This window comes from Pinus tabuliformis, chromosome 2_1, assembly GCF_031772625.1.
Source record: "Pinus tabuliformis cultivar Carrire ecotype Pingquan chromosome 2_1, CPIR1, whole genome shotgun sequence".
Classification (NCBI taxonomy): Eukaryota; Viridiplantae; Streptophyta; class Pinopsida; order Pinales; family Pinaceae; genus Pinus; species Pinus tabuliformis.
The window spans coordinates 718,597,495-718,669,583 of NC_142299.1; the positions used below are offsets into that span (position 1 = coordinate 718,597,495).

General features: G+C 39.4%; 1 pseudogene; it reads right to left on the reverse strand.

Moving 5' to 3' along the window:
• Positions 1-9,133: 9,133 nt before the first annotated feature.
• LOC149202619 (formate dehydrogenase, chloroplastic/mitochondrial-like) lies at positions 9,134-36,114 on the reverse strand (annotated as a pseudogene).
• Positions 36,115-72,089: the final 35,975 nt, after the last annotated feature.

Here is a 72,089-nt window from a genome sequence, read left to right on the forward strand (position 1 = left end):
ACTGTTCAGAGATTCTGAATTTCAGCACACTTCCCGAGTGGGCAACCTGCGTTGCATTTCAGATTCTCTGTGTTACAGGTGCGCTGATCAGACTAGCTCTATGCAGTTGTGGTTTCTGTGGATCATTCTTTCCAGTTCTATTCCTGAATTTTGTTGCCTGTGATCAGTATATGTCTGTTTGAAACCCCTTTTCCTTGCTGTTATTCCGCCTCCTTTGTACAAAAGATCTATAGATGTTTTTGTGTGTTTGTTGAGTCGTTTACAGTTCTCCTTTGCAAAAGTAACATAGTCGTACTATCGCCCTTTGATTTGAAACTGTCGCAAGTGTCGATTTCAGTCCTAGGAAAGAGTTTGATTGCTGTTGATGGTTGATTATCTTGTTACTATTGCTTTTGGTCTGAATTTGTAATTTTCTAGTGTTAAGAATGAGTATTCATTTCAAAATCATAAGGTGTCGTAATCATCTCCATTTGGGGTCATCCTTGTTGGTAGCAAGTCGCTCTTGAACATGACACTTCCGCTCCGTGTCCGAGTCGGGTTGGGTTGTTTCATTCACCGGTCACATCACCATGGTCATGCCATACCATCCGCATTTGGGGTTAATGCTACCGATCCATCACATTAGTGTCGCCGATATGTTCAAGAGAAGTCATTCAAAGAATTCACCTGTGTCTCACCCACTACCATACATTATACTCCATTATTTCATGACCGCCGCCCTGAACCTTATATCACCAGATCGTCCTCACCTCCATTAAAATCATTTGCTCCATTCTATGTCATTGATGTTGGATTCATTAAGGCCCTCCTGTGACGGATCACTTCTTGTTGACATCAGCTCATTATCCAAGAAGTTGATCTAGGAACACCCCATTTAGTACTTTGAAGCTTACATGCCTCAATGGCAATTTTCTCACTTCCGGCGACAGGTTTACATCAATGGCCTTCGACCGAAAGATTTTACGTGGTGTTCGATGCCAAGTCCTTTATTCACACCACGTGAATTGTACTGTAGTACCTTGAGGGTCATTATCATTATCGGTGATTCCTCTCGCGCTTGTTAACAATTTACATCATTGACTGGTAATCAAGCAATGTCTTTCCATGTTCGACTTCAGAACATTTCTCACATGGATCGACTTGTACTTCGAGTGAAGACCAGACGAGATTGAAGACCCTGGATCTAGTTTCATCCATCCAGGCTGCGATATATATTTAGGGAAATAAAGACATTAAATGTACATCATTGCAGCACAGATAATCATCCTACCAAAAGGATGATGGCTCTACCAGAATCATCAGTCTACACTCAGACGATTGTCTGTCCTATGTACATGAAAATGAATTTATAAAGCTGAGCATGGGAATGCCCGCCTCAGCTAGATCATGCAAATATTATGAAGATAATGTATTGTATTGTATCTTATTACAGGTCTCCTCCCAGCGTTGAAAGAACTTTGGATCCTCATAATAAAGCATTTCACCCGACACCAAAAGGTTAACGGCCTCATACTTTAGGGGGAAACTGTTATAGACATTTTTGTGCCCTGCAACCCCAAGCATGAAATTTCCATAAACCAAGGGCTCCTAAGTCCCTAAAAGTTTTGTTCTAACCCCTAAAGGAACAAGGTCAACAGATTACAGCTTCTCCTAGAAGTTCTCCATGAAAAACTACCTAGAATTGGTCAAAACAGGATCATTGCAGCTGCTCCACTGGCTAGGTGCGTTGCATCTCACCCAAATGCACTGTGAGTGTGCGTTGCATTTCAAAATTCCCTTTTGTGGGGTGCGATGGGCGAGAAATGACAAATGGTAGTGTCATTCTGCGAGGTGGAGAGGCAATGGAAGCTTCCAGAATCTTCTCCTTTGACACTTGCCTCACTGAATTCGACCAAGGATGAGTAAGAGACCCTCAGTCTCCAAGTGGAAGCCAGAACTGTCAAAGAGAAGACACTAATCAAATCACAAGCTGACTCATCCCCCTTACAGATATCTATATATGGATCCCTCATCCCAGAGATCCAGAGGCTGGAATTTTGCATATTGTAAGGAATTGTTGTTGGTTTCTAGAGACAAACATCAGATTGTTGGGTGATCTAAGCTTTGTTTGAGGTGAAGAGGGGCTTCTTTGCTGGGAGGTTGATGCTGGGTCAGAACAACCGGTTGTAACTCCTCCTGGATCTTTTCTTGTTTTATCAATAAAAGCTATTTGAGTTTTCCTCCATGCTTTTGTATCATTGATGCTTGTTACATTTGTATGGTCAATTTACATCTGATCCTAGATTGTTTATGAATATAGATCCATGTCTTTGTATAGTGCTATGCTTCTGTGATCTTATAGGTACTTTGTGAAGCTGGGTGTGCAAGGGAGTAGGTAGCTGGGGACTATCAAAGAAGAGAGGGATTGAATCAAAGGATTAGCGCAAGACAGAGGTTGGTCCTTCTATTCCTCTCTATCTATAATTCATAAAGGAAAAACATAAGTAGCTTTTCTCTGTTTGTTTCTAAGGTAGCTGTCACACCTTAGTGGGATAGAGAAGTTCTATATAGACACTTTTCCCTGTAACAAACCCTATTATAAAATCTACAGTTGAATCCAGACTTCTCAACTTCACACAATTTAGTGTTCATCCAAATCATAACACACAAATATTTCTCAAAAAAATAGATTAATAACTCAATCTAAAACTAGAGTTCCATTGAAGCACAACTTTGAGAATAGCTATAAGGAGAAGGAACATTCAACAGAAGAACATAGACTAAATATGCCATCATTTCCACTGCATCATCAATTTAGAAAAATTCAAGAAACTATGGTAAGAAGGGAGGATGAGAGATTCAATGAATCAGATGTAGCAGGGAAGGAAGATTTAGGAACATTAAGGAATAATATTCCAACTACAACTTCTTGTTCTGAAGAAGAAGGATTGCATCTTCTATCTCCTCTTCTATAGTGTGTAGAGGTTGTTTTAGAGGACAATCATGAAGAGTCAAACAACATCATGCCCTATATTTATGAGCTTTCTTCACCTTATAGGATTTCAGTTCATCGTGTGGCTTCATACTTTGCCGAGGCCTTATCATGTAGGTTGATCATTTCATAATTAGGAATCTACTCTCCTATCATGAATGAATCACGGAACCAAAGTATTGTATCAACATTCCATTTATATAATGGTATCATACCATTTGTGAAGTTCTCATTTCAATGCAAATCAAGCAATTCAACAAGTATTCAAAGGTGAAAATAGTGTGCACATAATTGATCTTGACATAATGCAAGGTCTGCAATGGCAAAGAACAAATCTAAGTTTGTAGAACCTATCAATCTCAAGCTTTTAATCCTCCATGGCATGCATGGTTTCAAGTTTGTTGTGATACTTTTTTGCCAAATTGGGATTTTCCACAAGACGAGAAATCACAACTTGCCTTTTGAATATGAAGAACGTAATCACTTGGGTAGTGATTTAGTGTAAAGTTTTTAGAGTCCTGTGAATCAATATTCTCTAGCCACTCCTAGACCTTGCTCTGATCTAACCCTTTCATGGCCTAAGGGCTTTCTATTCTTGGCAAGGTACCTTTTTACCAATAAAAATTGTGGGATACAAATCATGAAATAGACGTCAATAATGCCTCTGAAAATAATTCTCATAGTATACATTCTATAGGTGAAAGAAACTTACTAAATCATAGACAGTGAGTCACAAAAAACTTGTTCTGCAGTGACTAGTACAACAATGCTACCATTAGGACTTTGCCTGAAAAACTCTGCATCCAAATTCCTTTCTTTGAAAGTATCCACAATGTGCGGGTTATACTTTGTATTTTTCTCTTCCATCACCAAGCATACCTTTTGGCAGTCAAGTGAAAGGGGATGGTAATAAAAGTCCATCAAGTTCATAGGCCTTGCAACTGATAATTCATAGACCTGCTTATCAGTGTTGTTTTCAATAGCAATGGGTAGCAATATGAAAGGGACATATCGTAAAATGTATTATGTATATTTCATGATGAGGTTGATCTATTATAGAAGAGGGACAAATCCCAAGGAGGCTATACATCAGTTTCTCTTCAATCCAAAGGCTTGGTCAATGCAAGTTGTGGCTTAGTCCAATGGGATGCACTATTCCTATAAATGTTATCCATGCATGAGGGCACACTAATCTAGGATATTTGGGTTAGTTTTTCTTGACATCATCACCTAGGGCACATCATTGGATGTCTATATGCAATGTATCTTCCACTAATATGGTTAGCATAATTAGGTGTTGTATTATAGAAAAGTAGTTTTCTTCTTTCAATGAAGTCAAATGTCATATTGAGAGCTCCATATCTCATGTTTGATGTTAATATTTCTAGTGGTATGTGTTTGTGGATTGACATATTCAGAGGTTGCAAATTTTATAAGAGCTTTCATCTTTTAGCTACCCAATGCTCAGGTGAATTCACTAAGTGGAGAACTTTCTTAGAAAGGTATGAAATTAGAAATGCATAACCATATGAATCCCCATAGGTCTCACAGAGTGCCAATAACTTTTCCTTACAAGCAAAGAGTCAAAACTAATAATCAAGTTATAACTTGGTTCAACAATGGAGGTGAAGAGAGTTTGACTTCGTGTACTTAGGCAACTCAATGATTTTTAACTATCCTTGCAAGTATGTCAACTATGGCTATTTCAAAGCTTTGTAGACATGATAACCATCAAAGGGGCTCATTTGATGTGTATATGAGGAGAATTGGAAATTGAATATTAATAAGTAGGTCATGGATCGCTAGCCACTTTAGAATTACCAACAAAAGCATCGGAGCATAACTCAGGGCACTATATAAATAATCCACACTTCAAGTGCATACAAAATGAGAATTTATGCGACAAAAGTACTAAACAACATTATAGAATATAGAATCAACAAAATACCTCTGGATTTTGGCTCATAAAATACTTGTAATAAAAGTCTAAAAAGTGCCAATAACATCAATGAAAATATTACTCAATATTACACATTATGGTAATACAATATTCATAATAGATAACTCAAAATGCTCACTAATAAGGAGAAACAACTTAGCACAATTACTTTCATATATAGAAAACATGTCAATTACAAACAACCATGAACCGACAACAAGAAACTTCACATATATTAATTAAAAATGAAGAAATGTACATTGTCCATTAGGAACGAAACAAACCGTATTAAAAAACTATATCTGGCAATACGATTACCATAGATAACATGTGCACAAAAATTTAATTTGCAATGAAGAAAACTAAAAAGATAAAGAGATTATTTTTAGAAGAATTACATGGTCATAAAATTTGCAATGAAACTAACTAAAAATATAAACAAGTTACCTTTATAAGAATTACATGGTCTTCTACCTCCTTGCACATGGTCTAATATAGAACCTATAAGTACACAAATGAAGTGGAACTCCATTTACCAAAGATTTACCCAAATACTATATATTCACCAAATCAGGCAACACAACCACTAAAAATTAAATACCAAGAAAAGATAATGACTTGAGTATGGCTATAATCAAGAGAAACTTCAACATAGAATTATCCAAAAACCACACCAAGACAAGGCAGAAGCCTTCCCTTACATACACGAACAAAGGTTCATTTGTCTGCTAGTAGAAAAGATGCATAGCATTACCTGAATCTGTGAGCCAACTTCATGCACCAATAGCCACAAAGGACTAAATAGCTGACTTCACTCTATTTTAGATTTTTTTTATTTCAAAATTACTAACCCATAAAATCAATGAGATGGAATGAGCTTCATGCTAATCTTCTATCATTCATTCCTGCATAATGCTTTGAAGCATCATTGGTCTCGAGAATGTATTTGATAGTTCAATATTTGATGCACCGTTTTATTCAAGGGAAGTGAGCTCTGCTCTAGCTCTTGCTTATTATTCCAGATAAAGAAACCTTCAACAAGATGAATCATTTGCTTTAGAATCCAACATGAATTGTTTATAGGTATTGACTAGCCAGCTTTCCTTTCTTCACATTATAATTCCATGAAGGGAAATCTTCCCCCTTGAAGTATCTGTCTAGCATATCCTTCGTTCCAACTACATATCTTATCTATATTAGAGATTTTATTAACAATTAGTTAGAAAACTCTCAACAATATCTCTATATTTTTTATGATTCCTACTTTTTGCTTCCAAAGATGAAAAAAATGATAAATTAATGACACCATTAAAGCTTTGTGAAATGGACCGTGATGCAATATAATTGGATTTTTGATTTATTTATGAGGTATGTTTGTCAATCAAAGCAATTTCTAGAAACAAAGGTGTGAAATTGGATGAAATCAGACACTTGGCCATCTATTGTAATTACAGAGATATGGAGAGTCATAGCATGGTTTGGCATGGAGTGTCATGGATGATCTTTTGGAGCAGGTTGAGCAAACCAAACATCTCCACTGTAACCTACATTGCAGAAAGTCCCAAGAATTAGCAGTGTACCTGTTTCCATCACTACAATAGGCAGTTAGCAATGTGCCTATTCCATCACTGCAATTGGCAAGCTAACTTGTTCTAACAAACATGAACATAGTTTAGAAATTTAAAACACAGAAAAATGATTCATCAATCAGAAAACCAAACCAAGGCAAGGCAAAAACCTACCCTTCCATACACGAACAAAGGCTCATTTCTCTTCTAGTAGAAACGATGCATAGCATTACTTGAATCTATGAGCCAACTTCATGCATCAATAGCCCCAAGGGACTAAAGTGTTGACTTCACTTTATTTTAAATTTTGTTTATTTCAAAACTACTAACCTATAAAATCAATCAGATGGAATGAGCTTCATGCTAATCTTCTATCATTCATTCCTGCATAATGCTTTGAAGCATCATTGGTCTCAAGAATGTATTTGAAAGTTCAATATTTTATGCATTGTTTTATTCGAGGGAAGCGAGATTTGCTCTAGCTCTTTCTTTTTATTCCAGATAAAGCAGCCTTCAACAGGATGAATCATCCACTTCAGCATCCAACATGAATTGTTTATAGGTATTGACTGGCCAACTTTCCTTCCTTCACAATATAGTTCTACGAAGGGAAATCTTCTCCCTTGAAGTATCTATCTTGCATATCCTTTATTGTAGCTGCATACCTTATCTGAAGTAGAGATTTTATGAACAATTAGTCAGAAAGCTCTAAATAATATCTCTGTATTTTATATTATTCCTATTTTCTACTTCCAAATATGACAAAAGTGATCAATTAATGACAACATTAAAGCTTTGTGCAATGAACCATGATGCAATATAATTTACTTTTTCAATTATTTATGAGGTACATTTGTCAATCAAAGAAATTGTTAGAAACAAAGGGGTGAAACTGGATGAAATCAAACACCTAGCCATCTATTGTAGTCCCGGAGATATGGGGAGTCATAGCATGGTTTGGCATGGAGAGCCATAGATGATCTTTTGCAGCAGGTTGAGAAAACCAAACATCTCCATTGTAACCTGCATTGTAGAAAGTCCCAAGAGTTAGCAATGTACTTGTTTCCATCACTGCAATTGGTAGTTAGCAATGTGCCTGTTTCCATCACTGAAATTAGCAAGCTAACTTGTTCTAACAAATAGGAACATAGAACTTTAAAAATTTAAAACACGGAAAAACAATTCATCAATCAGAAAACCACACCAAGACAACGTAGAAACCTGCCCTTCCAGACACAAACAAAGGTTCATTTCTCTATTAGTAGAAAAGATGCATAGCATTACCTGAATCTATGAGCCAACTTCATGCATCAATAGAAACAAAGGACTAAAGCGTTGACTCCACTCTATTTTAGATTTTGTTTATTTCAGAACTACTAACCTATAAAATCAATCACATGGAATGAGCTTCATGCTAATCTTCTATCATTCATTCCTGCATAATGCTTTGAAGCATCATTGGTCTCAGGAATGTATTTGACAGTTCAATATTTGATGCACGGTTTTATTCAAGGGAAGCAAGCTCTTCTTTGATTCTTGCTTATTATTCTAGATAAAGCAACCTTCAACAGGATGAATCATTTGCTTTAGTATCGAACATGAATTGTTTATAGGTATTGACTAGCCAACTTTCCTTCCTTCACAATATAATTCTGCGAAGGGAAATCTTCTCCCTTGAAGTATCTATCTAGCATATCCTTCATTCCACCTACATACCTTCTCTGAAGTAGAGATTTTATGAACAATTAGTCAGAAAACTATCAACAATATCTCTGTATTTTTTATGATTCCTATTTTCTGCTTCCAAAGATGACAAAAATTGATAAATTAATCACGGAATTAAACCTTTGTGTAATGGACCATGATGCAATATAATTTACTTTTTGAATTATTTATGAGGTACATTTGTCAATCAAAGCAATTGATAGAAACAAAGGGGTGAAATTGGATGAAATCAGACACTTAACCATCTATTGTAGTCCCAGAGATATGGGGATTAATAGCATGGTTTGGCATGGAGCGACATGGATGATATTTTGGAGCAGGTTGAGCAAACCAAACATATCCACTGCACCTTGCATTGCAGAAAGTCCCAAGAGTTAGCAATGTACCTGTTTCCATCACTGCAATTGGTAGTTAACAATGCAGTGGTTTCCATCACTACAATCGGCAAGCTAACTTGTTCTAACAAACATGAACATAGTTTAGAAATTTAAAACACAGAAAAGCAATTCATTAATCAGAAAACCACACCAAGGCAAGGCAGAAACCTGCCCTTCCATACATGAACAAAGGCTCATTTCTTTGCTAGTAGAAATGATTCATAACATTACTTGAATCTGTGAGCCAACTTCATGCATCAATAGCCACAAAGGAATAAAGTGTTGACTTCACTCTATTTTAGATTTTGTTTATTTCAAAACTACTAACCTATAATATCAATAAGATGGAATGAGCTTCATGCTAATCTTCTATTGTTCATTCCTGCATAATGCTTTGAAGCATCATTGGTCTCAGGAATGTATTGATAGTTCAATATTTTATGCACTGTTTTATTTGAGGGAAGCGAGATCTTCTCTAGCTCTTGCTTGTTATTCCAGATAAAGTAGCCTTCAACAGGATGAATCATCCACTTTAGCATCCAACATGAATTATTTATAGGTATTGATTGGCCAGCTTTCCTTCCTTCACAATATAATTCTATGAAGGGAAATCTTCTCCCTTGAAATATTTGTCTAGCATATCCTTTGTTCCAGCTGCATACCTTATCTGAAGTAGATATTTTATGAACAATTAGTCAGAAAACTCTAAATAATATCTCTGTATTTTATATGATTCCTATTTTCTGCTTCCAAATATAACAAAAATGATAAATTAATGACATCATTAAAGCTTTGTGCAACGAACCATGATGCAATATAGTTGACTTTTTGAATTATTTATGAGGTACATTTGTTAATCAAAGCAATTGATAGAAACAAAGGGGTGAAATTGGATGAAATCAGACACCTGGCCATCTATTGTAGTCCCAAGGATATGGGGAATCATAACATGGTTTGGCATGGAGTGCCATGGATGATCTTTTGGAGCAGGTTCAGAAAACCAAACATCTCCATTGTAACCTTCATTGTAGAAAGTCCCAAGTGTAGCAATGTACCTGTTTCCATCACTACAATTGGCAGTTAGCATTGTGCCGGTTTCCATCACTACAATTGGCAAGCTAACTTGTTCTAACAAACATGAACATAGTTTAGAAATTTAAAACACTGAAAAATGATTCATGAATCAAAAACCCACACCAAGACAATGCAGTAACCTGCCCTTCCATACACGAACAAAGGTTCATTTCTCTTCTATTAGAAAAGATGCATAGCATTACCTTAATCTTTGAGCCAACTTCATGCATCAATAGCCATAAAGGACTAAAGCGTTGATTTCACTCTATTTTAGATTTTGTTTATTTCAGAACTACTAACCTATAAAATCAATAAGATGGAATGAGCTTCATGCTAATCTTCTATCATTCGTTCCTACATAATGCTTTGAAGCATCATTGGTCTCAGGAATGTATTTGATAGTTCAATATTTGATGCACTGTTTTATTTGAGGGAAGCAAGCTCTGCTCTAGCTCTTGCTTGCTATTCCAAATAAAGTAGCCTTCAATAGGATGAATCATTTTATTTAGTATCCAACATGAATTGTTTATAGGTATTGACTAGCCAACTTTCCTTCCTTCACAATATAATTCTGCTAAGGGAAATCTTCTCCCTTGAAGTATCTGTCTAGCATATCCTTCATTCTGGCTGCACACCTTATTTGAAGTAGAGATTTTATGAACAATTAGTCAAAAAGCTCTTAACAATATCTTTGTATTTTATATGATTCCTATTTTCTACTTCCAAAGATGACAAAAATGATAAATTAATGACAACATTAAACCTTTGTGCAATGGACCATGATGCAACATAATTGACTTTTTGAATTATTTATGAGGTATGTTTATCAATCAAAGCAATTGATGGAAAGAAAGGGCTGAAATTGGATGAAATCAGACACCTGTCCATCTATTGTAGTCCCAGAGATATGGGGAGTCATAACATGGTTTGGCATGGAGTGTCATGGATGATCCTTTGGAGCACCTTGAGCAAACCAAACATCTTCACTGTAACCTACATTGCAGAAAGTCCCAAGTGTTAGCAATGTGCTTGTTTCCATCAATATAATTGGCAATTAGAAATGTGCATGTTTCCATCACTACAATTGGCAAGCTAACTTGTTCTAACAAATAGGAACATAGTTTAGAAATTTAAAACACATAAAAATGATTCATTGTCTTTTAATTGCCTCCAAGAATGACAAAAGGACTACCAAAGCATAAAAATACAGTCGCAATTGGTAGTTAGAGATGGTCTTGTTTCCATCAATGCAATTGGAAAGCTAACTTGTTCTAACAAACAGGAACGTAGTTTAGAAATTTTAAACACAGAAAAATGATTCATTCTCTTTTAATTGCCTCCAAGAATGACAAAAGGACTACCAAAGCACAAAAATATAGTTACATTGTTTTATTAGCAACGCATCATCATGCTCTTTCTGAATCTAATAGAAATGTTTGATGATGGGACTTGTATGTCCACTATTGACACTGTGAAGGAGGAAATATGAAGAGGAGTTGAATAAATATAACCGACCTCTAATGTATCCACTTGCAGAAGCATCAACAACTGCTTGAGCATCCATGATGGCCCCTCAAGCATTATTCACAATCAATACACCCTTCTTCAGCTTACTGATTTTCTCTTTCTTAAACATTCCCCTATTGTAACCAAGAGAAAAGGGCAAGAGAAACAATAATTAGGTTCATGTTCACAAGTTGTATAAAATATATAGGTTCTATTGATCGCTTACTAAATAATGGGAGAGATTGTTTACGAAATTGTGATAATGCGTACCTAGTTTTGTTAGAAAGAGGCATATTAATGACAAGTACATCACATTTAGGGAGCATTTCGTCAAGATTTGTCTCCAATGTTGCTCCAGTTTCCTTTTCTAGTTCGGGTCCAATAGAAATACGGTTGTGGTAAAGAAGCTTACAATAGGAGAGTTGTACAAAGGAATGCAATTCAACATCATGTAATGTTTATTATTATTAGATTGAAATTTTGAAACAAACAACATGCATGCATAAGAATTATGGAGCACTAATTTTTGAAAATTTTGAAACATCATGAAGTACGTCCTAAGAATGAATACCTTCATATGCTTAAGTAGTTATTTGCCAATATGCCCTGCACCAATAGTACCAATAGTTTACCCTTCTAGATCATATGACCTATAAGAAATTGTTGCCACTTTCCAATCACCCTCAAAAATTTTCTTAAATCTAGGCACAAAGTTTCACATCAATATGAGAATGCACATTAGCTCATCTTTTTCCTTGGACACCACATTACTTGTTGTAAAGATTGTTGAAGAAGGTATCAATTAAATTATGAAGAATCATTGTAGAAACTTGTTCATACTAAAATTTCCATAGCGTGAACTTGGTCAATAAGGCAGTGACAAGCGATATACTTGAGATAAAAAAGAAATAGTACATGCAATTTTTGCAACAGTCACTTCAGCGGTTGCTGCAGCATTTAGATCAATGTGGTCAGAACCAATACTAGTTGTCAAAATAAGCTTTAATTTCCTTTCCTTCTTGATCCTCTTTGTTGTCACATAGGCCAGGTGGAAAGGTGTAGAAATCAAAACATGTGCCTCAGTATGTTCTTTTCAAGTTCTACAAAGGAAAGGGAATTAATTGTGTAAGTCTAGTCCACATTGGGTTAAAATTCTCAAATGTAAAAGCAAGCAATAATAAATTTTGACGATCCATGCTAACAAGAAGTAGGAAAGGGAAGGCATACTAGAAAATTAATAGATTGGATTGTGTAAACAACCACCCAACTTCAATTGTGAATAACCAGAAGTCATCTATGAAAAATCAATCCTCCAAAAGGAAAAAGCCCCCTGAAAAGAGCTATACAAACCCTGATGCAAAGAAAATAATTTGACAGGTAAACCCTAACACAAAAGCTTCCTCCAAAAGAAAAATCCCCTAAAAAAATCCCTTGAAAACAGCTATGTTATCCTTGGTCCAAACAGGGTGAAATTTGTCTTCAATTCAAAAGTATCCCACTGATCAGAAACACCAAATCTACAAGCTTAATATTCAACATAATCCTTCTACATAAATAACAGAAAACATATTGAAATGACATAGAATTCTCCAGGCTAATAAAATGCAATCCTATTGTGTCTTGAGTCTTGACACATGACAAAAGAATGGAGATTGCCAATTTTTGTTCACTTTATGAGAAATATGGTCAATTTCAGCCATGAAGAGTCTCCTCCTCTTCTTGAATTTGGTGATATTGATGCAACAAGGCTGAATAAAATACTATTGTGGCAAGGGTTGACCTGGCCCCTGCTGCCAGAAGCAGAAAAACTACTATTGTGGCAAGGGTTTACCTGGCCCCCTGCTGCCTGAGGTAGAAAAACTACTATTGTGGAAGGGGTTTACCTGGCCCCCTACTGTTGGTAATCAACGATGATACGAAGTCAAAACCGTTCAAAAGGATGGAATACTATTTACTCGTAGGCCGCTTGTGAGCCTCGTTGCCTACAATCAAAGACGCGAAGTTGAAATATTCCCAACTACCTTTGTATGATCCAACAACTAAACACCTTCCAATCATCTAACATATAATCTAACGGGGCACAATGATGATAGGTGTACAAGAGGAAAGTTCTTTTCAGAGGGGAACGCCTTGCGACATAATTAGAGTGAAGTGTTAATTATGTCCATATTAGCATGGTGTTCTATAATTTAACTTAAAAAGGGGATGGTGTAATGAATCAATAAATATATCTGTGTTATTAAATATTATAATGGATTAATTTTATTTTAATCATTCTCATTTAAAATGAATTTGAATTAATTTATTTATAATTTTGAAATTTTAAAATATAAATTTAACTTTTTATGAGTAATTTCTTTTAAATTTAATTACATTTTTAAAATTCAAATTATTTTGAAATGAGTTAACATTTTTTATTACAATATTTTGTATTATTTTTTTTTAATAAATCAAATAAATTAACATTTGATAAATGAAATATAATAAATTTTAAAATTAATAATTACAAATTTTTATATTTATCAATTTATTAATTTATTTTCGATATATATATATATATATATCTATATATATATATATATATATATATATATATATATATATATATATATATAGATATATAGTTTTAAAACTTTGAAATTTGATATATAAATAAACAAACAATGCTATACCTATAAGGAAGTTCCTCCCAATTTTGAAACTTTCCCATTTTTAAAGTGTTAAGGAAAGCAAATTTTAGAAACTTAAATTTAATATTAACAGAGGTGTTAAACACACACATGTCAGAGACAAAATAGGAAAGATGAACATGAGATTGTATTTATTATTGACAATGATATACATTTATCGTACATTTGTGTGACCGTTGGGTTCCACATCCCAAGGTTTCTTGGAATCTCATGGCTGTTCACATTCTACACCAAGCCATAGAGGATTAGGTGTCCAACATTCCCCCCTTAATCTGAAGGGTTGTGTATGAGTCCAATAAGAGATCTGTAATACAAAATGTGCAAAAAACATGGCAGTGCTAGGCTGAATGTGCTCTCTGAAATTTTGGTATAAAGGGTGGTGGTTTAAGTATGACCACCAACACTGGAACGCTTAGTGCAGTTCCCAGAACTCTTCCAAGTCTGAAATGAAGCTTAGGTCTTCTGCTAGAGGAAGTGCACCTAATGTTTTGAAGAGGGAAACCTTTAACCATGAAAAGGAGGTCTCACCCCGCATAAAAGGGAGAACATCAACATGAAAAGGGAGGTCTCAACCTGTGATGGTTTAAGGATGACCAACAACTCTGGAATGCTTAATGCAATTCCTGAAACCCTTCAAAAATTGGCAAGAAGCTGAAGTCTTCTGCTAGAGGAAGTGTCCCCAATTCTTTGAAGAGGTAGCATTGACTGAAGGCATGCTCAGGGGCATCTTTGTTTCTGGCTACAAATCTGAATCTGGTATGGTAGGTTGTGGCTCAGGCTCACTTGATGTGGCTTTCAAGCTTGTAGATTACCATAATTTCCCCCCTTATCAGATACAAGGTGAGATGATGGGGAAAAATCAACTGCAATACTTTTCAATACTCTAGAACAAGTTTTGACATATGACTGGAATATCTTCTTGGCTGTTGATGCCCATTTCCAAGAAGCGATCAATCCAAGATGAATCTTTGTTCTTGTAGGAGGTCTTTTTTTGAAGCATCTATTTGAAGAATGGCTGGTTTTATGATAGTGCTTACATGGATGAAGATCAAAACAATGATCTTTTAGATGGCCAACTCAGTCACAGTGTTGGGATTTCACAATTTGTTGTTGTTGCTGTGGAAGAGGAGCAAAATCTAGAATAGCTGAAGTTGAATTGTCATGAAGGAATCCAACACTCTGAAACTGAATGGGCTTTGAGTAATCTAGAATATGAAAGGACACGTCCTTGTCATTGTCACACGGAATCTGTCAAGGGTGCGGACACGACTGACCTTCCTAGAAGTCTAAGACATTCTAATGACAAACAAGACAAAATGGAGTGATCTTTCTCTAAATACACCTTTTACAACATGAAAACTACAAGTGTTTAGGCTTACCTTATTCCAAAACGCTGTTGTTGAAGTCCGTTCTTGACGATCCGGATGAGCTCCTCCTTCAAGTCAATTCCTGCAACCACAAACAATCAAACAATTACCAAGCACTTGCATTTCATATAATAAAACATATATTCAACATGCAGACCAAGGAACACATGAAATAACTCATTAACACAAGCTATTGAGAAAAATAAACCAGTTTGTATTAATAACGAAACAAAGAAACTCTTACAACCTGGCCTTGGTGTTGTGCAAGTTCCTCCCAGGGTCCATCAAGGGTTTTCCTCTACTTTGATAAAGCTCACCCTCTCCCAAGTAGAATCAAGTGAAGACAATCTCTCCTCACAAAGGCTCTAATGGAAGACCTAAATCCTGCAGCATTTACCCAAAGAAAATGTATAGCTCCAACCTCTTCTCCTTCTGGCTCAATGCCTTTATTTATAGTGCTGTAAAGAGGTTATTCAGGTCCACTATCAATGGGATCATCCCCCTCTATGGGTGGGATAGCTCCCTTATTGATGGGATAAGTTCCCCCTTAATAGAGATACATGAACCAACTGGAGGCGCATCCATTTCATCAAACCGACCTCTAGAATGTTCTAGAAGTAACCACAAGTAACTTTTTCAAGATAAAACTCGCGCATTTGCCTTTTACAGAGGGACGCACCTGTCCCTTAACATACAGAGCGTCCATGGACGCATATTTTGTGAACAAGGTCAGCGTCCCCGCAGGTAAGGCTAGAGAGAACCTGCGACCCCAGAGATAAACATAGTTTTTACAAGACTTTCTCTCTTCTTTGAGTTTGAGATGGATAACAGAGGCATGAGACTTGCCTAAGAGGGTAGCATGACTGTTGATTTGAGCCATACTAACTGTAAGTAGTCAAGGTGACATTTTTTAGTGTAACAGATTGCCCCCTAAAGTGCGAAGCCTGGAATAGAATAGGGTTTTGTAATTCTAGGAAGGGTGAAGCGCTTTATCATTTCAAGGATTGCCTTGTGGATGGCCTGGTTGGAACCTGCAATTTTCAACACAAAATACATGGATAAGATTATATCATTACTGAGGTAGGCATTCCCATACTCAGATTCAAAACTTTAACTAATGGACTAACTATTCTGATACAGGAATGATCTTGCAGTACATCATTTTTATAGACTTTTGTAGATACAGTATGGACGCAGCCATCTGTTTATGATTAGTCTACATAGATAATGAATACAAAACTCCTCGCAGCCTGGATGGTAGAAACTAGATCCAGGGTCTTCACTTCTACTTCCCGAATTGGTACGATTCTAGCCATGTGATTAAATGATTCGATGTCGAACATGGTAGAAACCACTTGATTACCAGTCAATGATGTAAACTGTTAACAAGCGTGAGAGAAACCACCAGTAATGTCAATGGTTCTCAAAGTACCAAGCACAACCCGTGAAATGTGAATAGATGTTTTGATGTCGAACACTTCACGGAATCCTCTGATCGAAAGTCAATGATGTAAACTGACGTCAAAGGCGAGAAACCTGCCATTGATGCATGCAGACTTCAAGGTACTGTCGATTCCTAAGTCATCTTTCTAGATAATGTGTCGATGTCGATAGAAAGCGACCCGTTGCAGGCAAGCCCGCAACACGAAATCATTGTTCAAGTTGAAGAAATGTTGCTGTAAGGACTGACTCAGGGATGGTCAAATGGATGACAAGTATTTTGCAGATGACAGTTTTTTGCTTGCAGACCTCTTGAACACATAACGACACAACAGATGGCTTGGTGACATATAACTCAAAGTTAACCCCTGGAACCCGGTTAAAGACTTTCAAAGTGATTTGGTCAACTGTGAGGTAAAAGATTTCCCAACCCAGGTGAATGAAAAGTGTCGTGTTCAAGAGCGGTAATAAAGTTTCTTCTGAGACAAAAGGTGACAAATAGGTTCATTCTTCTCTTTTTCCCCCACCATTTCTGGCAAGTACCTCTTTATTTTTAACAAGCTTGAGGAGGATAACATATGCTTGATTATAAGCTCATCCTTCGGACGAGTCCAACCTAGTTTAAATTCGAACCCTAGGAAGGAGTGGTTCGTTCCTGTTTGTAATTGAACAGGTCCTCTACTGTAAAAGTTTAACGAGCCCAGTATAGGAGAAACTCGGCGTTTTTCAATTTTAGAGAGTCTGAAAAAACTAAAGGAGACTCCACGTTGAACTTTTTCGTATATTTGTGTCCCTCAAGCCCGAAAAAGTATAAAATAATACCTGGGGGAACCGCTTGATCTTGCGACCAAGGAGTACTTTCATAATAGTGTCGTTAACCTGAAAAGTAAAAAGCGATCAAGGACACGTCGTTTTATTTCCTTATCGAGTTCGAAACGACAAAAACCCGGCAATCTTTTCCTGATTTTGCGGTCAGAAAAGAGCTAAAAGGGGACCGTCTTTTAATTCCGTTTTAACGAGTGAAAAAGAAACACTCGGCGATCTTTTCATGTTTTAGGAGTCAGAAAAGGGCTTAAAAGATGACTCTGATATTTTTGTTTGTGAAAAATTACAATTTCCCTCGAAATCCCTTTGTCCTGCACAAAAGTAACACATTACTCATACCTGTTTAAAATAGGCAAAAATACATTCAAAAACATCTTTTCATGGTAAAAAATGAACTAATTCATCCAAAAAACCTATAAAAAGACCTTTTACCATGTCATTTTTACCGTTTCACTGTTGAGGTTGAAAAAGGAGCTTTTGACAAGAAACTTCCCGTGGTTGCTGCGGAAAATCTGACCGTCGGAATCGAACGCCGTCTCATCCAGGTATTTTACACATCCTACTCTGCATTTCTATCCGTTTAGAATCATTTTTTAGGTTTTAGTTTCATTTTTTTGGGAGGGTTTTGGTTTTGGAATGCGCCTCTCGGCGGACGCAGGTGCCCTTCGGGTGACCTGCGTCCCCCGACTTTTTCTCATACGGGAAAACGGTCGGAAGACGCAGCCCGCCTTCAGGCCAGCTGCGTCCGGGCGCCCTGTGCTACAAAGCCGGGGTGCGTCCTCCGAGAAACGCGCATTTCAAAACCCCAACTCTCTCAAAAAACCACCAAAAATTCCCAAATCAATTTCTAATTGCTATTTTTGATATGCAGGGCATTAATCATGTTAGACTGGAGAGAAAGAGAGCATGTAGAGGAAGATGAAGCTGCAATAAATCATCAACCTTCCCTGGATGCCCTAAGAGCATGCGGATTATACAAATATTGGACCATACCGGGCATGAGGGGCCAGGTAAGATTCTTGGAATGGCTGGTTGAGCGATGGAACGTACAAGAACAATGCTTTTACATAGGAGGGCACCAGCTCGAGATAGAGCCCTCGGATGTATACTTTCTCACTGGCTTGCCAAACAGAGGTGAGCAACTCAGTCTTGCGGGGACTAGGCCGGGTGGCCAATCCCTTGATAGTCTCCGCGAGAATTGGTGCACACCTGGGGCTCACCATTCAAAAGGCATAGAGATAAAACACATCACTCTGCCGGAACTCAAAGTCATAGCGTTCACGGTTACCAGAATTTGCGGCGCGGCCGCTTTACACATTGCTTCCGGATCCCAAATGCGGATGGCAATTGACTGTTACCAAGGCACCATTTTCAACTGGTGTGAAGCTGTGTCGGCTCATATGAAGAGCCAACTGACCAAGGCAAAGAACGGACGACTAAAGACTTTTGGATATGGGCCTATAGTCGTGAGCTTTGCCTTGGAGAGAATTCCAATGCTGATCCCTCAGCAACTCACTGTTGATATCTTGGGTCCCCAGCAGCCAAAGCTGATACGATGGGTTGCGGTGATGGCCCGGCATCCTGACGAGGGCGCGACAGTAGTTCGATTCTCAGATAGTTATTTTGACTGGTTAGAGGGCCAGCTTTTTGTGATACAGGACTTTCCGTATGCCGGAATGGATTTCAGAGGTGATCCGGACATGGTTCTTCCACAGGGAGAACAATGGGACGACAGAGGTACTTTTTATTTTCACAAGTTTTCTAGTTATGTATTTTTTGTATTTTTTATATATATCGTCTCAAAACTAATAGTAAACTTTTTCAAAATGCAGATGTTGGTCCACAGCGTCCAGCCAACCTCCGGCCTTATGATAGACTACATCCAGCTGCACCGGTACCGGCCCCACAGGATGCGACAGCAGAAGTACTAGCTGAGTTGGAGCATGATCTAGAGCGTCTCACGGCAGATATACCTGAGACTACTATGGACGACATTCCTATCAGGCTTCAGCGCTTCGTAGTCGCGGTCCCTGGACCGTTTAGGAGATTTTTGCGTAAGGTAGCCCGCGCAGTGGTGTCGTACAGAGAGCACCACCAGTGATTGACTAGTCACTTTTGTAGTCACATGTGACATTTTTGACTTTTTGTACTATCATTTTGCCGATCATAAGGTGTTTTAAACCTATGATCGAAGACGATGTATATATTTTTTGACACACTTCTATCTATATATATCACTATTACCGGCTTATCTTGTTTAACATATGTGATGAAATGTTTTTAAATTTACTTGCATGATTATCGTAAATGTCTGTCCAACATTCGAGAAGCAATTGCATCTGCTAATGTATTCAAAGACCTTGGAATATGTTGATATTCAATGTAATCAAATTCACGTTCCAAGAGACGCACTCTCAAAAACAACCTTAATAACACAGGATTTCTAATGGCATAAACTCTATTAAGCTGTAATACAACAAGTTCAGAATCTAACCTCACTATCAAACGTCGAATTCCAAATGAAATAGATTCGGATAATAATTCAACCACTGCACTGTATTCTGCAATGTTATTCGTTGTTTGACCGAGGCTTACCCCATGCATAGAAACTAACTCGTCAGAGGGCGAATAGATAACCCAAGCTGCGGAAGAGATATTCCGTGTATTACGACAAGCACCATCAGCAAATCCAATGTATGTTTGGAGAGGCGTCGACATCTACAATATCAAGAGTAAAACCAAGATAAGCCAGAATAATGACGAAAAACCACACTTGCTAAGCTAAGCACACTGACTAAACTAACACACTTGCTAGCTAGAAAGAAAATCTAACCTATCTAAAAATTTCTCCATACCCATCATTTTAAGCATAATACCTCTTTAGGTAAAGTCCATTTCTGGGTTTACCCAAAGAGTCCCCATCAAAATCAACTAACTCATAAGCCCCTTTTGCTAGCTTTCGCTTTACAATGTAGGGCCCATGCCACATGGGAACGAATTTTCCGGCACCTAGCTTATCGTTAGCTTGATCATATAATAGTACTAGGTCTCCTTCCGAAAAACTTCGAGGGGTTACATTTTTATCGTACTGAGCTTTCATTCGTTTCGCGTGAGTCTCGATAGCTAAAGTAGCGTCACGTCGAGTCTCATCTAATTTAGCCAAGTATAATAACCGTTTCTCCTCTTCGGAAGTAGCTGGAAGTAATTCGACAGCCATTTGAAGTGATGGGATTTCGCATTCAATAGGTAACACAGCTTCTAAGCCATAAACTAGCTGGAAAGGGGTGAAACCTGTTGAATTTTTCACTGAAGTTCGATATGCCCATAGCGCCGAAAATAACATGTTATGCCAATTCGTTCGATGGATACCAATGATCCGTCGAATCATGATGACTAGAACTTTGTTGATTGACTCAACCAAACCGTTGGCTTGCGGATAATAAGGAGTAGAGCTATCGTGGCGCAAACCAAGCTGGCTTGTAAGCTCAGTCATCATGACGTTTCGAAAATGGCTCCCATGGTCAGTAATGATTGCTTGTGGGACACCAAACCTAGTTATGATATGATTGAATACGAAAACTGCAGCTGTCTTGCCGCTTGCGTCGAATGTAGGCATCGCCTCGGCCCATTTTGTAAAATAATCAACCGCGAGGATGATATACGCATGCCCCCCGGCCGAGTGAGGGTTACAAGTAATAAAGTCAATGCCCCATTTGGCGAATGGACCAGCGGCAATTATAGGGTGGAGAGGAGCAGGTGGAGCGCGCATCTTTCGATCAAACACTTGACAGTTGTGGCATGTTCTGACAGCAAGGATACAATCTTTAAACATAGACGGCCAGAAATAGCCAGCGCGCAACACCTTCTGAGCTGTGGCATACCCAGACATATGACCGCCACATGCTCCAGAGTGACAATCATTCAAAACTCTCTCAGCCTCTTCGTGAGTTAAACAACGTCGAAAAACTAAGTCTGCCCCCCGGCGATAAAGTGTATCTCCAATAATTCTGTATTGCTGGGATCGAAACCGAATTTTTCGACGGTCTTCCTTGGAAGCTTCAGGCCGAAAGGTTTGGGTTTGGAGATAGATGATTATATCCCCATACCACGGATCTAAAGTGCTAATAAGAAACAAAGATTCGTCCACAATGGACTCCTCTGCCACAGTCTCTGTGTCAGCACTCGGGAAATCACACATCAATTCCGCAAAAACTAAAGATTTCTTAGACTTGGACTTCTCGAACTCCAAGTCGAACTCTTGCAGGATAACAATCCATTTAGAGTACTTGCCCCCTAGCAGTTGTTTTGTCAAAATATAAATCATAGGGTTGCAATCCGAAATAACTGTAGTCTTGCGGAGAAGAATGTAGTGACGAAAACGCTGGACAGCTTGAACGGCTGCCAGGGCCAATTTCTCCACATGCGAATATTTTAACTCAGTGGGATTTAAGGTTCTACTAAGATAATATATCACATGCTCTGCTTTGAATTCATCTTCTTGAACTAACACCATTCCAATGGTGGAATGCGAAGCTGCGAGGTATAAGAAGTAGTCCTGGTTGTAGTTGGGAGGATGCAATAACGGTGCATGGGTCAACGCGTGTTTTAGTGCATCAAAAGATTGTTGGGCAATCTCGTCCCAAAAGAATTGTGCGTTCTGTTTCAACAACCGTGTAAAACCTTTAGTGACCTCGGCGTAGTTTGGGATGAATCGGCGTAAAAAGTTCGCTTTCCCTTGCAAACTTTGGAGTTGGCGCAAACTCGAAGGAGGAGGCAATTTGATGATAGCCTCGACTTTCGAGGGATCGACGCGAATGCCGGCTTTTGAAACAACAAATCCCAGCAATCGACCTGTTTCTATACAGAAAACACACTTGTGGGGATTCAACCGAATTCGATAATGCCTACACCTCATAAAGATTGCTCGTAGGTGGACAAGGTGATCAGCTCGGTGTAAAGAATGAGCAGGCAAATCATCGAGATAGGGTTGCACAATGTGCTTGATGTCATGAAATGCATAAGACATTGCCCGTTGAAAAGTGGCCCCGGCATTCTTAAGTCCAAAAGGTAATTTGCAATAAGCAAATGTCCCCCATGGACAAATGAATGCCGTTTTTGGTTGATCGGCAGGTAGAATATTGATTTGATTATAGCCGGAGAAACCATCCATGAAGGAAAACATCTCACTTCCGGCACAATCATCAATAATTTGATCGATACAGATTCTTATTGTTCCTTGCTTTTTGTTGACGGGAACAATATTCGATACCCAATCCGTTAACGGGATCGGATAAATGAAACCTGCTTTCAACAGCTTTTCGACTTCTGCTTTAATCGCAGCCGCTTTTCGAGGGTGAATCTGACGCAACCGTTGCCGAATGGGTTTAGCATCCGGGTAGGTTTTGATTTCATGAACAACAATGGCAGGATCAATTCCCGGCATTTCCTCGTAAGACCAGGCAAACACGTCGCGGAATTCTTGGAATAGGGCCTTGTAAGTTTGGATTTCTTCTTCAGTACATGCGGCACCTATATGAATGTTCTCCTCGATTCCGGGCTTCACTGAAATATCAATGGGAATAGTACGAGAAATATTCCCTAAATTCAGCTCTGAATCAGAATGTTTCGTTGGATCCTGAGCGTCTTTGACATATTCAGCGGTAAAGATAGATGAAAAATCATTTTCAAATGCATCATCCTTAGGTAAAAACGAAGATCTGTGATGGAGATCTTCCCATGGTAGATCATCTACACTTAGGATTTCGCGAAGTTGTTCGTCAGATGACACTTCTTCGGGAAACGTTATCCGTTCTAAGGGTGAGGTGAAAAAAGACTCTTCACTGACCACATTCATTTGGTCGGTTTCGGTTGAATGAAAGTCGGTAAAAGACATAAGAGCTTCATAAGCAATCTCATACGGACTCAACGGCATAACATCACCGAGTGAGTCTAGCTCAGAGTCAGAGGGAACATACCAAGGATCATCATAAATAATGTTTTCTGACGTGATCATATGAATTGTTGCAAACGAAGGGTCTGCATTGAGTGGAGGGAGAGGAAAAGTTCCCAGTAAACCGGAATCCTTAACTAAACCTACACCAATGTCCCTATAAGGGATTGTCGTTTTACCAACATGCTGGATAGTTTCTAAAGAGGTTGGGTCGGATGAAAAGTATGTCAGCTGATCAATAGTCACGATCTTACCGTTATGTGGAAACTTAATGACTCTGAAGACCGATGAAACGACCGCTGTCATAGCATATGACCAACTTCGACCCAAAAGAAGGTTGTAGTCTAGAGGGGCATCAACCACTTCCACATCCAGACTAACGGTTTTACCTTCGACCCCTATAGGCAATTCTTGTAGAATACCAAACGGACGGAACCCACGGCCATCAAAGGCCTTAAGGATGGTGGGGGATTGGTTCAACGAAGGAGAACCAAGCGATCTCCAACATTGAATCGACATAATACACGTAGAAGCTCCCTCATCAATCACAGTCCGATGAATAGGCCTGTTTTTGACTATCACTGGAATTTGGAAAGCCATTTGATGGGGGAGACGCGGTGTACTATTTTCTAGATCAAAGATCATTAGGTTCGGGTCCTGAACATCGACAGCTCCAATAGCCGACAAAAGCAATTTTCGTTGCGCTGGACATGATTGCAGCACTTCGAGTGCCGACATTGCTGAAGGTGAAACAGCTAAGTCTTCAACAATGTTGTAATTCTGGGCTGCTCTCGCATGTGGATTGAAAGCAGACCTTCGAAGTACACCCTTGGCGGGCGGCTTAATCACTAAGTCTGGGTTAGGTTTTTCGATCTGTAGTGGATCGGAACCAGGAGCTGAGGTTGATGGGTTAGAGTGAGAAGATTCTGCTTCCTTACCATCAACAGGAGCCTTACTACCATAATCTTGCGATCGAGTCGCAATCCTGACATGAGACATCATCAAAATGGGTTCTTCACTGGCATTCGAAGAAGAACCTATCATCTTATTCTCCTGCTCTGGAAATGGATTTTTTAACACAGCAGGAGTGGGAGAACCTTTGACTATTTTACTACCTCGGCCCGATGAGGGCAGTCTCTCGTAAAATGATCTTCTTCACAAATAAGACAAGGATATCGAGGTTTGCGCTTTTCGTCATTGGTTTCCGACTTTTCCGTTTTCTCCTTTGGAGCCTTGTCTGCTTTAGCCTTCTTCTTTCCTTTCTTCTTTCCACCGTTTTTTGATTTGGCCGTAGATGACTCTACAGCGTGAATGTCGGCGGTAAGTTCAGGAGGAGAAGACTCTCCTGTCGGAGAATCAGGCAAAGTGATAATTGGAGTATTGGAGGTCTTGGAAGACTTCTTCTTACTCTTCGTAGTCACGATACCAATCATACCATCAGCGGCATGAGATCCCGAAGGAGCAGCAGCGATTTGGTTTGACTTTGGAAGATCCGGAATTTTCTCGTGTAACGTACCCGACTGAGTGTAAACTAAGTCAAGGTATTGTGCCTGAGCAATGACTTGCTCCTCAGTAACTACTCCGGCCTTAGCTACATCTTCAGTAATTCTTGGTAATAATGATTTGACAAACCATTCAGCTAAGATTTGGTCCGGGATAAAAACTTTCACTAATCTCCTTCGACGTCTCCACTCATGAATGTGATCAGAAATGTACGTGGATGTCGATTGTTTTAGCGAAGTTAATAATTCTGTACCATTATCGTATCTGACTGGTAACTGAAAATGAGTTAAGAACGAGGTAGCTAACTGGCTAAAGTTGTAAAAAGAGGCCCGTGGTAACTCAATGTACCACTTGGCTGCGAGACCAATGAGTGTACGCTGGAAAAGACGTAAGCGGATGGAATCATCTGAGATGGAATTTGATGCACACCAGAGGTGGTAAGTCATCACGTGATTAGACGGATCCTCTCCAGACTTACCTTCGAACTTGGGTATATCGCTGGGCAACTTATTTGGCATTGGCGGCCAGAACTGAAGATATTGAATTGGATCGTTCGTTAGGCGCGTCAAGTCGGGTAAATCTAAAGTCGCAATAAACGGTAACTGCCGGTTAGGATCTCTAAAACTCTGAGTCACAATACCAGCCCCAGGAGGAGGATATCCAGGATAACTAGGAACAGGAGTCGCATTTGGGATATTATATCCTCCTGGAAAACCAGGATTAACCGGACCGTACTGGGGTTGCTGAGGTGGTTGATAAGTGTACCCAGGATACGGTTGATACTGGTAAACCGGTTGTTGGGCAGCTTGCCCAGGTTGATACTGTCCCTGGTACGGAGGTTGAACAAATTGAGGTTGAGTAGTAACAACCGTACTTGTACCAGGTTGGCCTACAGGCATCTGGACTGTGGTTTGAACCGTGGGTCCAGACAACGGTACAGATGTCTGAGGAGTGGTTACAGGGACAGTAGAAACCGGAGCTGCCGATACTCCAGAAGTAAGCATGGTAGATGAAGCGGTAGTTGCTACAGCCGTGTGAGGTGGAGTACCAGGTGCAATTGGCGGCTGAGTAACTACAGAAGTTACAGGGGTCTGAACACTTGACTGGACAGGTTGCGGTTGCTGGGGTGGACCAGGAACTGCAGGTTGTCCTGCTTGAGGTACCGACTGTATACTTGGTTGCGACATCTGTTGACCCTGTGACGGATCCCATGTTAACATTCCAGGGTATTGACTCGTAACAGGTTGAGGATACTGAGATCCATAGCCGTATTGAGGATAGGGTTGATAACTGTAAGGTGCAGTCCCATATGATTGCCCTTGAGGTGGTTGATAACCTTGACCAGGGTATTGACCCGTAGGTTGATAACCTTGAGGTAAATACGAATACTGGGGTTGACCTTGACCTTGAGGTTGGTATCCTTGAGGTTGATACCCTTGGGGTTGATACCCTTGGGGTTGCCATCCTTGAGGTTGCCATCCTTGAGGTTGATATTGATACTGAGGTTGACTTTGGGGTACATATTGAGGCTGGGGTTGATACCCTTGAGGTTGCCCCCCAGTCACGAATGAAGTACCTTGAGGTTGCCCCCCAGGCATTAACGAAGGTTGCCCCCCAGGCGGTAATTGGCCACCTTGAGGTTGGTTAATGGGAGTTGAACCTGACATCATATAAACTTCACCTATACTCAATGGTACATTACCACTGTTTCCAACTAATAACCCATGATCAACAGGTTGAGGAGATGCTCCCGCAAAGGTACCAGAAAGTGATTGATACCCAGTAGGAACAGAAGGACCGCCATGTAAAAATGATTCAGGACTTTGTGAAAACACAGATGACTGACCAGACATATTTACAGGAGAATGAATTCCTCTAGGTGGAACCGGAGTACGAGGTGTAGAAAAACCTACTGAGTTGTCTAAAAAATTGGTTAATGCAAGGTACCAAGATTCACTTCTAGGAAGGTCAGTCGTGTCCGCACCCTTGACAGATTCCGTGTGACAAAGTAGTCAAACCACACACAAACAGTAGTCTTCCGGACCAAAAGCGCTAGTTGGTGATTAGGCCCAACCTCGCAGGATTCAGTACAGAAATGGTGGGTGGAACAGTTACCCCGGCAACCTGCTTAATGAATAGACTGGACCAAGTTCCTCCACTTTAACCGTCTCGAAGTGAAGCGAACCCCCCAGAAAATCCAAGTGAGTATAACCGACGTCTACTCCAGGTACAGTGGGACCTTCCCTCCACCGTCACCTTGGGTAGAATCCTAGATATTATGGCCACTAAGGTTACCAATCACAACAATTACACCTGGGGGAACAGTCTAAACTCCGACAGCACGCAAGGGCAGAGTAGCAAGCTCCAATCCCCTTACCGGCTCCTTGACAACAATCCAAGGTTTACCGATAAGTGACCCCTGGCTCCTCGACAATGGTTAATCCGAGGTTTACCGTTTGTAATACGTACTGCCTGGCGTCGTTCCCAAGGCATTGAGTAGGCAATTCTTGTAGAATACCAAACGGACGGAACCCACGGCCATCAAAGGCCTTAAGGATGGTGGGGGATTGGTTCAACGAAGGAGAACCAAGCGATCTCCAACATTGAATCGACATAATACACGTAGAAGCTCCCTCATCAATCACAGTCCGATGAATAGGCCTGTTTTTGACTATCACTGGAATTTGGAAAGCCATTTGATGGGGGAGACGCGGTGTACTATTTTCTAGATCAAAGATCATTAGGTTCGGGTCCTGAACATCGACAGCTCCAATAGCCGACAAAAGCAATTTTCGTTGCGCTGGACATGATTGCAGCACTTCGAGTGCCGACATTGCTGAAGGTGAAACAGCTAAGTCTTCAACAATGTTGTAATTCTGGGCTGCTCTCGCATGTGGATTGAAAGCAGACCTTCGAAGTACACCCTTGGCGGGCGGCTTAATCACTAAGTCTGGGTTAGGTTTTTCGATCTGTAGTGGATCGGAACCAGGAGCTGAGGTTGATGGGTTAGAGTGAGAAGATTCTACTTCCTTACCATCAACAGGAGCCTTACTACCATAATCTTGCGATCGAGTCGCAATCCTGACATGAGACATCATCAAAATGGGTTCTTCACTGGCATTTGAAGAAGAACCTATCATCTTATTCTCCTGCTCTGGAAATGGATTTTTTAACACAGCAGGAGTGGGAGAACCTTTGACTATTTTTACTACCTCGGCCCGATGAGGGCAGTCTCTCGTAAAATGATCTTCTTCACAAATAAGACAAGGATATCGAGGTTTGCGCTTTTCGTCATTGGTTTCCGACTTTTTTGTTTTCTCCTTTGGAGCCTTGTTTGCTTTAGCCTTCTTCTTTCCTTTCTTCTTTCCACCGTTTTTTGATTTGGCCGTAGATGACTCTACAGCGTGAATGTCGGCGGTAAGTTCAGGAGGAGAAGACTCTCCTGTCGGAGAATCAGGCAAAGTGATAATTGGAGTATTGGAGGTCTTGGAAGACTTCTTCTTACTCTTCGTAGTCACGATACCAATCATACCATCAGCGGCATGAGATCCCGAAGGAGCAGCAGCGATTTGGTTTGACTTTGGAAGATCCGGAATTTTCTCGTGTAACGTACCTGACTGAGTGTAAACTAAGTCAAGGTATTGTGCCTGAGCAATGACTTGCTCCTCAGTAACTACTCTGGCCTTAGCGACATCTTCAGTAATTCTTGGTAATAATGATTTGACAAACCATTCAGCTAAGATTTGGTCCGGGATAAAAACTTTCACTAATCTCCTTCGACGTCTCCACTCATGAATGTGATCAGAAATGTATGTGGATGTCGATTGTTTTAGCGAAGTTAATAATTCTGTACCATTATCGTATCTGACTGGTAACTGAAAATGAGTTAAGAAGGAGGTAGCTAACTGGCTAAAGTTGTAAAAAGAGGCCCGTGGTAACTCAATGTACCACTTGGCTGCGAGACCAATGAGTGTACGCTGGAAAAGACGTAAGCGGATGGAATCATCTGAGATGGAATTTGATGCACACCAGAGGTGGTAAGTCATCACGTGATTAGACGGATCCTCTCCAGACTTACCTTCGAACTTGGGTATATCGCTGGGCAACTTATTTGGCATTGGCGGCCAGAACTGAAGATATTGAATTGGATCGTTCGTTAGGCGCGTCAAGTCGGGTAAATCTAAAGTCGCAATAAACGGTAACTGCCGGTTAGGATCCCTAAAACTCTGAGTCACAATACCAACCCCAGGAGGAGGATATCCAGGATAACTAGGAACAGGAGTCGCATTTGGGATATTATATCCTCCTGGAAAACCAGGATTAACCGGACCGTACTGGGGTTGCTGAGGTGGTTGATAAGTGTACCCAGGATACGGTTGATACTGGTAAACCGGTTGTTGGGCAGCTTGCCCAGGTTGATACTGTCCCTGGTACGGAGGTTGAACAAATTGAGGTTGAGTAGTAACAACCGTACTTGTACCAGGTTGGCCTACAGGCATCTGGACTGTGGTTTGAACCGTGGGTCCAGACAACGGTACAGATGTCTGAGGAGTGGTTACAGGGACAGTAGAAACCGGAGCTGCCGATACTCCAGAAGTAAGCATGGTAGATGAAGCGGTAGTTGCTACAGCCGTGTGAGGTGGAGTACCAGGTGCAATTGGCGGCTGAGTAACTACAGAAGTTACAGGGGTCTGAACACTTGACTGGACAGGTTGCGGTTGCTGGGGTGGACCAGGAACTGTAGGTTGTCCTGCTTGAGGTACCGACTGTATACTTGGTTGCGACATTTGTTGACCCTGTGACGGATCCCATGTTAACATTCCAGGGTATTGACTCGTAACAGGTTGAGCATACTGAGATCCATAGCCGTATTGAGGATAGGGTTGATAACTGTAAGGTGCAGTCCCATATGATTGCCCTTGAGGTGGTTGATAACCTTGACCAGGGTATTGACCCGTAGGTTGATAACCTTGAGATAAATACGAATACTGGGGTTGACCTTGACCTTGAGGTTGGTATCCTTGAGGTTGATACCTTTGGGGTTGATACCCTTGGGGTTGCCATCCTTGAGGTTGCCATCCTTGAGGTTGATATTGATACTGAGGTTGACTTTGGGGTACATATTGAGGCTGGGGTTGATACCCTTGAGGTTGCCCCCCAGTCACGAATGAAGTACCTTGAGGTTGCCCCCCAGGCATTAACGAAGGTTGCCCCCCAGGCGGTAATTGGCCACCTTGAGGTTGGTTAATGGGAGTTGAACCTGACATCATATAAACTTCACCTATACTCAATGGTACATTACCACTGTTTCCAACTAATAACCCATGATCAACAGGTTGAGGAGATGCTCCCGCAAAGGTACCAGAAAGTGATTGATACCCAGTAGGAACAGAAGGACCGCCATGTAAAAATGATTCAGGACTTTGTGAAAACACAGATGACTGACCAGACATATTTACAGGAGAATGAATTCCTCTAGGTGGAACCGGAGTACGAGGTGTAGAAAAACCTACTGAGTTGTCTAAAAAATTGGTTAATGCAAGGTACCAAGATTCACTTCTAGGAGGACTGTAAAAGATGGATTCACGCTCCCTTAGATCAAGGGTAATTAGATCTTCAGAATCAGAAACGCCTATTTCTTCCTCTGGAACAAGTTCTTCTATAGCAATTAATCCAACAGGAAGATTTTCGGTGATAATTCTTTCTATTCTTGGTGAATCAGGAACACTAGGAGTTGGAGTAACAGGTTCTGAAATTTCAGGTTCTTCGCCTGTTTCACTGGCAGATGAAAAACTACCAGCAAGCTCGGAAACTGTAACAGCTTTGGGATTGTAACCTGTTTCTAAACTTTGGTAATCTGGATGGACTACCAAGGAAGATTCTCCTTCTTCAGGTGATCCTACTCTACTGCCACTAGGAGGAGTTACAAGGACCTTTAACCCTTCTAAATGACCCGGAATGTCTTCAGGAGATTCACCCCGCGATTTACGGAGTTTTCTTAACAAATCGATTCCGGTAACAATCTCAGGAGACTTGCCCCGAAGTCTACGGGACTGTCTCGGTAATTCCGCCACAATTAAAGATTTTAACTACAACACACGAAAACAAAGTAAAAAATTTCAAATCAAACCGCCTAAAGTCTTCTAAAGAAGCAAACAAATTTGAAGCACACGCCTAAATAATCTAGAGCGTCAAACCACACACAAACAGTAGTCTTCCGGACCAAAAGCGCTAGTTGATGATTAGGCCCAACCTCGCAGGATTCAGTACAGAAATGGTGGGTGGAACAGTTACCCCGACAACCTACTTAATGAATAGACTGGACCAAGTTCCTCCACTTTAACCGTCTCGAAGTGAAGCGAACCCCCCAGAAAATCCAAGTGAGTATAACCGACGTCTGCTCCAGGTACAGTGGGACCTTCCCTCCACCGTCACCTTGGGTAGAATCCTAGATATTATGGCCACTAAGGTTACCAATCACAACAATTACACCTGGGGGAACAGTCTAAACTCCGACAGCACGCAAGGGCAGAGTAGCAAGCTCCAATCCCCTTACCGGCTCCTTGACAATAATCCAAGGTTTACCGATAAGTGACCCCTGGCTCCTCGACAATGGTTAATCCGAGGTTTACCGTTTGTAATACGTACTGCCTGGCGTCGTTCCCAACGAGGGAGGAATGATCCCCTCACTAGTTCGGACACGAGCGCGTGCTTCTCCTTTAAGAGGAGCTTTCCCAGAATGTAACTGAAACAATTGGATTTGTTCTACTCAAGATAGACTATCTGTTTGGTTTTGTAGTCTTGGAGAGTTAAGTACTCACCTACTCCAAGACCCTAGCCTAAGCTATGTTGGTGCTTCAGAGCCCTCGAAAAATAAAGATTACTAGATTGATTTTAATTTAAGCGTTACTTTTAAGGTTGTTTCTTAAGTCAAAAGGTGATGGAAGTGAAACTAGTGGTGTGTTGACTCGACTCGAAACCACTACAAAATGCACCTAGAATGATTTATCCACTACTTTACTTTTTCGATGAATTGCTTAACTAAAAAGTTGAGAGAATGCAATCTTTATAAAAGCAACTTCTTAATTGAAGACAATCAAAGAAACAATTCGTTTTTCTTTTCCAATCATAAAAACATAACCTCTCTTTACATGCACGAAAAAACTCTTTTCTTCTTTCGAAAACAAAAAGCTACTTGAAACAAGACCTTTTAAGAAGATGTTTTTGTATTTTTCTTTTAATAAAGCAAGTAAATCTAATGTAACCAAAAATCAATCTTAACAACTCTTAAAATCTATGAAAATGCACTCATAAGCAAACTAAAGGCAAATTTACTCTAAGCAATCTTAACGAGGCCAAAACTAACAATGATTATTTCTAAGGTGTTTTACTTGATCACAATCAAATCAAGGACTAGCTTATTGCAGAATCAAAAACTAGCCAAAACAAAACTCTAATCTTTTTGTTCTTTTTGTAAAATGGAAATCAATACTTTATAAACAAGTAATTCGAAATTTGACCCAAAACAACTCAAATGGCAAGTTGCTCACAAAAGGAGACTTTACGACAGGCCCGACTTCTAAGAAGGTTGACTAACCAGAGAGATCTAAGGCTGGACAACTTTCTACTATCAAAGTCACTACAAAGCCTTTCCAAAAATCAAACCCTAGGTCTAAACTTCGTTGAAAACCACTAAAACACTCAAAGCTCACAAAACTAGTTCAGGTGAAAATTCTTGACAGGGTACTAAAGGATCTGGGCAGAAAACACTAAGGAAAAACAAAATCTAAAAGCAATTTAAAGCAAAAATGGAATTTTCTTAAGTTTTACAGGAAGACGCAGGCAACCCGTTGTCACAGGTGCGGCCCCGCTCTGTGCAGACGGCAAAAGCGCGTCCAAAGACGCACTGTGCAGTACTAAGAGGGTGCGTCCTTCTGGAAAAATGAAGGAAAACCAAATCTAACTAAATCTAAAGCTAAGCCACCCAAATACTAATTCTCACAGTCAAAAACCAGAAAATAAAAATGATTTTCTCAAAGCAAAGTTCATATAAAGGAAAAGACTCTCTCATTAATGGATTCCCCAGCGGAGTCGCCAATTTGTCACACGGAATCTGTCAAGGGTGCGGACACGACTGACCTTCCTAGAAGTCTAAGACATTCTAATGACAAACAAGACAAAATGGAGTGATCTTTCTCTAAATACACCTTTTACAACATGAAAACTACAAGTGTTTAGGCTTACCTTATTCCAAAACGCTGTTGTTGAAGTCCGTTCTTGACGATCCGGATGAGCTCCTCCTTCAAGTCAATTCCTGCAACCACAAACAATCAAACAATTACCAAGCACTTGCATTTCATATAATAAAACATATATTCAACATGCAGACCAAGGAACACATGAAATAACTCATTAACACAAGCTATTGAGAAAAATAAACCAGTTTGTATTAATAACGAAACAAAGAAACTCTTACAACCTGGCCTTGGTGTTGTGCAAGTTCCTCCCAGGGTCCATCAAGGGTTTTCCTCTACTTTGACAAAGCTCACCCTCTCCCAAGTAGAATCAAGTGAAGACAATCTCTCCTCACAAAGGCTCTAATGGAAGACCTAAATCCTGCAGCATTTACCCAAAGAAAATGTATAGCTCCAACCTCTTCTCCTTCTGGCTCAATGCCTTTATTTATAGTGCTGTAAAGAGGTTATTCAGGTCCACTATCAATGGGATCATCCCCCTCTATGGGTGGGATAGCTCCCTTATTGATGGGATAAGTTCCCCCTTAATAGAGATACATGAACCAACTGGAGGCGCATCCATTTCATCAAACCGACCTCTAGAATGTTCTAGAAGTAACCACAAGTAACTTTTTCAAGATAAAACTCGCGCATTTTTCCTTTTACAGAGGGACGCACCTGTCCCTTAACATACAGAGCGTCCATGGACGCATATTTTGTGAACAAGGTCAGCGTCCCCGCAGGTAAGGCTAGAGAGAACCTGCGACCCCAGAGATAAACATAGTTTTTACAAGACTTTCTCTCTTCTTTGAGTTTGAGATGGATAACAGAGGCATGAGACTTGCCTAAGAGGGTAGCATGACTGTTGATTTGAGCCATACTAACTGTAAGTAGTCAAGGTGACATTTTTTAGTGTAACAGTCATATCCAAGACCAATTCTATGCTTGTTGTGGACAAGCTCTTCCCAAGGTCTGATGATGGGCTTGGGAAGTGCAAACTAAACTTCTGCATCTGCATGTAACTCTGCTGCTTTATTGGGCACTGGATCTAAATGAACTTCAACAATATTGACTTACTGCTGATGGGTGGTTGTCTCAATGTTCTGAACAAAAACAGGTTCAGAATGATGTCTATTTTGATGTAGCTCTTCTTGCTGTAGCTGTGATTCAAGCTGCAAAAAATCAATTTTGTCTTGTACATTTTGCAAGCAAGTTTGAATGTTAAAAAGAGTTTCCTTACTGACTTTTACCATCCCATCAATAGTGGAATAGATTAGACTATTCAATAACTGTAATGCATCATCAATTTTCTCCATTTCATGACAATGTTGCACGGATATCTCACACAATGCCAAATAGCCGCAACTTTAAAGAATATAAACAGCCCCAATGCTAGACATAATTATGCAATCACTTATGCAACTAAATAAGCATCGCATGAAGAGCACCACACTGAAAGATTGTTGTAGCTGATAGCCAAGTAATACCCATTATTTCATAGTTCTCAAGCATGTTGCCATTGATGAGGTGGCTACATAGAACCTCTTTATAGCTAAGGCGGATCCAGTTTTTTTTTTTTTTTTTTTTTGTAGGATCGTCACACCTCTTAAAGGGAGAGTATCAAGGTTAGGTATATAGCATGGATCACAAAACCTACAGATGGGCCGATAGACAGTTTACCTTCTAGGTTCTCGCCTCAATTTCAATACCAGAAATTTCACACGCTCTAACAACCTTGGTTTGCTAGTGGCCACTATTTATTTCAATGCTCAGAAGGAGCCAGCAACTTATCTATCAAAATAAAATCGTTATCCTCGTCAGAGACCTCGAGGTCGATCCGAGCGAGTTCAAGTCCGTGGCAGGAGCATCGTTCTACAGTCCATAAGGGTCGTAGAACTAACTTTGCAATGAAAAGATCTGTTGTTCAGATTTACGAGGTGGTCGTGGTGCTGGCTTGGCTTTAGTCCTGATTTTTCTTAATCGGTAAGCGTATCCAATGTGGCCCTTAGCTGGATATATAAAATTTGCAAAGACGGGGTCTTCTTGTTGTGTGGCCGCAAGGCCACAGGGTTCAAGGTTGGATAAGGATGGATGGTTGGCTACACTGCCAGAGATTCTTTCATCTCACCATGAGTATAAATCGCAGGTCGAAGATGTCACAGGCCCGGGAAATTGCATGCAATTTCAAAGGACCCTTTCATCGAGCAACAGAGGAAGCCGAGCTGCGAGCTTTCGTCATACGAACCATCAAAGCAATTTTTCTGGAAATGGTTCGGTTGATTCAAGCCCCTTGTCGGCCAGTTTTCACGAGCCACAGTGGTTGAGCCCTCCCTTTCTGCCTGATCATGATGGAAACTCTGTTAATACTCCCTCAGATTCAAGTTTGAGCCCGTATATAATAGAAGCATCCTCCAAAGAGGAATACCCCTCAGCTGCCCCTTACTTCAATCCAAAGACACCAGAATCCTTTACACTCCCAATAAATACAGAGGACTGTTTCCAAAGACAATATAAAAGTCGGCCTGATCTGCCACAATGCTCAAAAAGCCAGCTAGCTTCATCACGACGCCCATCAATCCATAGTCGTTCTTTTTTCTCCAGGCGCTTGCACCATACTTCCAACAAACACCTTACCAGGCAAATCTCAGACAGTCAGATTCATGCGTTAAATTCACTTAGCAACAACTCTGATTCCATGTGAGCACTCAGAGATGCAATTGTCGAGATCAATATATTAAACTTCAATATTTATCCCTTTCAGCGTCCGGGCCTTTATTCTTCCGCCCTAAAGAAAAAGGGAAATAACAGTTGACACCTGCAGAGTTGGTTCAACTCCCATACTAGTCCTCACTGTCTCGTTCGACTCCTTACCGTGTTGCGGTATCTCACCTCTTTGTCGACTCCCCAGGACCCTCGGCTTCAACTCTTACTCTACTTGTTGGCATTTCAGGGAGATACACCTTGAAACCTTGATACAATACAAAACTTTAACATATACGCATACAGTGCGGGAGGATGGAGCCACTTGAGAGGTGCCCAGGGATGCCGACTCCGAGGCTCGAAGAGCTGCACAGTGGGGAGAGCGAGGGGCTCGAGGTATGAACTATGTGTAGGAGCCGAGGTCGATTGTGGTAATAACACAATGCACAACGAATTCAACCAACGCTCAATAGTAGAATTTTGACAGGGCAGGAGAAACTGATAGATAGAGAGACAACCTTGAATACAGACATGAATACAATGCATATACATTCAGCATATGAACTAGCACACATAACATAAAGAGATTCAACACATATACATTCACAAAATGAAACGGTCTGCTAGAGTGCCCAGGTGTAGCAGAGCAGCATTAGTATATTTCTATAAATAGGGAAATGGTAGACAAATTCTGTAGCATTGACAATCTCTGAAAATTCCCAGGCCTAACAGAAGCTCTGATACCATGTTAAACACACACATGGTAGAGACAAAATAGGAAAGATGAACATGAGATTGTATTTATTATTGAAAATGATATACATTTATAGTACATTCGTGTGACCATTGGGTTCCACATCCCAAGGTCTCTTGGACTCTCATGGTTGTTCACATTCTACACCAACCCATAGAGGATTAGGTGTCCAACAAGAGGAAAACCTCTAAAACCTTAATCTAACGATATAATTTAGAGTAGATTTTTTCTATTTCTAAACAAAAACTTTATAGCGAAGAATCTTAATTGTCCTGAAAAGCTTATTTTACATCCCAATATGAGGGATATTTTTAATTCCTTTCTTACTCAATTTTAATTTAACACATGTTTTTAAAAAATACAAATAAAGCATACTCTAAATAAATATACAATATATATATATATATATATATATATATAATATATATATATATATATATATATATATATATATATATATATATATATATATATATATATATATATATATATATATATATATATATATATATATATATATATATATATATATATATATATATATATCTAAAGATAGAGAGAGTGCATTTGTGTGTGAATGTTTTGACCATAGGAAATATTTCAATTCCCATAAAGAGTATATATATATATATAAAAAAATAAAGTAATTAAGTTATTTTCATAATAGGAGGAGATGTGTAATTTATTCAAATTTTAATATAAAATTGTTGACATTCAAAAAAATTATTCAATGTTATCATAAATTAAATATCTTTCCATGTAAGATTAAGGAATATTGACATGCATTTAAAAATATATTAATATCAAAAACATACTCTAATATGGAAAATGTTTATAAATAAAAATATTAATTTGGTGAGTTTGTGTTAATGACCCAAGACCCAAAGGCATATCACAAGAGTGAAAACCCACCCCCTTAGGGACAACCAGTCGGTAATTACATGTGGCATGATTTTCCTTGAATAACTGTGATGAGTCAACCTACATTAGTGGATAGAAGAAGTGTTTCCAGTCCTCACTATTGATTTGAAAAATGAGTTATGTTAAGTTTTCTCACTAAAAGAAAAATAAATTATATCAATGCCCATATTAGGTAAAAGTATTTCAATGCAAACTATACATATATCTATATATTGTATAAAGAAATTAAAAATATAAATCGTTATGGCTAAAATATTATAAAGCATTGTAATATTACTATTTTATGTTTAGTCCCTTATAGAGGTATATTTTTTGGTCAATTTTCTCTAAAATCTAGCAAAGATTCAAAGATTCATTAGAATTGCAAATTTAAGTTTTGTAGTATGCACAATGAAAAATTGCACATAATGTGTGTGTTTATATGTATATATATATATATATATATATATATATATATATATATATATATATATATATATATATATATATATATATATATATATATCGAGAGAGAGAGAGAGAGAGAGAGAGAGAGAGAGAGAGAGATTTGTCAAGTGTTGAGAGTGATTCAATCTCTTGAGGTGAAAACATTATTAAGTTTTGCACTCTAAAATAGGTTTCCATATCAATAGAAAGATTTGATCCCTCTTGATGCTTGGTATATCCCTAGTTAAAATGGATCTATATTGGTTGTAGAATATGTCTCTATATCTCATTTATGTTAAGGATTTATTGGTGAATTAAGAACATCACATTTCTTTTGCTGCAAATATATTTTATCTTTTATTTTTTAAATTTAGAAAATTATAAAAAAACCATTTTACTTTTCTCATAAGGTTAATGTCTTATTTAAATTATAATTTCAAGATTATAATTTAATTTTAATATAGATTTCAACAACACCAACTTAGTCAATATGAATGAATCTCTTCATCCATTTTTTGGATAAGTTAATTTTAGATAGGATTTCAACTTCCTTTAGTAAAGGATTTCAACAGTTGATAAAGTTGTTATTTTCCAATGCTTCCTTTTTTAATGAGTCAACTTTTGTGAGTCTTAATCTCATGTAGGTTCTTATCTTCCTAGTTGTCATAACTATCTTCATGTAAATATGGGCCTCTTACATTGTTATATATGAATGACCTCTTTGCGCATATTTTATAAAGTATGATTAATATATGATATTTTTCCATGGTATCAGACTATGAATTTCCTACCCTACTCACTTGATTTTCTTAAATACTTATTTTCTTCTTCAATTAGGGTGATTCTTTTCACCACCTTTTTTGTAGATTTGGTACTTTGACAAAAAAATATCAGCCTATACTATTGGACTATTATCTCTCTCTCTCTCTCTCTCTCTCTCTCTCTCTCTAAAGTTTTCTCATGGCTGAATCAACTACCAAAATAGTTATTCCTTGACTACTATCATGGATGGTTTGAAAATATGACTCGTTTTTTTGTTTGAATGTGGTCCTCTCATCCACAAAACTACACACTCTAGTAACAATCTTAGCAATGATTTTTATCACCCACAACTATGGTTCTCATCCCCAAGTAAGTTCAAAATACAACAAATTGACAAAATTTATCTAAATTTTAAAGAAAAAATGTATAGATCGACAATACTAGGCATTATACCTTTATTTTTCTGTAACATTTGGCCAAGCAATTTAAATTTTTGTCCCATGTTGTGTCCTTGAATTATTTCTGATCTCTCCCAGTCATCGTTGGTGACATCATGGTGTCGACACAATATGCTCTTCGTGTTGGTTCCCATGGATAAGATAAGGGAAGGAAAGGTTAAGCTTGCTCTGCACTTTGCGAGCACCTTGGAAGTTTTTGGGATAGCCTTAGTCTTTGTGACAAATGAAGCCTTCTTTACCCTACACCCATGGGTTCCATGCACTTATGTTAATAACAGGGGTTTCATTAGGGTAGAGATACCATAACACATGCATTCATATTGGGGGATATATATTGAGGGAAAAATGACAAAATATATTGACCATATAATAGGGGTAAAGGGTTTTTATATTCATGGGTATAAAAAATGGAGCTCAAAGTTAATGCAAAATATAAAGGGGTATAAAAAATGTTGATGAAAAAATTGATACCTACAATATCTAGTGAAAGTAGAGGTTTTTTAAATTGGGAAGGTATATTGGATTCGTATTAGTAGGGGGTTAAATAATGTGATTTTTTAGAGATATTTTCCAATATGTAGTCAATTTAAGGGTATTGTTTAGTATGAAATGAACACACATGATATACCAAAGGTTCATTGAGTGAAGTCCCGTGATGTTAATATGGTGGATTCTAACCACCTACCACCATCTTGAATACCTTGAGTTGTGGGAGGCTTAACTCATTTAACTTGATTTGCAAGGTTTGTTGAGAGCTTCTAGCAATATAAATTTTATCTCAATCCAAGTCTAGGATCAAAGTTATGCCCATTAGAATTTTGGCTGATTAAAAGAGTTGGCATCATTAGAAGGATGCCACGTGGATTTTTCTTGGCCTAGTTAGTGTTGTCATGCCATCAATACAGGCTCCATGAGGAGCCAAACTATGTTGAGCTAGGTCATCTACGTGTTACACATATTTTCCATTATGATCAAGGGTTGAAGGCCAAAGTTTGTAGACCATTGTGGAGACTCCCAAGTCCACGTCATACTAGACTGTTTATGTTGGACTCTCTTCTTCTAAACTATGTTGAAATGCTTATAGGCCCAAAGTCCTGCATGCCTAGTGGGGTCCTCTCTAACTCACTTCATACTAGCCTTGTTCTCCACAGTTCTCTAGCAAAAGCCTAAAGGTCTAGTACCACGGTGGGGTCCACTCTTGAGTGATCACCACAACATTAGGATTTATCAAACCATTCTCCATGTGTTTGATTCAAGCACCAAAAGGCCAATGGGGTCCACCCTTGGCACACCTCACATTGGATCAGTTTGACTAGCCTTGATATGAAATTGGATTATGTGATTTCTTCCCCTTTTCTAAAATAAAATAAAACTAAAATTAGTACCATGTTGACACTTTGCAAGACTAAAAATGGGTCGTGAAACAACATGTTTCAAATATCTCTTCAAGCCATGAATTACTCTTCATATGTACCTTAACATAATAAACATAACAACACATATCCATGCAGACATAATGAATAGCAAGACAAAAGGTTTGTTGACAGAGTTCACCCCTCCTAGGCTACATCTCTGGGTCTGTCAACATGACTAGACCACTCATATATTTAGTGTCAAATGAAGTACATAATTTTTTTTTTATAGGTAAATATTTGGCTATTTCCACTACAAGGTAATGGTCCCCTACAAATAAATCTCACAAACAATAGCAACTCAAAGGATCTTCTACAAATATGGCATACTTCAACTGAAATGAGCTAAGAACAACATGTGAACCCTTCAATTCCAAATTGAAGCACATAATCAAAACTTCATGTTTAATAGAAGTTGAACCTGAGCTGAACCCTATTGGTTATAGCTACTGCAATAGACTTCTGAAATTGAGAATACCCTTACAAGGTCTTCTCCATGCACGAATACCTTCCAGAATTTCTTCCAAACCCTAACTGATTCGTACACCTTTTGTCTCAATCTTGCAAAAATACTCTATAGATGTGCTCAAATCAGAAATTAGAGGTTACCAATGGATTAGAACATCTAAAAATCCCTAAGTGGCCTCTTTCTAAGATCAATTTGGATAAAAACTCAAAAAGGTATGAGCTTCCAAGCTCTCGCATGAATTTTAGTTTTAACCATCCTACAAATTGGACCTTTTGTCTATCGTTTCTACAAATTTTCCCCGAAATTTGCTAATAGAGTGATAATTTAACTACCTGATGGTTCATTATGTTGGATTATTAATTTAGCCTCAAACCCCTTAATCCAAAAATCACAGCCACATAGGGCCAAGGGCTGGGCCTTATTGCCCACCCTCGTAAGTTAAGTCCTTAAAACTTGGGGATGAGGTTGTGTGAGGTACCATAGGTCTGAGAGCTAGGCAAAAGGCCCGCCCTATCCATCAGATCTCACAATCCTTAGCATGTGGTATCTTTGGGTTGCACAAGACCTCGGGGCTGGCCCCCTACTGCTAACTCCTCGGCTTAGTGGCTCATGTCCCTACCAAGGGTCACATGAAAGGCCTCACGACCGTGGGATAGGGCCTATCCTTCATGTCCTCATAAAACTTCATTGAGATTGTAGCATATGGTTCCATGGCGATGATATAACCACGGGTTAGTCCCATTCCTTATGCCCTCATTGATTGGTGCTGCGATATGTGTTATTGTCCCGTGGTTTTAACTACCAGTCTCAGAACCATGGGCCAGGGCTAAGTCCATGCCCTTGGTTTCCCCACCTGCAGTCCTGTGGGTGTGAAGTGACCGGGGGCTAGGGATTCGCCCTGGCCCTGTCCCCCAAATGTTAAACATATAATATTGAAATATAACACTCAAGTATAGTTGTTAGGAACTAGTTGGTGGCATGGCAGTAAGGCACTATGTTGCTAGACCATAGGTCATTCATTCAATCCTCGGTGAGGCCCATTCAAATAAAACATAATTTGGAGATTGGGAGGCCACATGGAAGCTAGCCATTAGCTCACATGGCTTCTATCCATTGGACCAAAAAACCACAACCAACAACCAATCAGAACTCAATAGAATTCGACCAATGCATTGAGGAAACTTGGTACCCCACAATTGGCCCTAAAATAAAAGTCAATATGCCCAGTCAATGTATGGACTAGACAGTCAGCATATAGATTGCACAGTCATCATACCTACAACCAATCTGTAAATTTTTTACTTGTTTGGTAAAACGATTATAACATGATATAGGGAGCATACAATATTGGTTTTGAGCAATTTAAGTTGTGTTGGATTTAGATCGACGAGCTCTTTGATTTGGTGTTTCTTTGAAGAATTTATGGGCACTTTCATTTTTTAGCATAAAATTGATAACCTAATCAAACCTCTCCACTAGGAACTTTTGGAATCCAAAATTTTACTTCTCTAATAAATATAAAGGGGATGGAATTGAAAAACACCCAAAAGCTCCGACCAAAATGAAAAATTTTCAATTGGTTCCCTTCAACTCCCAATCAAGTCACTTCACTTATCATCTTCATCAAGATCTACTATCCTGTTAAGAATTGAGCCATCATTCTTATCTCTATTGCAGGAAAAAATACTGATGAGTGGAATATGAACATTTTCTCTACTCTCATATTTGCACGACTCCAAAAACACTTCATATTGAAGTTTAATCTGTTGAAGACAAGCTTCAATCGATCTTGGAATTCAGAAGAAAAATAAACTTGCTTTAATGTCTTCAAGCTGAGCTTGTACATAAAAAGTACACTGCTGCAAAATTTTCCATGATATGATTGACCTTGCCTACAATACATAGTCATCTTATACAATCTTGAAAACAAATATTCAATTCACACAAGTTTCAAATTGAATACTTGTATCAGTGAACATATGACAACTTGTAGACAACTTTGAATGACAATCTTGTACATTCACAAAATTCCTTGAACATCTCGACTATAAAAATCCAATACACATCAATAAAAAAACATCTACTTGTTGAACATAGTGACAATGAATGTTCACTTTACAAAAGTACCTAAATAGGTAATGACAACAAGTATTTACAAAATTTTACAAAACAACTTTACAATAAGTCTACCCAAACTTTGCCTCTCCTAGGCTCATGGGTTCTCTTCTTGCATCTTCTTTATCTTGAAGGTCACTTGAGTATTGTGAGTCCTCTTTGCAACCTCTTGTTTCACTTGCATTATGCAGCATAATCTCTTTACCTTTCTTTGAATGAAGCTCTAGATGTAGCTTCCAACATCGTTTAGTGTCAAGTCCATGCACTTTGCAATGATCATAGAAAAACTTCTTCTTGTTTGCTGACATATAATTTATCTCATGTGAAAGAAAGTCATTATGCTTAATCTCTAAAATTTGGTTCATTGTTTTAAAAATTATCATACGTTTCTCACATACAACCACACAATGGCCAGTCACATCACAAAATGTACAAGGGTACTAATTCCACAAGTATTCAAAATTTCCATGCATTGGAAAACACTCTTGAGAGTTATACATGTATCTAGAGCTACAACTTTGACAGTTGTCACAAGGTGGTGACATATCATTCTCATCTGGTTGATGTACCACAAGCTATTTGGAGCATGCCCCAAACTCCCTTCAACCATATCCTAATCCCATATACTTCAATCTCTCCTCAACCATAATTGGATTGGTAATACCTTGACCATTTATGCAAAGGCCTCCACCTTCATATCCCATCTTGGAAAGAAAATTCATACCTATGCCTTTGGTATATTGGTCGAACGCCACGAAAGAATTGTTAAGCGTATAAATGGAAGGAGTGGAACTTGATATGCTAATTACCTCCTTAAACTTTTCATTCATCCTTTCAGCTTTTGAGGATGATGATGATGGCAAACTTGTGGATGACTCTAACCACCCACTCTTATCCACTAGAATATGGTGTGCTTCTTTTAGAAAATTCACATGAAAAATCTTCCACATATGGTCCAAAGCCACTACTTGAACCATGACCACATACTGGCCTCATTCTAGAGGTTTCTCTTGCTTGTACTGGATTAGAGATTTATGCAACTTTCTCATCAAGCACTTGCTACAAAATATATCACAATGTCTCTTCTTCTCTTCAGTTATCTCTAACATCCTTCTCAACTCTATGTTCTCCATCCAAAGAGCCAAATCTTCCTCCTCTAGCTTTTGAAGACTCTTTCTGCTGCTCATTCTTGCAACCTAGTCAAATGGTGCTTTGATACCAAACTGATCTAAAATTGGATTAGGGGATTTCTTCCTCTTTTCCAAAACCAATTAAAACAAATATTAGGGCCATGTCGATGCTTTGCAACATTAAAAATGGATCTTGAAACAAAATGTTTCCAATATCTCTTCAATTCATCAATTAGTCTTCATATGTAACTTAAGATAATGAATATAAAAACACATAATCCATGCAAGCATAATGAAAATAAATACAAAAGGTTTGCTAATGGATTTCACCCCTCTTGGACTACATCTTCGGGTTTGTCAACATGACTAGACCACTCATATATTTAGTATGAAATGAATTACATAAAATTTTGTTGGAGGTAAATATGTGGCTATTACCACAACAAGGTAATGTTCCCCTACAAATAACTATGACAAACAACAACAAATCAAAGAATTTCCTACAAAGATGACATACTTGAACTGAAATGAGCTAAGAACAACTTGGGAACCCTTCAATTCCACATTAAAGCACATAATCAAAACTTAATGTTAAGAGAAGTTGAATCGGAGCTAAAACCTGTTGGTTACAGTTGTTGCAATATCCTATTGGAAGTGAGAATATCCTTACAAGGTCTTCTCCATGCCAAAATACCTTCCATAACTGCTTCCAAACCCTGACTGATCCATATACCTCTTGACTCAAACTTGCAAAAAGGCTCTATATATGTGCTCAAATCCGAAATTAGATATTAATAATGGATTCAAAACATCCAAGAAACCCTAAGTGGCCTCTTTCTGAGCTCAATTTGGATAAAAACTCAAAACAGTATGAGATTCCAACCTCTCCCATGAATTTCACTCTTAACCATCCTACAAATTCGACCTTCTATATGTCGGATCTACAAATCCACCCCGAAATTCACTAACAGAGTGATAATTTAGCTACATGCTAGTGAATTCTATTTGATTATTAAGTTAGCCTTTGACCCCTTAATCCAAAAATCATAGCCACATTGGCCCACCCCTGCTCGTTAATCCCCTAAAATTTGGAGACGGGGTCATGTGAGATGCCACGGTTCTGAGCATTGGGCCAATAGTCCACCCTAGCTATCATAGCTCCCAATCCCTACCACGTAGTCACTTTGGTTGCATAAGACCTCAGGGCTGGCCCCCTACTTCTAACTTCTCTGCTCAATGCCCAAGCTCCCCACCAAGGGTCACATGAAAGGCCTCATGATTGTGGGCTAGGGCCTAGCCTTCGTGCCCTCCACAATCCTTTGCCAATCCCATAGCATGTGGTTCCATGATGGTGATATAAGCATGGGTTGGTCCCATTCCTTACCCCCCCCCCCCAATTAGCATTGTGATATGTTCTGTACCGCCCCTAAATGCACCAATATAGTTGTTAAGAATGAGCCGGTGGCATGGTGGTAAGGCACTATGTTGCTAGACCATAAGTCATGCATTCAATCCTCAGTGAGGCCCGTTCATCTATAGCATAATTTTGATACACCGATGGGAGGCCATGTGGCAGCCATCCATTGGCCCATGTGGCTTCCATCCATTGGACCATAAAACCACAACCAACAACCAATCAGAACTCACAAGAGTTTGACCAATGCAATGACGCCACATGGTAACCCACCATTAGCCTTAAAATCATAGTCAAACTTCCTAGTTAGCATACGGACTGCACAGTTAGCGTACCTGTAACCAATCTACAATTTTTTTACCCATTTGGTAAAATGAGCAAAAATTGATATTCAGAGCATACGATATCAGTTTTGAGTGATTCAAGTTGCATATGATTCAGATCACCGAGTTCTTAGTTTTGGCGCTATTTTGAAGAAGTTCAGGTCACTTTAATTTTTGAGAATAAAATTTATCATGTAATCAAGTTTCAACTAATAATTCTCACTCTACAAAAGAACCCAATGGTGAAGGTTGAGAATTTGGTTGGGTCCAACCATGACCCATGTCATGTTTGATCAGGGTGACCACTCATCTATTCTACCTAGCTTTTTTTGGATATCTATGGTCTAACTCTCTGATGGCAAGTTCCACTAGGGTAGTTTTGTGAGTGGACCAATCTTTCACAAGTGATTACTCCACAAACATTTTTGGGCCCTGGTGGTTCGATCATCTAGTCATCCACCCCAGGTCCCTCGATTCCTCTACTTGACTTATACATTCATTCTTTAGTTCTCCCCTAGGCCTGGTGGTCTATTGGACTTGGAGGGCATGATGATCTAAGGCCAAAATTTTGACCTTCCCCATGCCATTATGATACATACATATGCCTAGTTCGGTTAAACCAGGGTCTGAGTAGTCGCCTGTTTGGATTGGTCTCTACCCTTCACAAATATTTGTTAATTGTAACCTTTTTCTTACCAATTCATTGAATGATAACATAATAGCATTAGATGTGGTCTCATAAGATAGAAAAGGGGTGAATATCCCTCGCCCAACTCCTCAGTTTTATGGTTCAAGGCCCACAGTCTTGGACCTCAAATTCTTGTGAGTGAATATAATGAGAGGGGAGCTCATAATCATGAGTTTGCAATGATTTTGGCCCAAGGGCTACAATCACGACCTTCACAATGAGTTTCCATAACTGATAATGTAAAAGGGTCTGAATTACTCCTTCTTTAGAATTAAGAGAGGTGACATGGTCCCCAAATCAAAATCCACACAGATTACAAGTTGTACAAATGAAACATGGTAGGAAATCCAACGCTTCTAACCTCATGTAAGTTGGTTAAACATATTTAGGAGAAATTTATTGACAATTTAAGTAATAATGAGAAACAAAGGGTTATATATCTTTTCATGGAGAATTACAATCCATTCATTAAACAACATAACATCTCTAAAAAAATAAAGTATTACAATTTTAATCCATGGTAGTAACATGAGTGTGCATAAACCTATATATGCCACATTATTCTTGAACTAAGTAGTTATCAATATAGTCCAGGTATCCATTTAGTTCATCGCATGAAAGATCACCTAGAATTCATAATGATGCAAACAAACTTCACAATTCAAGCATTCATTACAACCGTAGACATATAGGATGGCTTGTTTATCCTAGGAATGACAATAAATGTCAAACAATCATCCATAAAAATACAATACCTTGCACAAATCATAAGTAAAATAAGGAATGCCACAAGTCATAATCCAATAATCATAAAAAATTATACTTATCTCTGTGTGTTAATATGGATGGTGATTGAAGGAGGGACTTACACTATCCACCAAACCATAGGCCAATTACACTACAACTTTATTATAGCTAACTGCCCCGAGCTAGAACCAAAGCTTGAGGGGATGCTTTCTCAGGGAAAAATGACACCAAAGATTAGAAAACACTTAGAAATGCAGTGCACTACCTAGGTGGTTTATCAACTTCTCTCAAGTAATAAGCACCACACTAATCCACTCATTGTCTTGAGTTCATTCATAAAGTTTCACTTGAGGTCCATCTAGGGAATTTCTTAGTCCATGAAATTGAATCCACTGTCTATGTGGTTTTTCAACTATATAGAAAGAATCACAATGATTCGGTCATCTACTGAGCCTCACACTGAACACATAGGCTTAAAATACTAGTCTAGTGGTCACAACAAGTTCATAGAGATAAACACCTAATTCCTAGTAGTTCAATTCAAACACAATATTTTGAAATAATCTCCATCCTTATTCTATCTAATAGTATTGTTGCTTCACAATTCCATGCAATATGCAATGGGCCTTGAATGTGCTCTGTTCTACAGTGAAAATGCGAGAGAGAGTTAACACAGGAGAACCAATATCAGTGCTCTTAGTTGTGCATTTTTCCTCTCTTATGGGAACTTCCTATTTTCATTATTTCTTAACATGTTTCTACTATATCACTGCATCTCTTTTTTAGTTATTTATTTCTCTCCTTTTCTTGTATACGTTCCCCTTTTTTTCTTGGGGATTCATCACTCTTCCTTGTCTCCCTTACGAATCTAAGAGGTTGCTCGGTTGTCTCATCCTATGTATTATGGGGGGCTACTTGGCCCGGACCATTGATTTAATGAGGGGCAATAGGTAGTGTCCTCCCTACCTACCACCTCCATTACATCTCTTGAATTCTTGTTGTTGAGTCTAAGAATTTTCATCTTTTCACATCCTTTTTGGCCTCAGTTCACAACTTTTCCCTTGATTGTTAATCTATTTCCCACTTTTCCATAATCATGTTGTATTCCATTTTAACATTTATATGTGGGATTTGGATTAAGATTTTCGAATGCATTCATTTTTGTATTTTAATTGAATTTATCACTAAATATAAAAAAAATAACATATTCCAACTTATACTTGAAAGAAGGGTGACACTACAAGAAAAAAGGTCATTGGTGAGGGTCATGCTCGTGATGGACCTTTAAGGTCTATCACCAATGTCACATATGGTGATAGTCTTTAAAAAAGCATTGTTGTAAGTTTATATATTGATGGTCCTTTAAGGTTTGTCACCAAAGCCATTTTCAATGACACTTTTGGTGAGGGTCGTTAAAGGCCCGCCACTAATTCTCTCTTTGGTGACACTTTTGGTGAGGGTGGTTAAAGGCCCATCACTAATTCTCTATTTGGTGACACATCTAATGACAATCTTTTATTGACTGTCACCAATGATCTTTTTGGTTACTTTTGGTGACGGTCAATAAATGTTCGTCATCAATGATCATTCCAATGAGTTTTTGATGACGCTTCATGCCTGTGTCAATGTCGCATATGGTGACGGTCTTTAAAAAATCATTGTTGTAAATGTATATAGTGATGGTCCTTTAAGGTTTGTCACCAAAGCCATTTTCAATGACACTTTTGGTGAGCATCGTTAAAGGCCCATCACTAATTCTCTCTTTGGTGACACTTTTGGTGAGGGTCATTAAAGGTTCATCACTAATTCTCTCTTTGGTGACACTTCTAGTGACGATATTTTATTGACCCTCACCAATGTTATTTTTAGTTACTTTTGGTGACGGTAAAAAAAAGTTCGTCATCATTGATCATTCCAATGAGTTTTTGATGACAATATGTGTCTGTTACTATATTTTTTGTCAAAAGATAATGATTTAAGACCATTGTGGTGGAGCCTTTTTCATTATGTGTCCAAGGTCATAGTCGTTATAATAGTCAGTGAATTTGTTAAGAAGTAATTAGTGTGTATCATTTCCCTCAAGTCATAAGAATATAGTTTTCCTATGAGTCAACACATGATTCATCTCTATTAGGTTTATTATCTAGCAAATTTCCTTTAAATAAAGTTCCACTAGTGTGTGTAGGAACTATATTATTTAATACATAACCAAGCTTTGTCAATTATATTAATGAGAGAGACCTAGCACTCCTAAACACTCATGGCACACCTTAACATGGTTTGGAATAGTACATTAACATTCCTTAGCACCTCGCATGTCCTGGAACATCTTTGTGCCCGAAACATCTTTGTACCTATAACATCTTTATACCTAGAACATATTTCCATGAGTAGGATGCCCAAGCACATGTTGGCATGCTCTATTTTAGCACAACACTCCCCTATCATGTGTTGGCATGCCCTGGAACACCTTGGAATAATATTGCATTGACAAACATTAGCTCTTGGCACACATTGGCACTTGGCATGTATTGGAACATATTATTAGTGTGCCTAGCATGCCCCTTTTGAAAAAGATAAAGTCCCAACTTATTAACCCTCTTATGTGTTCATTTCCTTGCATTTTAGCTTGGTTATTCATTTTTTTTCCTTGAAACTCCTTCACAGATATTGGCATACTTTGGCACCATGCACATCATAGCATGTCTTAGCACCTAGCCGCATGCCTTGGCACTATTTGACACATGTTAGCACACCCCAGAACTACCTAGCACACTCTAGTGCTTATTGACATTCCCTAATATTCCCTGGCATGCCTTCCCCATGCTTAGCATATCTTGTCACTCCCTCCTTGGCATGATAGCTAGCACTCATTGACACTCCCCGACACACCCTCATATTCATTCACTTCCATGGATTTTGACCTAGTGGTCCCTTGTGTTGTCCCAGTACTCCCTAACACTCCTCAACATGCATTGGCAATCTTTAGCTGACCTTAGCACTCTTCGATATGCTCTTCCACTTCATAGCATGCATCACACTCCCTGATGCAAATTGGCACTTGGAAAGTCTTAGTATGTTTGGCATGCATTGAGATGACTTGGCATGCTTTGGAATGGTTTAATATTAAATTTGTTTGAGATCAATTATTGGAAACTAGATGAGAAGAATAGAGGAAGATTTGGCACTTAGAATGCATTGACACTTGGCACTTGGCACCTATTGGCACCTAGTGTTGGTGTGCCTAGCATGCCCCTCATGGAAAAGGTAAATTGATTACTTATTAAGCCTATTATGTGCTCATTTCCTTGTAGCTTTAATTGTTCCTCCCTTTTGTTGCCTTGACCATCCCTGGCATGCATTTTCACACCCTTGTACATCTTAGCATGCCTTACCACTTGGCACATCTTAGGTTGTTTGACATGTCTTCGTACTATCTGGCACATGTTAGCATGCCCTAGCATTACATAACACACCTTGGAAGTCATGAACACAAATAGCATTACATTTTTCCATGATTTGGGAACCTTACATTCACTAGAACACCTTGGCACTCCCTAGTTGTCATGCCCTCTGTTATCCTCCACAATGTCCCAGGCTGATGAGGAGATTGATAGAGGTAACTACAGACCAAGCTTTTATTTTGGTAGCTAGCCCAACCAAACCAGAGAGGGCTCTCTCTATGAAATCACAACTAAGAGATGACTGAAATGTAAAGGATTTTAGGCTAGACAGCTACGCTTAGGTGGGTTTCAGAAAATTGAGGGTTTTGTTGCTCGATAAGGGAGAAAAACGAGGCAACTAGGTCAGAGGATCAAAGGGTTACAACATAAAATATATAAAGGAGAAAGGTAGCATTAATTTTATGATGGATCTTAGGGTTTTTTGGTGTAGTGTAGTGTTTAGAAGAAGCAAAAGGTCTTAATGAGCATGAAACATGAATTCATTAAGCAAGAAAGAAAGTAACACATAATGATTTTTCCATCAAAATAGAGCTTTATGCAAAGAATTTTGTTTATAAAATGTAAGGAAAACCATTCAAGAATTGATGAATAGAAAGATAATATGAATATATTTCATATAAATCTATAACAAAGAAAAAATAACATCACAAACTTACTGCACATGAATTCCTAGATAATAGTTGCAAATTGTGTCCTTTGATTTCCAGAAAATGTCCAAGTACAAGCTACAATAGTTCTCTCCTCTGAAATCAAACCCATTATATCATTGAGAAACTGATACATAAAGACAAAAACAACATCTCTCCACTCTCAGGGGTCGAATCCATGACTCTATGTTATAGACATTTTTGTGCCTTACAACATTGAGCATGAAATGTCCATAATCTAAGGGATCCAAAGTCCCTAAACATGTGTTCCTACCCCTAGAGGAACAAGGCTAACAAACCACAACAATTCACAGAAGTTCTCCACCAGAAACTGCTCAAAAACAAGTCAATTCAGGATCATGTCAATGGCTCCACTGGCTGTCTGCGCTGAATGTCAAAGCCAACACTGACTACCTGCGCTAAATGTCAAAGCCAACACTGGCTACCTGCGCTGAGCGAGAGTGGACATGTGGCAAGCTCATTTCTCAAGGTGTCAAAACCCAGGAAGCTTCCAAAATGACACTTGCCTCAGGGAATTCGACTATGATGAGTAAGAGGTTCCAAAATCTCCAAGTGGAAGCAAGAACCTCCAAGTGGAATCAAGAACTGACAGAGGGAGAGGACACTAGTCAGATCTCAAGCTGACTCATCCTCTCTCCAAACATCTATATATGGATCTCTCCTCCATGAGATCTGGAGGCTGGAAGTTTGTTATTGCAAAGAATTGCTGTTGGTTTGAGATCAGAATCATTGGGTGCTTAATGCTTTGAAGGGAGGTGAAGATAGGAATTCCATTTTGCTGGGAAGGAGATGCTGGATTGGAGCCCTCTGGGTTGTATCTCTTCCTGAACCTTGTTATTCATCAATAAAGCTATCTTGGTTTCTCCTATATACTAGTGTATCTTTGATGTATGATTGCATTAGTATGTTTAGTTTACTTCTAATCCTGAACTAGTTATGAATATGAATCTATGTCTTGTGTAGCGTTCTTCTCTTGTGATCTTGCAGAAACCTGTTGAAGCTGGGCGAGCGAGAAGGCAAGTAGCTGGGAACTCTCCAAGAGAAGAGAAACCGGATCGAGGGACAAACGGAAGACACCGGTTAGTCCAACCATCTCTCTTCATTCTTAATTCATAAAGGAAGAATACTAGAATAGTTGTCTCTGTTTGTTGCTAAGGCACTGTCACACCTTAGGTGGATAGGATCGTCCTGCATAGGCATTTTTCCCCACAACAAATTGGCGACCCCGCTGGGGACATCTGTTTAGTCATTTTATTTGTGTCTCTATCATTGTTTGTTTCATAGACTCAACAGCAACAATCGAACTGCATCTGCTCTTCTCAGATGCAAAGTAGACAGTTGCTGCCTTGATCCAATCACTAGATTTGTCTATGATCTGAACAATGGACTCACAAATGATTTGATGATCCTTTGTGATAGATCTTAGTACTCCCTCAAAGCATCCCTTTGATTGTACCTTGCTTGTTGCTTTTATTTGGCCTGAAACCGTTGATTAATCAGCAATCTGTGACCCAGAACCCAGTGAGAAACTCTCGTTTCTCCTTCAGCGCGACCCCTGTGAGGAGGTTCTACATTTCAACGCAGGTCCCGTGAAGGCTACCTGCACTGAATGTCAAAACCCCAGTGTTGAGGTTGCGCTGAACCAGTTTGGCCTTGTGCAGCTGGGGTTCTCTGCTCTCTTTTGCCCTGTTTTGATCTCTGATTTTTGCAGCCTGTAACCAGCATAGGTACCAGTCTGATAACTCCTTTTCTCTGCTTAAATTCTGCCTCCTTTTGTACAAAAAGAGTATGAGTGTTTTTATGTGTTTGTGGCGTCATTTACAGTTTTCCTTTGCATGAGTGAAATAATCATCCTGTAGCCCTTGATTCAGATCTGTTGATTGTGATCTTAGGAGAGAGTTCATTGGCTGTTTATAGTTGATTATACATTTGCTTTTGCTTTTGGTTTGAGTTTGTCTCTTTTAAGTGTCGAAACAAGTGTTCATTTCGAAAGTCGCAAAGTGTTGTATTCTCTTCTACCCTTTCTGATTTCGAAAAAGTAAACTTGTTTGTACTTGTCATTTAAAAGCAAATTCAAAGTTGTACAAAAAGCTTTCTTTGTAGGCATCAATACTAAGAAAGAGGAAAACAAACACCTGCATTGTGCATTTGCATCTTGATAGTTTGCATGCTTGATTTAGGAAAAGTGCATTAGAGTGTGCTGATTGCTCTTTGAGAAAAGATGGTGTCTTTCTTTTCCCTTAGTAGCTAGGATTTTCAAAGTTGAAAAGATATAAAGCTTGCTTATCATCTTTAGACTGCATTTAGGAATTGTACCATACATCTCGTGGTGATCCAGAAAGGCAAATTTCTAAAAAAGATCAACTTAAAATAAACTGAATGAACTTAACAACGCTTTGCAACATAACGCACAACATAGAGGTCTAGTCTAGAGACGTGTTCCGGTGTCGTAAAGCCTGGTGACTGTTGATCTCGTTGAAGGTGGGTGATTCTTCCTGAGGGACGATAGCGCCAGTACGGATTGTGCTCCCACGTACCGTTGCGTATATATTGGGAGACCCCTATAGGCATAAAACCTTTATCCTTAGGAAGCCGTGTCCGCCGCCCTATTGATCGCAATGCATTGAACACAACATTCAGGAAGATCAACCGCCCGTACCTTAAAAAGTATTCTGCGGTTTTGCGAAAAGTTTGGCACACCCTCTGCCTAGAACTCCAGAGCAGTTCCTTTTGGCCTTTTTCAGACTCTATAACAGAAAAAGTCCATCCGAGCATTTGTCACTTCGGGCTCGTTAAAACATCGAAGGAGACTAGAGTCATCTTTAGCTTTTTCTCGACTCTTTAAAAGTGAAAAGGCAAGTTGTGTCTAAGCGTCGTTAACAATTTATTTTAAACGGAACAATCACCCTTTATTCCTACGTTGATCTTTAGGTTGAAAAAATGGAGCCCACCAACCAAGGAATTCCCCTTGGTGGAAATCCTAGTCCCTTCTCCTCTTGGGGAGATGTTGGTGCGCCCCATATGGCCACATTGTTGCTTCCAGGACTGACAATTGGCCTGCCGGTCTAGCTCTTTTCAACCAATGTCATTCAGAACACCACTATTCCTGAACAGTCGAGTCAACAGTTAGATCAGACCAGAATTTCCCACCAGCCTTCGACTTCATATAATTCTTCCTCTCCTCCTTCCTCTTCGCTTGACGGAACTGGTAAAACAAAAAACCAAGTTCCTAAGGAGAAGAAGGAAAATAAGAAGAAAGAGAAGAAGAAGAAGGAGCCAAAAGCGACTGGGGGAAAACAAGTGTCGTCTGACAAAAATCCACACACAACACTAGCAAGGCCTAAATCGCCATGCGTCATATGCAAGGGAGACCACTTCCACAGAGATTGTCCCTGCATCCCTCGGATACTAAGGGACTGGTCTCCCCGTTTGCACAATTCGGTAGCGTCAACCTCTGATAGCCATGTTGACAGCCCACCGTCAACTAGTGAAAGTGAAGCCCCAGGACAGAGAGGGAAAGCTAGATTTCCCTGCAAGCTGTGTGAAGGCAACCATGCCATCCACCGTTGTCCCTTCTTAGACGAGGCTAAAAGAGTTTTGGAAGATCGCCCGATTTTACGAGCGCAACTTCCTCCTGGATATCAAAAACTCCTGCCAAGTCCTTCACTAGTTGAGAACCTGGCTGGCCCGCTCAGGTGGTCAGCCGAAGCACCTATCATTGAAGATGAACCGTCTGAATCCATACCTGATGAAAGTCAAAAGGTTGAGGCGGTAGTTGACCCAGTTTTTCCTTCAGAGGCTCTATCTTCGAATGATACCATCACAGAGGAGAATAAAGATGACACCGTCCAAGTTCTCTTCATCAACACAGACTCTGACGAACAACGGGGCAATTTGCCCATTCCTTTATCGCAGGAAGGAACTTCGTCAGGGTCATACCCGGCCGTCTATTCGGTCCCACCACCAAGCAACCTAGTTGTCTCGTTCGACTGGAACCAACTAGGCAGACCCCGATTACCAGCCAGTATACCATTCAGAATTATCGTTCAAATATACAAAATGGTAATGGCTGGCACTATTATTGATGAGGGGGCATCTGTGAGTATCCTTTCCTCTATTGCTTAGAAAGCGCTTGGTTCGCCAGCGATTTTGCCTGAAATGAGAAATCTATCAGGCTTTGATAAAGGAACCAGTCGACCTTTAGGGATCCTCCCCAATGTGCCTATCACATTGAAAGAGAAGACCGTTCAAATGAACGTGATGGTCGTTCAAGGACCCTTGGATTATAACCTACTCCTTGGACGAGACTATATATATTGCATGGAAGCCATCCTCTCCTCACTCTTTAGAGTAATGTGTTTTCCGCATGAAGGAAGAGTGGTCAAGCTCATGGACCAACTTTCGTTTCTCGGATCACGCATCGCAAATAGTCATGTACCATCCCTAAATGGTCTCTTCACGCAAGAAGTGTCTCAACCCACGGTCCGTCCTCTTGATGAGCGCGAGTAATCCGGGAGGATATGACTGAAACCCAGGGGGCATGCGTCCTGGTCTGCTTCGGCAGGGAAACTTTGGGTATAGAGTAGGTTTCCGCGGGAGAATATGACTACTCCGTACCCCGTCCGTCTAGGAAGAGGGTTGTTCTAGAATAAGATTATTTTGTCAAAGTTATGTGAGTTGGCGAGCTACGTCGCTCACCTTTGTCTATTTCGGTAGACATCGTCGAAGAAGAGTTTTATTCGTGCCCGCGAATGAGACAATCTTTGGGTAACCTGAAAGAGGTAGGCCTCTCTCGGTGAAACGAATGTTTTGACGGAAATGAAGTAGAGGTAACCTTGAAATTGTAATTTATACCTGGGGGCATGCAAACCTTTTGGAGTGCAAGCAAGGGGCAGCTATTTATTTTTTAAATTTTTAGGACCTCTAACCCTCTGAACTCGTAGGATTAGTCGTTCCCGAACTTGCATAACGAAAGGATCCGGAGCAAAGCTTATGTAAGATCTAAGCTCCCTAAAAAATAGCATCTTCAATGAGACACTCTTATCATATGACTGGTATAATCGAGCAGTTTTAGCACACAGTTCATGCCCGTTAAAAAATAAACGCAAGATCCGAGCAGTTTTAGCACATAGTTCATGCTCGTTAAAAAATGAACTACCCGGTAAATAACCACTGTGAATGTAACATTATCAGCCATTAAAGCCTTGGTCGTGTTTGCACCGTCACCTCCACTTTTCCATTGGCCGATCGTTCACCTCCATATGATTGTTTACCCGTTTTGAGGAACAGCTGCGAAGAGTGATTTCACCTAGCCATCCTTGTGACACTGTCGTGATTGGAAAATTCCAACCTGTACCTGGAATCAGCTGCTAACCCTGTTTATCACTCGTTCCTCAAAAGACGAGTCTTCTTTAAGCTCTTTTCATCTGACTCGTAAAATATGAAAAGATTGCCGAGTTTTGGCCTTCCAGCTCGTTAAAGCGACCGGAAGTGTTATCCCTCCTCTAGATTTTAATCTTTTTGGACCTGAGGGATTATTGCACAAAAAGATCGAGCGCTTGTTTTGTTCGGCTCGCTAAAACTATCGAAAACTCATCCCTTCTGTATTGTTTTATACTTTTTCGGACTTAAGGGATTAGATGACGAAAAAGGGACTTTGGAGTTATCTTTACGTACCTTTTCAGACTCTCTAAAAATGAAAAGGGACCGAGTTGTCTTTGTCATTAGACTCGTTAAAATCATTAAATAGCGACAAACTTGTCTTTAGACGAGAACGAGTTTCACTATCGCTAGGCTCGTTAAAACATAGCGATGGGCTTGCCCGAAGGGCAGGTTATAGAACAAGCATATGTTATCCTCCTCAAGCTTGACAAAAATAAAGAGGTATTGGTCAGCAATGACTGGGGAAAAATTGGGAGAAACTCAAGAAAACTTTGATGGTAGCAAGTCGCTCTTGAACATGACACTTTTCCTCCGTACCACAATCGGGTTGGGTTGTTTCATTCACCGGTCACATCACCATGGTCTCGCCATACCATCCATATATGGGGTAATGCTACCGATCCATCGCATCAGTGTCACCATATGTTCAAGAGAAGTCGTTCAGAAAAGTCAACCGTGTCCCATCCACTACCATACATTATCCTTCATCCTTTCATGACCGCCACCCTGAATCATATGTCACAGATCGTTTTCACCTCCATCAAAATCATTAGCTCCTTCTGTGTCACTGATGTGGGATTCATTAAGGCCCTCCTTTGACAGATCGCTTCTTGTCAACATCAGCTCATTATCCAAGAAGTTGATCTAGGAACACCCCCTTCAGTACTTTGAAGCTTGCATGCCTCAATGGCAAGTTTCTCACTTCCGGCGACAGGTATACATCAATGACCTTCGACCGAAATATTTTGCGTGGTGTTCGACGCCAAGTCCTTTATTCACACCACGTGAATTGTACTGCAGTACCTTGAGGGTCATTATCATTATCGGTGATTCCTCTCGCGCTTGTTAACGGTTTACCTCATTGACCGGTAATCAAGTGATGTCTTTCCATGTTCGACTTCAGAACATTTCTCACATGGATCGACTTGTACTTTGAGTGAAGATCGAACGAGTTTGAAGACCCCGGATCTAGTTTCATCCATCCGGGCTGCGATAGATATTCAGGAAAAAGAAAGACATTGACATGTACATCATTACAGCAGATATTCATCCTACTCAAAGGATGATAATTTCATCAAAATTATCAGTCTACCATCAGACGATTGTCTATTATATGTACAGAAAAATGAATTTATAAAGTTGCACATGGGAATGCCCACCTCAGCTAGATCATGAAAGCAGTATGAAAAATAATGTATTGTATTGTATCTTATTACAGGTCTCCTCCCAGCATTGGATGAACTTCGGACCCTCCTGGATAAAGCATTTCACCCGATAAACGGCCTCATACTTTAGGGGGCAACTGTTATAGACATTTTTGTGCCTTACAGCATTGAGCATGAAATGTCCATAATCTAAGGGATCCAAAGTCCCTAAACATGTTGTTCCTACCCCTAGAGGAACAAGGCTAACAAACCACAGCAATTCACAGAAGTTCTCCACCAGAAACTGCTCAAAAACAAGTCAATTCAGGATCATGTCAATGGCTCCACTGGCTGTCTGCGCTGAATGTCAAAGCCAACACTGACTACCTGCGCTGAATGTCAAAGCCAACACTGGCTACCTGCGCTGAGAGAGAGTGGACATGTGGCAAGCTCATTTCTCAAGGTGTCAAAACCCAGGAAGCTTCCAAAATGACACTTGCCTCAGGGAATTCGACTATGATGAGTAAGAGGTTCCAAAATCTCCAAGTGGAAGCAAGAACCTCCAAGTGGAATCAAGAACTGACAGAGGGAGAGGACACTAGTCAGATCTCAAGCTGACTCATCCTCTCTCCAAACATCTATATATGGATCTCTCCTCCATGAGATCTGGAGGCTGGAAGTTTGTTATTGCAAAGAATTGTTGTTGGTTTGAGATCAGAATCATTGGGTGCTTAATGCTTTGAAGGGAGGTGAAGATAGGAATTCCATTTTGCTGGGAAGGAGATGCTGGATTGGAGCCCTCTGGGTTGTATCTCTTCCTGAACCTTGTTATTCATCAATAAAGCTATCTTGGTTTCTCCTATATACTGGTGTATCTTTGATGTATGATTGCATTAGTATGTTTAGTTTACTTCTAATCCTGAACTAGTTATGAATATGAATCTATGTCTTGTGTAGCGTTCTTCTCTTGTGATCTTGCAGAAACCTGTTGAAGCTGGGCGAGCGAGAAGGCAAGTAGCTGGGAACTCTCCAAGAGAAGAGAAACCGGATCGAGGGACAAACGGAAGACACCGGTTAGTCCAACCATCTCTCTTCATTCTTAATTCATAAAGGAAGAATAATAGAATAGCTGTCTCTGTTTATTGCTAAGGCACTGTCACACCTTAGGTGGATAGGATTGTCCTGCATAGGCATTTTTCCCCACAACACTCTAGGAACTATTCCATGAGGTGTTATGACCAAACCCTAATGTCTAGGGAAGTTAAAAACAACTTCTACAATTAACTTTGACTCCAACCTCTCTCATAAATGAGGTAAAATTTACATCAAAATAGCTTACAAAGACTAACCACACATTATTTACATTTACATTTACCGCTCACATTCATCTACTTCACCCTTTTTACTTTTAGCAAAGTCAAACTAGGAATTACAAAGAATTACATAGTGAAAAATTTACAAAAATCTCAGAAATTTCCAGGTGTGTAGCGAGTTGTTAGAGTCCATTTTTGAGTGCCTTTATGAAGTTAAAATCCCTATCTAAATCATTTTATGGAATTAATGGGGATTTTGGATGTCTTTAGAGTATTTGTTCATTCAAAATGACCCATTTTTGGCTGAGATATGTCCATTATCCCAAGGTGTCTCTAGGTGCGCAATGAAATGGAAAAAGAGGGTCATAAAGGTGATTTTTGGCCTCTTTTTTTCAAATTTCTAAAAAACTAAGTCCTAGACTAGGAAAGTGGGAAAAATTATTTTTAGAGGGGCTCATAATATTTCAAAAAATTTTGATCTTCCATAATTTGGAGCCCTGAGGAAGAAGCGCAGCGTGAGCTTGCTGTGCTCCTAGACAGAAAATTGCCCAAAAATTGCAAGTTTGCACCAAAACACAAAATTTTCTCCAAATCCTCCCAAAATTTGCCAGAGATGCCTGATGAGGTATGTTATGCAATCATGGATGCATCAGCAAGGAAATCTAACTTACCCTTCTCCTCTTGGCTGATTAGGGTTTCCTTGAGTTTTTCCTTCAACTGCTTGATTTTGACCTTGGCAACCTGATTCCTTGTGTAATAATGGATGGTCATTTTATTTTGCAACTTTTTATCCATATTGGCCTTGTCAAGGAGATTCTCAAGGTGGAAATTGAATTTTTCAAGCCAAAAATCCCTGTCCTCATTTATTTCCATGGAAATCCTCTCTTCAAAGGTCAATTCTTCCATTGGTGGCTTTTGTTCTCTTTTGCTCTGAAGTGCATTCCTAAGACCCATTGTCCTTGGTCTCTTCCTTGCCACATGTCCTTCATGCTTCTCAGTGTCCTCATGGTCCACCACTGCCTTTCCTTTCATCTCTTGTTTCTTGGCTTTGAATTTCTCTTTCTCCATGACTAGTTGTTTTGCCTTAAGTTGATTGTTTTCTTGCTCAAGGAATGAAATGATGAATTTGGCCCTTTCAAAATTGTCCTTGAGCTCCATGATCTGAGAATCCTTCTCTTTGATGACTTGTTGTAGGTTTTGATGCTCATCATGTGCCTCCAAGTCAACTAGGTCAAATTCATTCTCAATGGGCTCCTCATCATGCAAAGAAGCCTCATGATGTGATGGTGATCCCTGTTCTACTGATGTAGTAGGCTTGGCCCCTTCCTCAATTTGAGGAGAAAACACAAGGATTTTTCCTCTCTGATGTGTCTAGGTCACCTCAAGCCTAGGTGCCTTGGAAACCTCATTATGTTTGCTTGATGACCCCACCTCCATGGGTTGTACTGACATCATGGTTTGGTGTTGGCTTGGTGAAGTGGTTATATGCGTTTTCAAGGTTGCCTCAATGAAGGTGTCCCATGTCATGTTATTCTCTTTCAACTGATGGAGTACTATAACCTTTATCAGGCTATGGTGAAATAGGCTGGGATAATGTACTTTTCCTTTCAATTGTGCCCTTTCAGACATTTTGGTTAGGCTCCTATACAAGTAGCTGGACAAATTTAGAGACTTGGTAGCTGTAAAGTGCATGAGCAGTCTTATGTGGTATTGATATAGCCTAGAAAATATGCCCTCACATGTGAAGAAATTCATGACAGCCTTCATCAATGGTGCATATCTCTCCAACAAGTATCTGATGGGAAAACATGTGAGTGATCTCATTTGTATTGTGATTTCAAGTAGGGTTTGTACTCTTCTAGGTCTAGGTTCATGCCTTTGAACTAGTTTTCACCATGGTTTGGTATGCCTGTAGCTTGAGAGATGTCATCCACTGAAAATATGAAATCAGTCCCTGTAATGGTGATCTTGTCTTCCTTCAAGGTGAGGGAAAATATACATGTGAGATGCTCATGGTAACCAGCCACTTCCTGCACTCTTTGACAAAACCCTAAACAATTGACATCTTCAAGGCATTTCATGACAAATGGGGAGGAGGTGAATTCATTACAATTGTAGGGCTCAAACCTTAGTATCTTTCAGCCCTTTTTGTACTTCCTCTTCTATAATGGTGATGAGTCAGGCTCCATACTTCAAACCCTAGGTGAAAGGAAAGAAAAAACAGTGAAATTTGCTGCAATGAGGGAATGAGGTGGTATGATGGACTTAGGAGTTGCCTAAATTTGTAAGGAAATTTAGTAGGGTGGTGGATGATGTCAGTGAGTAGGGGAAAAGGGAATTTTGGGAAATGAGTGAGGGGAGGGGGTGGAAAAGGCCAAAACACAAGCCTATACTAGAAAGAGATATGGTAGATTAGGGTTTAGAGGAAAGTGATAGAAAATGAGGGGATAAGGATTTGTGATGGATGGAAATGGTGTATTAGCTGCAAACAGAGGTGTAGGGACAATGAATTTAGGGTTTAGGGCAACAAATCATTTGAGGATTAAAACCATGAAAATCATTTAAACCCTAGAAGAAGAAGTATTTGATCATTTTCTTGACATATGAGGCAAAGGAGGGCATGAAAATGATTAAACTTACTTGTTATAGATCTTGGAGGATGAAATTACTGAAGAGGAGCTTTGAAAAATGAATTTTGGTGGTCAAACAACAATTTTGGACAACTCTACCCCATGCACAATGAAGCCTTCCTGTGCATAGCGGGCCGTCCAGGTGCATAGAGAAGGCTCTCTGTGCGCATCGAGAGTCAATTTTTTCTAGTGAGGGCTATGGAATCACAATTTTTTGCAAAGGAGAGGAAGGAGCTTGATGCTAGGATGGTAGACAAGTGAAAATGAGTGTGAATGAGCTCCTCCATGTGCTTTTATAATTTTCTTTTGGTGTCTCAGTGATTAATGAGGTAGGATGGCCCACCTCACCAATGTAGATTTTAACCCTGTACAAAAATTACCTGCATACGAATTCTAAAACAAATAAAATAAACAATGCGAGAGCATAACACATAAAACACATATAAATAGATATTTTCCCCTATATCCCAAAACTAGAACTACCAGCTTGATTTTTCATTATTTTCCTTTCCATGTTATAATACATATTTATACATGTGAAAGCATCCAATACCATGGACCGAAAACCATCGTGTCCATAACCATGGACCAAAAACCATCGTTTCCATAACCATGGACCGAAAACCATCGCGTCGAAAAACATGTGTGAAAATCATGCACAAAACCATAGGTGGGTCTGCCCAACTTAACATAGGTTGCAAAACCAAAATTTTCTGGGGCGCTACCCCGGACCCCATAGAGTGGGGCTACCTGCACCCCTCAAACCCCCCTTGGCCCCCCCGCTATGCAATCGGCACAATGAAGGGTGGGTTTCACCCCCCCTCTAACTCCCCAAATAACTACGTGGGCTAGTTGTGGAATGAATATAACACAACCCAACATTCTCCCACTTGTTGTTTTATTTCTATAGGGGACCACAAGAGAGCTTAGTCATTTATCCAGCCCTACAACGCCCATTACTTCTCTACACCAAGAGAACTTCTCAGAGCTCACATATTTTGTCAATGCATCTGCAGTATTGTTCAAAGTGACCACCTTTACCAGCAACACCTTTTTGTCTTCTATCATATCCCTCACAAAGTGATACTGAACATCAATCTGCTTTGTCTTTGAATGATATGCAAGGTTCTTTGCTAAAAAAATTTCACTTTCGCTGTCACAGTCTATCCTTATAGCTCCCTGTACTAACCCATACTTGAACACAATCTCTGCAACCAAATTGATTCCTTGCTTGCATGAGTTGCTACCATGTATTCTGCCTCTATAGTTGATAGTGCCACTACAGATTGTTTCTTACTCATCCAACTAATTACACCTCCAAATAGGTTAAACACATACCCACTTGTAGATCTTCTCTAATCTAGATCTCCAACCCAGTCTGCATCAACAAAGCCATGAATATCCAACACTCTGTCCAATCCTAGTCTTCCTTGGTAGCACAAACCATAATCACTAGTGCCACGCAAATACTTGAAAACCCACTTCACTGCTATCCAGTGCTCCTTTCCTGGTTTTTACATATACCTACTCAATACTCCCACTGCATGTGCAATTTCTGGTCTAGTACAGACCATTGCATACATCAGGCTTTCAACTGCACTTGCATATGGAACACGGGACATGTCCTCTTCCTCTTCTTGTGTCTTGGGACACTATTCAGAAGATAACTTTACACCCACAGGAATAGGAACCTTCACCAGTTTACTATCCTGGATATTAAATCTCTGCAATCTTGTCTTGACATACTTCCTCTGGTTTCACTAGAGCTTCCTCTTTGTTGGATCTCTTTTAATTTCCAAGCCCAAAATATAGTTTGCAACACCAATATCTTTCATATCTAATTTGGAGGACAATTAGGTCTTCAAATCCTGGATAATTTCTTTTTCATTTCCAACTGGCAAAATATCATCCACATATAAGACCAAATAAATAACATGGTCACCAATTAATTTAAAATACAAATATTGATATGCTTTGCTTCTGGTGAAGCTAAGTACTCGTATAAATGTATCAAATTTCTGATACCACATCCTTGGTGATTACTTTAACCCATACAAAGACTTCTTTAACTTGCATACCAGTTCTTTCTTACCCTTCACTGCAAATCCCTTAGGTTGCTTCATGTATATTTCCTCTTCCAGATCCTCATGAAGAAATGTTGTCTTCACATCCATCTGTTCTACCTCAAAATCAAAAGCAACAGCAATAGATAAAAGAAATCTAATAGAATTTACCTTGGCAACAGGAGAAAAAATATCACCAAAATCAATTCCCTGCACCTGGGAATAACCTTTTGCTACCAACCAAGATTTGTATTTATCCACATTTCCTTCTGCATTTGTCTTCTTCTTGAACACCCATTTGCTGCCAATGGGTTTCCTTCTAGCCAACAACTCTACTAGAACCCAAGTCTCATTTTTGTGCAAAGATACCATTTCATCAACCATGGCCTCTTTCCAGAGTTTTCCATCCTCTAAGTCTACTCCTTCTTTCACAGTTTTAGGATCATCATCAGTAACAAATAAAGAAAAATTTGAACAGAAAGTAGATGGACTATACCTTTCTAGTTACCTTCGTTCTCAAACAGATCTTCTCACACCCAGAGTTTGTCGCTCTTCATCTTCTGATTCCTCCTCTGTTGTAGAGTCTGATTCTTCCTCCTTTAGCTCAAACTCTATCTTCTTAGGTTCCTTTGGTTGGACTTCATGTTTAATAACATCTTTCACCTCTTTGAACACCACATCTTGGTTGTACACAACCTTCCTTGTCATTGGGTTCCAAAGCTTATAACCCTTTAAACCATCCTTATACCCAATAAAGATGCACTTTTCAGATTTACTTTCCAACTTGGTTCATTTCTCCTTTGGAGCATGTACATATGCATCACATCCAAATACCCTCAAATGTGAAAGAGAGGGTTTCTTACTAATCCATACCTCTTGTGGAGTTTTATCCTCCAACACTAATGAAGGTGATCTGTTGACCAGGTAACATGCTGTCTCCACTGCCTCTACCCAGAATTCTTGTCCTAACTCGGCACCACTGAGCATGCTTCTTGCCTTTTCCATCAACGCCTTATTCATTCTTTCTACAACTCCATTTTGTTGAGGTGTATATGGAGTAGTCTTCTGCCGTGCTATACCACATTTCTTACAAAATTCTTCAAATTCCTTACTGCAAAACTCTCCATCGTTATCTATCCTCAGCACCTTTATCTTCTTCTCTATTTGGTTTTCCACAAGAGCCTTGAATTCTTTAAACATGTCAAAGGCTTCAGATTTCTTCTTAAGGAGATATATCCATGCATTACTTGAGAAGTCATCTATAAATGATACATAGTACATAGACTTACCCAATGATGGAACATTCACAGGTCCAAACACATCACTATGCACAAGCTCTAATATATGTTTTGCCCTCTTACCACTAGAGGGGAAACTCACCTGATTCTACTTTCCATATACACAATTTTCATAGAAATCAAAATCCAGAGAGCTATTACTCATACCTTCTACCATACCTTTACCATGAAGTATTCAAAGGCCCTTCTCTCCAATATGTCCAAGCCTTTGATGCCATAGCATCTTCTCTCTAGAGACCACTAGATTTTCTGCTCCACTTTCAGGAAGCACAAAACTATTGCACCCATCAACAACCGTGCTGCCTTGCAGCTTGTACAGAGTTCCAATCCAAAATTCCCTCATCAATACCAGTGCTCCCCTAACCATCTTGCAGTTATCCTTCTGGAACATTGTTTTTACACTTGCATCATCCAACTTGCTTACAAAAATCAGATTTTTGGCTAATGCAGGAATATGCAGAACACCCGAAAGTTTTCTAACCCTTCCACCTTGCAACTTAAACTTTACTTTTCCATGACCAACGATTATAGCCTTCCTATCATCCCCTAAGAATACATCACCACCATCGTATTTCTCATACTTGCAGAACCACTCTCTATGGGGAGTGAAGTGAAAGGATGCACCTGATTCAATCAACTATGCCTCATGATCTACATGTGTACTTGAAGAAGCCAAGTACACATCCCCACCTTCATCTAAGGTGGTTTTTGCCTCTACAAAAAGAGAATCATTAGATCCCTTTCCTTTATCAGGAGCTTTAGATTTACAGTCCCTATTTTAGTGTCCTTCCTTTCCACATTTCCAGCGCACCACCTTTATAGGTTTTCTTGGAGATTTAGATCTCCCTCTAGATTTAGATCTCCCACTCGATGACTTATTTTTGTTTCTATTCTGGGACCATCCTTGTACAAACAAGGCATCACCATTTTGTCTCTCCATATTTTTCAGTCTCATCTCCTCCATCAGCAAGGATGAGACTATTTCATCAAACTGCAAGGTAGTCACATTGCTACCTATTGCAATAACTAGACTATCCCACAAATTTGGTAGAGAACACAACAAAATGATGCACTTATCTTTATCTCAAATTTTAGTATCAACATATGCTAACTAACTTAGAAAAATATTAAATGCGTTCAGATTCTCTGTCACCAGGTCTCCATCTTTCATCCTCAGGTTATACAACTTTTTCTGCATGAATAGTTTATTCACTAGAGACATAGATTGGTACACAGTCCCTAACTTGTCCCACAAATCCTTCACCATATCTTCCTCTAATACATTCAACAATATTGAATCTGAGACACACAATTGTATTGTTCTCTTTGCTTTCCAATCCAACTTTTTCCATTCTTCATTGGACACTCCCGTTGGTTTAGTACCTGGATCTACCACGATCGACTGATCTTTATCCACCAGTAGATCCTCCATCTTGAGTTTCCACAACTCAAAACTCTGACCATTAAATTTCTCGATCTTTATCTTTCCACTGCTCACCATCTTCTTTCACCACCAGAATCGATCTCGCAGATCTCCCATTGAACAAGGTATACGACAGGCCCAAGTGAAACCCCTTGAAGCAAAAAAGAAATCTGATACCAAATGTAGGTTTTAACCTCGTATAGAAATTACCTGCATAAAAATTCTAAAACATAAAATAAACAATGCGAGAGCATAACACATAAAAAACATATACACAGAGGTTTTCCCTTGGATCCCAAAACCGGGACTACCAGCTTGAGTTTTCATTATTTTCCTTTCAATGTTATAATACATATTTATACATGCCGAAGCATCCAATAGCATGGACCAAAAACCATCGCGTCCAAAACCATGGACTGAAAACCATCGCGTCCAAAAACATGTGCGAAAATCATGCACAAAACCATAGGTGGGTCCACCCAACCTAACATAGGTTCCAAAACCAAAATTTTGTGGTTACCTGCACCCCTCAAACCCCCTATGTCCCCCCCACTATGCAATCGGTGCAATGAAGGGGGGGCTCCACCCCCCCACTAACCCCCCGGTTAACTACATGGGCTAGTCGTGGAAAGAATATAACACAACCCAACAACCAATTCACTTTATTTTTTAGTTTTGTAGCCTTAGGACCTATTCTTGTAACTTTAGAACCTTAGGAACATTATTACATCTAAAAACATAAATTACATTTGAAATCAAGTGTTATTGAACAAATTTACCTATTGCTACTCCTCATTTGCCAGATTTATACATGAAATGATTGATTTTGTGACCTTAACCCTAATGACCTAATGGTGACACTGAGCTGAATGGAGACCATGATGATGTGACTGAAGTGATATTAATGATGTTTTCATGATGGTAGACTCAATTGAGTGATGAAAGTGACTGACATATGAAATTCTTGAGAGAGTGGAAATAGCCCTAGACACACTAGCCAATGACCAAATTTTTATTTGAAGACTCACTGAAATGAAAAAAATTTGACTTAACACCCTAACAACACCTTGTAAGAGCATATTTGATCACTGGTGATAGACTGAACTGACTAACACTAACACCCTCACAGATAACCTTACTTTTTTTGCGACTTGGGAACCCAAATAATTCATTAGCAAAATAATATTGTGCCCAACCCAAAGTCTCCCTTTCTCTGAAATTTCTTTGTCCATGCCTTATCACAACCATAGGCTTGCCTCCTGCAAGTCCTATTCTGAACTTCTCCTAAACCACTTCATCCTCGGGACACCTGGAATTCACTGACACTCCTTGGCACACACTCTTATTTGTTCATTTCCAAGAATTTTGACATAGTTCTCCCTTGTGTTCCCCTGACTCTCCCTAACACTCCTCACCATCCATTGACACTCTCTGCCATGTGTTAGCACACCTTTTCATTCCTTGGCATGCCTTGGCACTCCTTAGCTATCATGCCCTCACAACTACCCTTACTTTTTTTTAGACTTGGCCGGAACCCAACCAAGTCCTGCCCCGACTACAACAACTTAACCAAGTTATAGTTACTACAACTAGACTATGCCTTGTTCACCTAAGAGTTGCCTATAACACATCTTAGGGTACTCATGTCCAATCTCAACTCATCCCACTTAACAAGTTACCAATTCAAGGCTCACATCCAACCATGGCCATAAAACAACTAAGAAACACAGTTTACATCTTGACATGCCATAGCACATGGCACTTCTAACAATCCCTTAGCCATATGTCTTATGTGTTAGCATCCCCTATATTTCTTGTCATGCTTTACACTCCATAGAACATCCTAGCGCGCTTTGACATGCCTTGGCACTCTAGCATGCCTTGGCACTGCCTAGCATATAACCTTGTCACTCCCTCCTTAGAACACTTCGAACTCGTTGACACTCCCTATCACACACTCTTATCTCTTCATTTCCATGCATTTTGAGCTATTTATCCCTTGTGTTTTTGTGGCAATCCCTAACATTCGTTGGCATGCATTGACACACCCTCGCACATGGCACATCTTGGTATGTTTCATTGGCACTCTAGCATTCCTTGGAACTACCTAACATACCTTGTCGCTCCCTCCTTACCACACCTAGAACTCATTAACACTCCCTTTCACACACTCCTATTCATTCATTTCCATGTATTTGAAACTAGTGATCCCTTTTGTTTCCTTGGAACTCCATAACACTCCTTGGCATGCATTGGCACACCCTAGCACTTGGCACATCTTAACATGTTTCCCTGGCCTCTAGCATGCCTTAGCATTGCCTACCATACCTTGTTACTCCCTCAGCACACATGCATCTCACTGACACTTCCTGTCACAAACACTTCTTTTTTCATTTTCATGTACTAATTTGACCTAGTGCTCCCTTGTGTTTCCGTAACACATCCTAGCACATGTTGACACACCCTGGAACCTAGCACATCTTGGCTACATGTCGCCTTAGAAATCTAGCATGACTTAGCACAACCCAGCATGCCATGTCACTCTCTCCTTATCACACTTGGAACTTGCTAACACTCCTTGTCACACACTCTTATTCATTCATTTCCATGCATTTTGACCTAGTGCTCCCTTATGTTTCTCTGGCACTCCCTAACACTCCTTAGCATGCATTGGCACACTGTAGAGTCCAAGAACTACTTTATCTTGACACCATTTTTGTCCATGTTACTTCCTTTTTCCTATCGCTATCATCCAAATAAATGAAATAAATATAAGGTTTTGTTAAGAAAAGCCTTCATATGTCCTCTTTTTCATATTTTGTCAATATGCCTTATTGTTTTATTAAAGTTTACATGCAGCTACAGAATTGACCTGATTTTGCAGCTAATCAATAGATCCGCAGCTACTTCCATTGTTGACAGGGTTCGAGTGCGCCAGCTCAACAAAGGAGTATATGGGTAGATAGGGAATGATCCTCTCATGGATTTCTTCCTATTTACTCAAGCTAATCCATCAAGATATTCACACTACAACACGGTCAACCATGATAGTCAACCACAAAGATAATGTGCTAGAATAGAGTCCGAGTTTCAAGAGATATTATCAATTTTCTTTTTCAATAGAAAATCAATGAATAAGCGATATGATTTGGTTTTGATAAGGATTGTCGCAAAGACCTGTAGGCTTGAATTTCTCATGTTGTTAATTAAAAACTCTATAAGAACAATGGCAACTCTGTGTTAAGGGTGCTCCACCATATGTAATTTTGAAGCATCATGTAGAAACTCTTTTCCGATTAATGCAAAGATCTTGGTTCATACATTTTATGTGTTGTTGATTAAAGCTACTCACTGCCTCATGGAGGGCCCCTACATGTAGATCAGGTCTTTGATTCACTGCAATTAGATTTTCTTTTATTTCATAGATTTAATTTATGGATGCTTTGTTTTTATATTTTTAGGATGCAGTTCAATGGAGTTCGCGACTAGGTTCACTTGATTGATCTCTATATCAGTAATCTCATTTGCTTTATACCTAGCATAACTCAATAATCTTGTTTGCTTTACATCTAGCATAACTCAATTATCTCGTTTTCTTTATACCTAGTATAACTCAGTCATTTCATAGCTTAGTAATCTTGTTTCTGCTTTACATTTGCATTGAATGAAGTTATAATAGATAAGAGTGACAATATTTCTCAACATCTAAACTCAAGCACATTTCACCTTTTAAGTTGATAAAATAGGATCTCCTTTATATCATTTCATGCTTTCATAATTAGCTTTGTTTAGCTGCAACATAAAAATCCAAAAACAATTAATAAGTTGAAAAGTAGATTAACTTAATATATTCATTGAAAAGAGTTAAGATCATTATTCAACCATTCTAAAAAGCTCAACTCAATTAGAACTAACTCTAGAGATATCATTTAGAGTAATCAATTAAGAAATCTTAAAAATAACATCCTAGTATAGACAGTAACATCATCTCAATATTGATTCTAGAGTTTGACATTAATTTAGATAACAATAACATAATCACCTTAATGACATAAACAACTTCTAGCACATACAATGCACTTGTACTTCATCAATTTAGCTTCCCTAGTCAATAATTTATGCTTAGAATTTAAGAACATTAAATTGACTAAACACACACCTTGGTGCTTGGAACATCTTGGTATGCTTCCCTAGCACTCTAGCATGCCTTGGCAGCAATGCATAACATACCTTGTCACTCCCTCCTTAGCACACCTGGAACTCGCTGACTGTAATGTTCCAAACTAGGAAAAATAGTGCTATGCAAAGCAGACAATAAAAATAACACCATAAAATTAAATCAAACCATCAGACCATAAATCTGTCTGGCATGTGTTAGCACACCTTTTCATTCCTTAGCATGCCCTGGCACTCCTTAGCTATCATGCCCTCACAACTACCCTTACATTTTTTGCAACATGGGAACCCAACAAAATCTTACCTCAACTATAACAACAGCTTTACCAAGTTACAATTACTTTAACTAGACTATGCCTTGTTCACCTAAGAACTTCCTATAACTCATCTTAGGCTACTCATGTATAATTTCAACTTATCCAACTTAACAAGTTACGAAGACAAGGCTCACATCCAACCGTGGTCGTAAAATTAAACAACTAAGCAACAAATTTTACATCTTGACATGCCATAACATCTGGCACGCCTAATAATCCCTTGGCACTATGTAGCATGTGTTAGCATCCCCTACATTTCTTGGCATGCTTTGGCACTCCCTGACACTTAACACACCTTGTACTCGCTAGCTAACACTCTTTGTCACACTCTTATTCATTCATTTCCATGCATTTGAAACTACTGCTCCCTTGTGTTTCCCTAGAACTTGGCCCTAACACTCCCTAGCATGTGTTGGTGCCACACCCAAAGTCTCCCTTTGTCT